Source organism: Chenopodium quinoa, unplaced genomic scaffold (genome assembly GCF_001683475.1).
Source record: "Chenopodium quinoa cultivar QQ74 unplaced genomic scaffold, ASM168347v1, whole genome shotgun sequence".
Taxonomy (NCBI): domain Eukaryota; kingdom Viridiplantae; phylum Streptophyta; class Magnoliopsida; order Caryophyllales; family Amaranthaceae; genus Chenopodium; species Chenopodium quinoa.
In genome coordinates this window covers 166,041-238,129 of record NW_018742730.1, presented here as the reverse complement: position 1 = coordinate 238,129, position 72,089 = coordinate 166,041, and the positions used below count along the sequence as shown (strand labels likewise).

General features: G+C 37.5%; 3 protein-coding genes across 3 annotated transcripts; all 3 read left to right on the top strand.

Annotated features, from left to right (window-relative positions):
- The first annotated feature begins 18,698 nt into the window (after nucleotides 1-18,698).
- Nucleotides 18,699-21,161, top strand: LOC110723432 (nucleomorphin-like). Its single transcript, XM_021902792.1, has 3 exons — nucleotides 18,699-18,723; nucleotides 20,212-20,403; nucleotides 20,920-21,161. Exons 1-3 carry the CDS (start codon nucleotides 18,699-18,701, stop codon nucleotides 21,159-21,161), a joined length of 459 nt encoding a protein of 152 aa, XP_021758484.1.
- A 557-nt stretch (nucleotides 21,162-21,718) lies between these two features.
- LOC110723431 lies at nucleotides 21,719-23,212 on the top strand. Its single transcript, XM_021902791.1, has 3 exons — nucleotides 21,719-21,953; nucleotides 22,152-22,561; nucleotides 22,781-23,212. Exons 1-3 carry the CDS (start codon nucleotides 21,719-21,721, stop codon nucleotides 23,210-23,212), a joined length of 1,077 nt encoding a protein of 358 aa, XP_021758483.1.
- A 3,737-nt stretch (nucleotides 23,213-26,949) lies between these two features.
- On the top strand, nucleotides 26,950-42,472 carry LOC110723379 (protein DEK-like). The gene is made up of 11 exons (XM_021902721.1): nucleotides 26,950-27,749; nucleotides 27,908-27,941; nucleotides 29,057-29,136; nucleotides 29,253-29,312; nucleotides 31,157-31,267; nucleotides 31,385-31,459; nucleotides 31,551-31,628; nucleotides 34,885-35,377; nucleotides 36,078-36,175; nucleotides 36,256-36,286; nucleotides 41,951-42,472. Exons 1-11 carry the CDS (start codon nucleotides 27,321-27,323, stop codon nucleotides 42,091-42,093), a joined length of 1,632 nt encoding a protein of 543 aa, XP_021758413.1. The 5' UTR covers nucleotides 26,950-27,320; the 3' UTR covers nucleotides 42,094-42,472.
- The last annotated feature ends 29,617 nt before the right edge of the window (nucleotides 42,473-72,089 follow it).

The following is a 72,089-nucleotide window of genomic DNA, read 5'->3' as shown; positions in this document are numbered from 1 at the left end:
TTCTATCTGATTTTAAGAAAACGCGTCAATTTCTTAGTCAGCGCCAAACGCCAGCATTAGCGCCTGACGCTAAGCTTGGCGCCTGGCGCTAATGTCAGCGTCTGGCGCTAACCTTCGTTTTACGCGTCAGAACTCTGTTTTGATTTTTTTATCTTTTTGGTTGATTTTCTTTATAAATAGCCTTCTAAAAACTCTGTTTTGATTCACCAACTCTCATCAAGATTTTCTTGATTACTCTCTCTCTCTTTTCTAAACTAGCTTCTCTCAAATACAAAAATTCCGCATTCATTAGATTTAGAAACATCTAGCCAAGTTCCAAGTTGCCTTCGCCCTAGACGTGAAAGGTTTAATTTTTGAGGGTTTGTTCCCAAATCTCTCTTTCAATTATTTAATTTAATTGTTGTTGTTTTATATTTTCCTTGAAGTTACTAACGTGTGTATTTTGTTATTAGAAAGAGGTAAGAGGCATCCAAGTAAGTACTTTAATGGTTTAATTGATATTATGATATGATATAGAAATCATGCTTAGATTGTTATTTTGATTCCTAGTATCATGTTAGGATGTTTTCCTTAATTTGATGTTTAGGGTGACAACAATAAATTCCTAGTATCATGTCTAGGGTAACTTTAATACTAAGTATGATTAAAAGTATGATGTTTCCTATTTTCTTTCTAATATTTATTCATGTTAGTATCATGTTAGGGCTAAAGCTTTGATTTTTATTGTTTAGTGACATGTTAGGGTTTGTTATTAATCTTGTTAGTATCATGCCTAGGATCTTGCTATTATTATTATGCTTTAACATTATCATGATTATTTTTATTATTATTATGATGATTATTAATTATGATTACTATTATTGTTGCTTGATATTATTTATTGTTATTGCTTGATCACACCTTTTTATGTATGTTTAAAGGGAATTTGTACTTGTAATCACGCTTAATAAGATAATTAATAATCTTGTTTAGGGTTAATATGATTATAATTCAAGTGATCGCCAATAATAGATTTATTTGTGCATTAATGTTCAACCAACATAGATAAACAGGTTTAGGGTTAATCCTATTGATTGCATGTTAGTCAGAAAACGCACATGAATACGATCAGAATAAAGTAGAGGCCTATTATTAGGGCAGGTTCAATCTCTTTTAGGTTTGATTTGTACCTTCATCCCCGAACTACCAGACATGGTTCCAGACCTATTGGAGTTGACGATCTCTTGGATCGTTAAGGGGTGTAACCTTCACCTCGTGAACGGTTTACAAGTTCCTAAAACTTGTTGGCGACTCTTTTGCTCTATCTTCTTTCCCTTTGGACGCCACCGTACCTTAGTGTATGATCACAGTGGGGTTCAAGTTAGGAGTAATGCTTGAAATATTCCCTACATCATGTATCGCAATCGGTAGGAATACTTGCATCATAATGTGACAATCATGGGACTTCATACTTGTCAGCTTCAATTCTCCATTTAATGATACAAATCTTTTCATATTAGATGCATACCTTGATGGAATCTTAATGTCGTACAGACATGCACAAAACATTCGTTTTTCTACCCTTGACAATGTGTAGCAAGCCGGTGGTAAATAAGTCTTTTCATCCTTGACTTTACCCTCATCTTTTTTCTTTAACGTATGTGTGGCATTTCCCTTTCCCTTGCTCTTCCCCTCTCTTGATTTCGAAACATTTATATTTTCCTTTTCTGGTTCATTTCCCATTCTAACCTTTCCCATTCTAACCTTTCCCATTCTAACCTTTCCCATTCTAACCTTATCCTGAGGCCAAATTCTGGACGAACCCCCGTCTCTTGCAAATCTAACCGTGCACCCTTTCCATCCTTTATTTTACCTTGAATATTCATCAGCGTTTCCACAAGTGCATCACACACATTCTTCATAGTCATTTCAATAAATAATACAATCTTTAGGACATGCATGTATCTTCTTATACTCCAAACCAAATGGACACATGAGCTTCTTAGCATAACAGTAAGACTTAGTAATTTCATTCCCATCAGGCAAGATCTCACTTAATGCGATTAACAAAGATGTAAAACTAATGTCCGTCTACCCATGCTTAGACTTAATGTTAAAAAGTGTTAGCAAGGCTAATAGTTTGGATTATTTTTTGCACCCTAGATACAAATGCTTTTTGGAAGCCTCCGATAATAACTTAAACACACCACCTTCAACACTATACAACATCTCATCCACGTCTTCATCCTCAACCTCATCCACCTGATCATATGTAGCTCCATCCTCACCATTATCAATAATATATTCATCATTTTCGTATTCCTCGTCCACATGAATCTCATTGCTTTTATCATGCACATCATTCCCATCAAGATCCCCACTGTACTCTCTATCTTAACCGTGCCAAATCCACACATGGTATTTAAGCCTATATCCACGAAAAAATACATGATCTCTAATGATTGCAACACTGTTGACCACCTTCACATTATTACAATAAACACAAAGACAATAAAGGCCTTTGCCACCCATTTTGCGTTGATAAGATAAAGTCCTCTCGCAAAACTCTTGAACCCCATTCCAAAATTCCAATGTATCATGTCTACCATACATCCAACCACGATCCTTCTCCATTTAATAAATTGTCTCTAAACATATATAGCAACATATTATGAATAATGTATAATTGCTACATATTTTATGTAAATCAATTTCAAGTACACACTGTGAATTTACCATTTATATAGTGAAAAAATGCATGTTTCCAAAGTGTCTTTATCACTCCAACCTAACTCATCCTTGAATGTCTACTCTCACTAGTGAATGTATGTCAACTTTCTAATTTTAAGGAAAATCCAGCAGAATTTCCCCCTAGTTCTCCAAGTACGCAATGTAGATAATTACTTACCCACATATGTACCCAGAGAACATGGTGAGCAAACGTTAAGCCAAGATGTTCCTTAAAACTAAAAAGAAGACATACATTCACCACCTAAGTGAGAGTAAACATTCAAGAACAGTCCCAACCGGGGACTACTATTCAAGACTTTCTCCTAATTAATGAGAAAGGCTTGAACGGGTATCTAGGCATATGATGATGCAAGCATTCTATATATTGTTGTATTTATTTGTAATTAAACAATAATACACAAGTTGTAATATCATGAAAAAAACTTTTATTAAATGGATATATAGAATTAATTAATCCAAACCAAGAAATTGCCACAAAATTCAATGAATAAAACGCGAAATTGGGAACAAACTGCAATGTTTGTTGATAACAAAGACATTAAACTAGTAAAGACAGAAAAAGAGAAACATACATAAATAGAGGGAGAAGAAGAACAAACCAAAGAAATGGAAACAAATTGCAAGGATTAGGGCAAAGGACTTGCAGCGGCAGGCGCGGAGTTCCGGTGGGGGCAACTATGGCGCTCGATTTGAGGGAACAACTTTGAGCTCCCCCAAATTGGCTAAGGTTCTTGCTGCTTTCACTTCTCAACTGTGAAGTAAATCATTCAAACACAATTAACTTTAATCATTATTACACTTTAAAAATTTTAGTTTTATCAATTAAATCAATATAAATCAGATCATTTTAACAATCAATTTAATCGACAAATATCATTTCAATTCAATCAATTCAATAAGAAGTAACAAACTCAACATCATATTCCCAATAAAAATCGCAAACCCAACAACAAAATAAGTACACCTTCGATTTTATCAATTAAATTAGGTTAATTTTTAAATTACCTCCCAAAAGAGTAACCATTTTCGTACAATTGGGGTAGAATTTGGTGAAGGAAATGTGAATTTAAGTTAGAAAAGCTTTTTAAAGAGAAAAATCGGGGAAAAAATCAGTCAAAATGGTCAAAATAAGCGTTAGGTGGGGCTCACGGACGGAAAATCCACTAGATTTTTGAAATGGGTGGTAATCTGAGCATTTATTTAATTTAAGGGATGGTAATTTAAAATAAAAAATTAAACGGGCAGTTAGTTCGAAAATGGTTACATTTTTGGGTGGTAATTTAAAACTTTCCTTTTAATATAAATCAGTTCATTTTAGTAATCAATTTAATCAACAAATATCATTTCATTTTAATCAATTCAACAAGAACAAACAAACTCAACATCATATTCCCAATAAAAATAGCAAACCCAACAACAAAATAACTACACCTTCGATTAATTATTAGAACATACTAGGCATATGAGAATAATAATATTCGAACTCATAATCAGAAAAATGAAATTAAAGAAATATTATACCTTGATACCTATAGGAACGCGACCCCCCAACCCCACGGGGGAGAAGTTTACAAAAAATCTATTTAGTAGACTTCATTTCAAAAAGACAGAAGATTCAAGTCTTTTTGAAATGACATTATCTGACTTTTTAGCATAAGTTGTACCTGTACATTAATGGAGTTTATCCAGAATGTCAAATCCAAAAAAATGGGAGTTGGAATTAGAGAAGAAGTCATAACTAAACTAATTAAGAAATAATAGAGTCAATTTATCATTACATACTAGGGATATTGTATATGGAGTATATCTTTTATACAAGACTAATAAGAGTAACCAAAAATGCTACTTGTAATTATTTTTCAATCTAAACTTCTAAAGTAATAATCACTAACATTCCCCAATTTAATTCCTGAATTAAAGTGGAGTATAACTTGAGATTTAAATTATTATATCACTAATCTATATCTTTATTAAACAATTGACGGTGTAATAATAAAATTAATTTGAGTAATAAAAAAAATAAAAATAAAAAAATTACCTTATTTTTTCTACAATAATCCTCATCAGTCCAGCATTCTTCATTCTGATTTGGGAACATCAGCTGGCTAATTAGGGCTAGGCACAATAGAATAAATTAATCCCAAGTGACCACTACTCGTTGAACTCCAACCTTCTCGACTGTTGTTATAACATTTAAAAAAAGGAAAGAGAAGAAAAAACGGGCTTTGCAGGTGACGACAGTGGTGGAGGACGGAATTGCAGTGAGCTTCGAGTGAAAAGGGTTTTGCTGCTTCGAATGAAAATGAAAAAGGAAAGGGGAAAGAGAAGGAGAAGGAGAAAAGGAAAGGGGAAAAGGCGGGTTTTTTTTTAATGGAAAAATTGCCCGCAATAATCCCACCTTTGAGTCGTCCGCTAATAATAATCCGACCTTTGGATTATTTTTAAATAATCCCACCTTTACCCCCTAATCTTTTTTAATGGTCCCATTTTACCTGGAACCGGTTGTGTAGGTTTTTTTTTAAAAAAAAGTTTAATTAACACGTGTAGCTACTTGATTGGTCAAAATTTTTTAAAAAAAAAAACTTGTAAAAAAAAACCACCAGCACCACCCAAGCCACCACCATCCCACCACCACCCAAATCAAAACTCTGGAACAACCATCCCTCCCACACCTGAAACCACCGCCACAAAAATCGCGCTGACCGGAATCCCACCCAGCCAACCCAACCCCAAAACCCCATTAACTCAACCAATTCGAAAATCCACCAACTTAAACCCACCAAACTAAATCCCAGAAAATGGGTTGAATGGGGCAGGGGAGTTCAATGGGGCTGGAATCGGGGGACGATAGAGGTCAGGGAAGCCAAAATTGGGGTACATGGGAGGTTAGCGACGCCAAAATCAGGGTAGGGGAGGACAGCGAGCAGATAGAGGCCGAATTCGTGGTGGTGCGTTTGCGGCATGGGTACTGTGGTGGGGTCGGCCTGGAACGGGAAGGGAGAGGGAGGGGCTAGTCGGAAATGGGGAGGGAGAGGGAGGGGCTGGTCTTAAACGGGAAGGGGAAGGGAGTGGCTGGTCGGAAACGGCGAGGGAGAGGGATGGGGTGGTCGGAATCGGGGAGGGAGAGGGAAGGGGTGGTCGGAAACGGGGAGGGAGATGGAGGGGGTGGTCGAAAAAAGGGAGGGAGAGGGAGGGGGTGGCCGGAATCGGGGAGGGGAGGGGAGGTGGGGCTGCCGAAATTGGGTAGGGGAGGTGGGGTTGCCGGAATCTGGCTTCAATTATTTTATTTTATTTTAAAAAAAAACAAAATTTCTGTTTTTTTTATTATTATTATTACTTTTAATTTTATTTTTATTTTTTTGACCAATCATAGACTGACACGTGTCTGGTAACTTGTAATAACAAGTCATGTGACCGGTTAGGACCATTTAAAGCGGAAGAGGTATAAAGGTGGGATTATTTAAAAATAATCCAAAGGTCGGATTATTATTAGCGGACGGCCCAAAGGTGGGATTATTGCGGGCAATTTTTCCTTTTTTAATATTGCCATCGGTTTTGCTTGAACCGATGGCCTTTACAACATATGCCACCGGTTTGGTTTGAAACCGGTGGCAATTAAAAAAAGCATTATCCTGCCCATTTTTTCCCCACCGATTTTTAAAAATCGGTGGGCATGGCTCAGTGCCTTTCTCTATTTTGCTACTAGTGATGACATTGTCGTGATACTAAAATACTTAAATGGTGCAAGGCATTTTTAAAGGTTGTTGAATTTTTGTTCCCCGTATATATGGTTTAGAGGGATAGTACCTTATTTTATGTAGTCCTTGCACATGACCAATATTATATTAATGGTTTGTTCAATTGGTATATATATTAGCTTTGTTAAATAATATAATTATTGTATATATACCATGACATCATCCTAAAGGTGGATTTGAATAAATACCATTGTCTATATTAATAAGGCGTTTTTTAGAATAGTTATATCAAGTAAAAATTGGTATATGCCAAGATTTTTATAGGGTGCTCTTGAAGAGTAAAATATGTTTGATCAATAAATTTAACATGTACCAACATTGTTAATTAATATCTTAAAATAAGTTATCATAATATAAATTATAATTAACCGATTGTATGTCTTGCTGAAAAAAGCATGTTGACATTCTTATATCACATCATATATATGGTCATGCATGACAATTTGTATAAAGTGATCACTAATTGTAGACGTCTGATTATGTCTCCTCAAAAACCAAACCTGGTGATGAATATCTTTCACGTCATTTAATTATCGAACAAGGCGAAGTGTGAAAGAGCCTCGTGGAATGCGGTTGTTTTAATAAAAATACATCTTTCTGTTTTTGAAAATATTTCTTTTCGTACTATATTTATGGAAAATGTCCAGTCCAATTTAGTTTAGTCCATGATAAGGGACCATTTTTGGTGTAGTTGGATGGGGCTCAAAAAGAGCTTTACAACGATATATTATAAGCCCAATTCTGATGAATAATGAGGAAGTTATGGACAAAATACCAAATTGGGTTTGAAATGAGTTTTATATACGACCCAATGATCCAGTGGATGGCCCATTACTAAAGTCATTAGGATTGACTTTAATCTTCTAGAATAATATAGAAGGTTCTTTTAAATTTTAGTGGAATTAGGATTAATTAGTATATTTTTTAGAAAATAAAGAATTTTATTTGGAATAAAACAAGTGTTTTAAAAGATTTAATCTGATTTTTAAAGGATAAGTACGGATGTTAATTATTCTAATTTAATTAGATTAAGGACTCCATACGGTTTTAAATTAACGCGTTCACCATCACGAAACGACGTCTTCACATTGCGCCGCGATAGAAGTAGTTTTACTCCAAATCAAATTCGATCTTTTTCTTTTCGTTTCGTGACTATTTTCTCTATAAATAGGGTCTTTATTCCCCATTTTCAATCATCAACAACCAACAATCATCAACAACCATCCAATTCTAATTCTCTTCTCTCTCTTAAACAATAGCTTGTTCTTTCTTCCTCTTTCTAAGCCTAGCCTTTTTACAAACACAATACCGCATTCACGAGTTCTAGACACACCTAGCCAAGTTCGAAGTTGCCTTCGCCCTAGATGTGAAAGGTTGATAATTTCTGAGGGTTTAGTCCCAAATCCTTATTTCAATTATTTAAATTAGTTGTTTTATTTAATATTTTCCTTGAAATTACTAACATGTGTATTGTTTTGATGGAAAGAGATACGAGGCAACAAAGTAAGTTGGTTTATTGTTATATATCTTTAGAAAGCATGCTTATATTATTATTATTCCTAGTATCATATTAGAATGTTATTTATTGCTTTCTAGTATCATTTTTAGGTTGCTTCTTATTTTCTTTTATCATTTTAGTATCACGAAAGGGGTAAATCTTTGATTTTTAATGTTTAGTGACATGCTAGGATTTGTTATCAATTCATGTTAGTATCATACCTAGGATCTTGCTAATGATATTATGTTTTGATGAGATTGATTATGATGATGATTTGTTGTATCAATAATATTATGTTGCTTAACAATATTGTTATTGCTTGATCACGCCCTCTCTTGCAGGATTAAAGGGAATTTGTACTTGAAATCATGCTTAATAAGATAATTAATAATTTTATTTTAGGCTAATATGATTTTAATTCAAGTGATCGCCAATAATAGATTTGTTTGTGGATTAATATTCAACCAACATAGATTAAACATGTTTAGGGTTAATATAATGATTGTATGTTAGTCAGAAAGCGTACATGAACATGAGAAGAATAAAGTAGAGGTCTATTATTAGGGCAGGTTCAATCTCTTTTAGATTGGATTTGTACCTTCATCCCCGAATATCCAGTCATGGTTTTGGACTACTATGGAGTTAGCGATCTAATGGATCGCGAAGAGGTGTAACCTTCACCTTGTGAACGGTTTACAAGTTCCTAAAACTTATTGACGACTCTTTTGCTCTAGTTTCCTTCCCTTTGGACGCCACCATGCTTAAGTGTATAATCACAGTGGGGCTCAAGTATGGGTTGCTTGAAATATTCTCTACACTAATTTTATTAGAATAATGATTTATTGGATGTGATAAGTTTGGCCATCAGGCTTTAAAGTACCCACTATGAAAAATTAAACTTTTATTTGATATAAAGATATAATGTGTTGACTTTATTACATGTCACATGTATTAAATGGATTGAAAGTCAAAACATGACATCATGTGATTTTTTATAGTTTGATTTGAAAAAAAATATCAAGATATAAGTATTGGCTTTGAGCAGTACAACTTTTATGCAAACAAGTAATAGGTGACCAAAAGTTCATCACAATAACTTATGTGTAACCAAGCATTTTGGTGACTTGAAGAACATCATCATATATAGTGGTATATTACATACATACAATTACTAAATAAAATAATATCTTGATATGGGGCTATCGTATGTTAGCACATAAGAAATATAATAAAAAGAGACAATTGCACAATTTATAACTCCCCATTAATATTGATCGCTTGAAGAGAGTAAAATTATGAAATATTTTATCAAAAATGCATTTAAAAATTACATAATTCTCCAGGAGAGATAAATATTTGTTGATTATAGTTCTCCTAGAATATAAAGTTGTTACACATGAAATTATATTCTAAGTTGGTCAAGAATTTAGTGAAGGACGATTTATATCTTCGTCAAGTGCAATTACTAGATATATAATGGATCGAATTATGGAGATAATTAAGTTCGTTCTTTTGGGTCGTCATTATCTGTTGCTAGACGTAATAAATGATATTTGGGCTAGTCAAATAGTCCAAATCCCAATAGAATGGATCCTATAAGGTCACACAAAAGGGTGCTGGATTGAACAAAAGAAAGAAGCCCATTATTGGGCCTCATGGAGTGGCCGGCCATATGGGTTGTTAAGGGAGAATATTGTGGGCTTGGTTTAGACTCTAATTATACATATGACGTATTAATAGAGGCCTAGCCTAGGGTTTGACACAACACAATTAGCAGTTAATTGAGAATAGACTTGCTAGTAACCAAACCCTAGCGTCACGCACATACTCTCTCCTCTTCCCTCATGACTGCACACGTCGGTGGTGCGTGTGGTGCACGTGGTGGTCATGGTTGTTCGTGGTCGGTTTCCTCCTCCCCTCTCCGCATTATAGTACCTAAAACCCTACATTTAGTGCCCCTATATTCGAGATATATTTTACCAACTTATGGGGGGAGAAAAACTAAAATAAGTTGGCAAAATTTGGATTATTACTTGATTCCCATAATTGGTGATTTGAAAAGTTTATTATATTCCAATTTTTATTTATATGTTATCAAGATATATTGTACATAACTCTATGATTTGATTTTTATTCACTTATAACCTATCCAGAGGTGTACGTAGAAGATACATATTGATATAGTGGTATTATGTGCATACTTTGAAATGAATCTTGCCAACATTTACTTGAATCTTTACGCCTAAAGTGAAGATTATATGATCGGTTCCAATATTAAGATATGATACATGACAAGATAGTGCAGTTGATAATTTTGGAGGGCATACAAGTTGATAAAATAGTATTATATGAGATGCCCCAAAAGTGAAATATATATCTGAATTATATAAGATGGCCTAAAATGTGCGCAAAGTATTTGGAAGAAGCATTCAAAAATCATTACTTATAAGCATGCGAATATTACATGAAAGAATTATTATGATACCAGTTTACAATGGAACCGATGTGATTTTGCCTACATATTTACTAATGGACTAGTGAAAAGGAGATATTCGTTATACGTCCATTTTGATGTCGACATAATTATAATTATGAAAATAGCTTATGGGCCTGAAGTCCAACAAAATATAGATCATAAAATCCACATTGTACAATAAAAATGAATGTGCATGCCAAGCATTGTAAGAATATTTTGCATGTTTTATGAAGTTAAATCATATAGGAAGAGTTTCAAACTCCAATTCGCTAATGGTTTTAGAAGCATATAATGTTCCAATAGCATGTATGTTATGAACTATGAATGAAATTAAGTAGAGTTACTAAAAACTTAGATATTGTTTATTTATATGTTTATCTTTAAAATTTTACTTTCTCATATTGTAATATTGATGAGATATTATCCAAAACTCTACAAGATCATTCTTTACTAAATTCATGGCATCTCAACCAGAAGTTTGAGCATGTGAGAGTTGTGATGTTTTATTTATTTGTATTCTCAAGATAACTCTCAAATTAAATATAAAATGTATACATAATAGTTGAAATTATGAAATACTTATCCCTGTGAATAATTTTGTTATGGTCCGGAAGAACCAGAAGCGACGCACTGAGATGATTTATTGCAAGTTAGCGATAATTCTTATTTACAATGATGATATATATGTGTTTTATGAGTGTTTCATCAAATATTGATTAATTTCAGCTATATATCAATGACCTCCAGAAGAAAGTACAAGTAACTCAAATATATATATAAATGGATAAGAACCATAGTCTTTATATGAGGATAAGTGTTATTATCGAAGATATACATATATATGTATTTGGAATTTTGTTAAAATATTGTTACATAAGAATAATGAGATCTATACATCATTACATTCTATGTGTATTATTCTCGTAAGTCAGATGACAATAAAATAATTTAATGATTCACGTGAAGATTTGATAACTCAGGTTAAATTTTGAAAAATCAATTATCGATGAAGATTTTGTTGCTACATAGGAGAAGTTGCTTGTGTCAGTATAGGACCCATTGCATTGAAGATCTAAAGTTATGTAAAAATCAGAGGGAGAAAATACGCGCTATACTCTTTTTCCTTTAACCATGGTTTAATCCCAGTGGATTTTCATGGTAAGGTTTTTAACGAGGTAGCCTCTCAGGCGTATTATGTAGAATGATGTGCTCTTTTTCCTTCACTGGGTTTTTATCCCATAGGGTTTTTCCTAGTAAGGTTTTAACGAGGCATAATCTTCAATAATGGACATCCAAGGGGGACGGAGTGTTATGAAAAGTAGTTATGAATGTCCATTAGAGCAACTCCAATGGTAAGCTAATTGTGAAATTAGCTTGCCATACCACCTAGGATTGCAAAGCTAATCTACCTTGTAGCTAATTAATCCCACAATGATTAAGCTAATTTTCAATAATTTTTTTTATTTATTTAATTTTTTTTAATTCCCACAATTTGCTAAGCTAATTAGCTTAGCTAAGCAAATAGCTTTGCCCAGCTAATTTGGTAATGCAATTCCAATGGTTAAGCTAATTATTTATTAGTTTCATAAATTGCAAGCTAGTCCTAAATTTACACCGTTGGAGTTGCTCTTATACATAACTTTGTAACCCCCTTAGCATTATTACTTTTCATAGTAACCCTTTGTAAATCCCTTTTGCCTTATTGTCTTTGAGAGTTACTTATTCTCATGTATATATAATTTACATTGCCTAATGAAGAAGTACAACTAAGATTAATATCTACATTTCTCTCATGTATTATTCCTTTCTCATTATTTTATAACAATAATTACTTTTTTTTATTTATAAGTGTAGGGAATATTTCAAGCATTACCCCAAACTTGAACTCCACTGTGATCATACACTTAAGCATAGTGGCGTCCAAAGGGAAGGAAGCTAGAGCAAAAGAGTCGCCAACAAGTTTTAGGAACTTGTAAACCGTTCACAGGGTGAATGTTACACCCTTTAACGATCCATGAGATTGTTAACTCCAATAGGTTTGGAACCAAGACTGGAAGTTCGGGGATGAAGGTACAAATTCAATCTAAAATAGAAAGAACATGCCCTAATAATAGGTCTCAACTTTATTCTTCTCGTATTCATGTGCGCTTTCTAACTAACATGCAATCATTAGGTTAACCCTAAACCTGTTTGATCTACGTTGGTTGAATATTAATGCACAAATAAAACTATTATTGGCGATCACTTGAATTATAATCATATTAACCCTAAACAAGATTATTATTTGTCTTATTAAGCGTAATTACAAGTACAAATTCCCTTTAAACATGCATAAAAGGTGTGATCAAGCAATAACAATAAATAAGCATCAAGCAACATAGTAATCATAATAATAATCATAATTGAAATAATCATGTTAAAGCATAATAATAGCAAGATCCTAGGCATGATACTAACAAGATTAATAAAAACCCTAGCATGTCACTAAACAATAAAGATTAAAGCTTTATCCCTAACATGATAATAAAATGCTATTAAGAAAGAAAATAGGAAGCATCACAGAAATCATAATTGATATAAGGAACTTATTCTTTACCCTAAACATCATACTAAGAAAAGCATCCTAACATGATACTAGGAATCAAAATAACAACCTAAACATGATTTCTATATCAAAATATCAATAAAGCAATTAAAGAACTTACTTGAATGCCTCGTATCTCTTTTAAATAACAAATACACACGTTAGTAACTTCAAGGAAAATAATAAAATAAACAATTAAATTAAATAATTGAAATAGAGATTTGGGACCAAACCCTCAGAAATACCAAACCTTTCATATCTAGGGTGAAGGCAACTTCGAACTTGTCTAGGTATGTCTAATGCTAATGTATGAGGAATTTTGTTTGTAAAAGGCTAGGTTAGAAAAGAGAGAGAGAGAATAAGCTTTAGCTTAGAGATAGAGAAGAATAAGAGAATTCTGGTTGTTGAAAAATGGAGGTCCGGGGACCCTATTTATAATAAAATAGTCCGAAATCGATAAAACGAATCAGAGTTTGAAAAGGAATAAAACACGCCTCTGTCGCCAACGACAGGATCTGTCGCCAGGCAACAAAACCTGTCGTTTGGCGCTGCAAGACAGTTTTTACGAATTTTGTTTTTATCATATCATTTGATCCAAAAGTCCAAATAAGGCATATAATATGTCGTTCGAAATCTCTTAAAGTCTACTTTCCAACCCAATTAGAATCAGATTAATATCTTTTGTAGATAAAACGATATGTCCGAAATAGTGGAAAGGTGTCAGTTTTGGATAGAGTTTCGTATCTCATTCATATCTTTTTCGTTATAGCTCGAAATTAATATCATAATATATCATTGGAAAGATAATTTTAAGATCTATCCAAACATATAAGATTTGGATAAAGATTATGAGGCACGAAAATAATATCTGACTGTCTTTGAACGTCTTTAAATTCGAATAGAATTAGGATTAAAAAAAGGAAAGTTTTATTCAATTTCAAACTCTTTGAAACATAATTATCAATCCTAACTCCATTAGGATTTAAGAGAACCTTCTAGAGTATTCTAGAAGACTATAATCAATCCTAATAACTTTAGGAATGATAATTAATAATAGGCCCTCCTCTAGATCATTGGGTCGTAGGTAAGAACCAAACCGGGCCCAATTTAGTATTTTGGCCATAACTTCCTCATTATTCATCGGAATTGGGTTTATAATATATCGTTGGAAAGCTCTTTTCAAACCATATCCAACTACACTGTTATTGGACCCTTATCATGGACCAAAATAAACTAGATTGCACGTTTTTCGTAAATAGGGAAAGAAAGAAGAGATATTTTAATAAAAACATCCTTATCACTAGACATTTCACACTTTCACCTCGTTCGATAATCAAATGACATGAAAGGTATTCATCACTGGGTTTGGTTTTGGGGAGACATATTTGGGTGTCTACAATAAGTAACACTCATGGGCGTAGATTAGGGAGTGCAAAGTGCTCCCTAGCACAGGGCCCCGATTATTAGAGGGCCTATTTTTTCATTTCTAATTTAATTTTTTTACAGTGCTGCAACTTTCAAGAGCCTACTTATTTGTAATGCACATCATATTCTCTCTATTAATCCAAGCTCCCATATTAATTTCTAACACTTTTCATATTCTTCTATCAATTCAAATTAGTATTTTCACAATTACATCAATTCAATTCCATGAAATTGTAATGAATATTTCCCCATTCCAAAATTTTCGACATAAAAAAGTTAATTTCAGTGAAATTAAAAACTAAACAATTTGTATTCCATAACAACGGAAAAACATTTAAGCAATTAATTTTAATTTTTCATAATTATTCTTATCAAGCTGCTAAATATCTTTCCAATATATAAGGGTTACCTAATTGTGTATGGCGTAAATAATAGGTTAAAAATTAAAATTTTGTATGTTTTCAATTTAGAACAGGGCCCCCAAAAACATTGCAACAACCCTGGTAACACCATTAATTACATTTTTCAGCTAATAAGGTGATTATTAAGCCTTAAAAATGGGATTAGAATGACATAAACTACATTTAAGGTAACAAGTGTCATCGTAATTGAGCTAATTGACCAGAAAACTACTGGAGGTCGTAATCGCACAAATAAATCATTTTTAAGGGTAATAATCAACAACATATTTTACTTTTATGGTAGTGATTAACAACTTTCTTTTTAAGAGTAATAATTGACAAAACGCTTTTTTGTGAGTAGTAATTGACAAATTTTACTTTCAATAAATTTATACAAGTAATGTAGCCCTATTATGCTGGAGTTGTGTGATTTAGTTGTTCGTTCCCCCTAGGAATTAATGAATTATTGAAGGCTAGGGCTTTCAAGAAATATATCATCTTTTTCCCAATAACCGATTTGTTAGTTAGTGATTGAAATTAATGCGGAATTGTAAGGTTTCGTTGTCAAATATTCAAATACATTCGAATAAATCAGATGAAAATTATTCCGTTGGCTACAAGCTAGAATTTGTTAGAATGCCTCTCCAAATTGGCTGTGTATTCCAACAATGTGTGCGAGGTACGTGTTCCAGTGAAAGATCTATTCTACAATCATAGCTTCAATATTTATGTGAACTTTTTAATTCAAAGTTTTAATGTATTTGTGACGAGGGGTGGAACTAGGTCGTTGAAACTAATCCTCCCTTGGCCAAACAAAATTTATAAACACTTAACCAACCTAAATAATAGTATAGAGGCAAGTCAAGGGTAGAACCCAAAGGAACGGTAATGTTCAAGCGCTCTCAATTATGCGCCTAAGCTAGGTCGAAGTCTAAGGATTAAAGGTAAATACTAACCAACTAACAAAACGAAGAACCAAACAAATAAAACACTAGGAACGGGGATCAACAAGTAATTATAACAATTGTAGTAACTCAGAAATACATGCAAGTCAGTGGTTATGAAGACTAATGGCAAGCTCAACCAAAAGAGTCAACAAGCTATCTCCTAGAGGTCAAACTAGCGCCAACTACGAGAGACTCTAACTAGGAGCATCACTAATCAAGCTCATTCAACAATTGCAATTCCTAATTAAATCAATGGTCTGTATCATTAGAAACTACAATGCAATCTAGCATAATTCTCAAGGCCTAATCGAATTACACATATGCAAACTTCCATTAATCACTTTAATCTCAACGATTAATCAACACCAAATTAAAGCACAATCAATCAATCATACAAGTTTCACCCTATCCCTAGCCAAACAACTACTCAAACATCATCTAGTCACAAACAACTAAAGAAATCAAGAATAATCAAAATATGAAGAACAATTACACTAATCAAAGATCAAATCATCAAAATCAAACCAAAAAAATAAGAAATCAAACAAAGCAATAAAATGAGATAGAGTTAGAAATCCTCATTGATTGATTTGATGATCTTCAATACAATTGTCACCTTGAATCTTCAATCACTCAAATCACCATTGAAATTCCTCACTTTCTCTCTCTATAATCTACTCCTAAAACTAACCCTAAAACTAGAGACAGAAGCTCTCAACTAAGCTAAAATTATGATCAAAATCTAAAATGAAACTTGCTTACAAAAATTGGGTTCAAAAGGGTATTTATAAGAGGCGCGAAACGAAGAAGAGCGAAGTCGGAACTTCCAGAGGAGTGCCCGCGCAGCAGTGGTGCGCGCCCGCGCAACAGGCCTACGCGCTCGCAAAAGGGGCTGCGTGCCCGCGTTTTTATGGGTTTCTTCGGATCTTCTCGCGGTTTCGTGCATTCGCTAAGGTCTTCGAGTGAATGCGCAATATGATGATGATGAACACTAAGAGTGGCAGTCCCAAAAAGAACTTGATAGTGGGTTCAACACCCCATCTTCATGAGAGCATGGCTTGAGAGCGCAAGAGCTAGAACTTGGAGAATCCACTTCTTTGCATCTTGAGCATTCCAATTGCCATGATCTTGCTCCAAAAGCATCTTCCACCTTAGTAAATCACCAATATCAAGACCCGGACCTTGTACAATACCTACAACCACAAAAACAGAGCAAATAAAGGAGAAAAGAGTAGAAAACCCAACAAAATGCACAAAAGCTACAAAATAAGAGAGGAAAGGTAAAAGCAAGGCCAAATGCATAAAACTAGGCATTTATTGAGCATGAAAGCTATTAAAAGAGGAATAAAACAACCTAAATGCACATCAAATGGGTGTCATTTATGACACCTATCAAATTGTTAAATTTAGATTTATTTGTAAATGTTGCATGGTTTTTTTTATTAATGTATTGATTATTTTTCAAATGTTCATTCTCTATGCAACTCCATTATGTTGTGGTCACTAGGCTATGTCTTCTTGTGTCTAGTATTAACTAACAGTCATATAAGTTATAACTATTTACACTTGTAACACCTCGACCCTAAACAAATTAGGAAGGGGCCTATTGTCACGAAATGCGCATCAAGGGCCAACAACTGTCCTCACATGCCTACACAAGTCCTTTCGGCGCATTTTGTCATCGCTCATATACACACCTAGGGAAAACTTCCTAGGAGGTCACGCATTCCAAGACCACTCTTAGCCAAACACGCTTAAATGAGAAGTATTTAGCATATGAACTCCCTAAAAGGGAGATGCATCTTGTTGGTATGAGTAGTATATTAAACTCTTTTAAAACAATCATGAGGGGTATTACATATACCCCTACTTGAGAATGGTCATGTCCCCGTTTCTCTTGGAATGCTAAGGACCCTAGTATTACGCCTAAGGCAATTGGGTAGACGAAGTGTTACATCCAGTCTGCATACAGCCATATGGCCCCAGAATTCTCCCCCGCTAGGTGACTAACATATGATTAATTATCCACAATTAGCACACGCTCGCAAGGTTACTCTGATACCATTTGTAACACCCCGACCCCAAACAAATTATGGAGTCTATTGTCATGAAATGCGCATCAAGGGGCAACAATTGTCCTCACATACCAACATAAGTCCAGGGGCGGTTCTGGGCCGGAGCAAGGTGGTCGACGGAACAGGGCCCCCAAATTTGAGGGGCCCCAAAATTTAGATATATCTAATTAAGTTGGGAATAATATCATAAAGTTGTAGTTGGAGTAGTGGTCAGGGCACTTATACTTTGTACATGAGATCCGGTTTCAAGCCTTTGGGCCAACATTTTTTTGGGGGGAAATAAAGTGTGTACAGCTGGCATGTGATGTCGGTGAGTGTCCAAATACAATGAATGAAATTACTCTAGAATCCTCCGCCCAAACCAAAAACTAGATCTTTCCTCTTTTCAAATATTTTTCTCCCAAAAAAATTTCAATCTATCATTCTAATTCCCAAAAAAACTCTATATTTTCAAAATTAATTTCACACTTAACTATTAAAACATATTGTTTTTAACATTTCTAATTTACTTTTTATTACTATTTTCAATTAATCAACAAATTTTTCATCTTTCAAAATTATTTTACCCAAATTAATTCATAATTTCAACGGATAAATCTTCAGTTCTAAGATGAAATTCATTGTTAAACTGTAGTTAATCCCCCAAATTTTTCTATATATGCATTTTACTTAGTTTTTCAATTTTACAAATAAAAAATAAATCTTTAAGATAATATTAATTTCAAAATTCTTTGCAAGTACTGTGAGTATAGCTAGTAATTGGATAAAATTTCATCACAAACCTCTTTGGAATCAACAACGGATATGGACATACGTGGATTCGCCTACGGTCTGTGTTAAATCTGTCGGATTTTTCACCAAATACCACCGAATTTTTAACAAAATTCACCAAATACAACCAACTTTTTTCAAATTCACCAAATACCACTCACTTTATACAAAATATCACAAAATGCCTATTTTCTTAATAGACGTTAGCCTGCTGTTTCTGTTAGTTTACTAATTCATCATATACCACTATGATAAACTTTAATTCACCATATACCACTCTGGTAAAATTTATTTCACCATATACCCAAATCTAATAATGGCTACTTTAAATATAAAAAAAAAATAATAAAAAAAAAAAAACTAGTCGTTGCTAATTATAACGGCCAGTTTGTGTATAAAAGCAGCTACCTATAGGGGTGTAAAGCACAACCAAACCTTAGTTAATTTTCAAATATGTTCACACACTCTATTTGTCATCCTCTTATTATGAATCTTCATATGTGAGAGTGCCAAACAAAGTGTGCTCATGTGGAAGGAAATTTGCAATTAGGAGCACCGATTCGGCAAAAAATCCTCAAAGATTGTATTACAAGTGTGATGTTTGTGTTAAACTTAGATGGTGCAAGGGTCATATTGAGAAAAATGTTGGTTCGGGTTAGAAATTCATATTGAGCAAAACACTTTGCCGACTTTGAAATTCATAACCCGAACCAACATTTTGCTCAATATGACCAAATACCACCAACTTTTTTCGAATTCACCAAATACCACTCACTTTTTACAAATTATCACAAAATGCCTATTTTCTTATCAGACGTTAGTCTGCCGTTTGTGTTAGTTTACCAACACATGTGTTAGTTTACTAACACAAACTAGCCGTTATAAATGGAAACATCTATTTTTTTTTTCAAAAAAAAAAGTAGCCGCTATTAGATTAAGGTATATGGTGAAATAAATTTTATCAGAGTGGTATATGGTGAATCAAAGTTTATCAGAGTGGTATATGGTGAATTAGTAAACTAACACAAACGACAGACTAACGTCTGTTAAGAAAATAGACAATTGTGATAATTTGTAAAAAGTGAGTGGTATTTGGTGAATTCGAAAAAAGTTGGTGGTATTTGGTGAATTTTGTTAAAACTCAGTGGTATTTGGTGAAAAACCCGTAAATCTATTAATGTTTGATAGTATTATGCTTTTTTTTATTTTTTTTGTTAAATTTTGGCAATTATTATTTATAAATTATTGATAAGTTTTTATTTTTATTTTTTTATTACATAGGTTGATGAATGGTTTTGATAGAGTATTGGATTATACATAGCAATTAGCAATCTCGCATCTGTCGACTTGTTACAAGCTTTTTCTGGTGATATTTTTCCTCTCTATCAAATATTTTGTGTAATTGTGTTTAATATGTTTCGAAAGTACCCATCTGCATGAAAAACGCAATAAAAAAAGGAAGATTAATTCATTCAATCATAAAAAGGTGCTTTATATAAGTTTTTTAAAAAAGTGTCAAAGTCAAGTGTAAATCCCATTGATTCAGAGTTAGATGAAAATAATGATAATGTTGGTGGTGATAATGTTAATGTTGATAATGATAATGTAGATGTGAATAATGACAATGTTAATGTTGATAATAATAATATTAATGTGGAGCAAGAAGATGTGAATCTGAATAATGTTGATGATTTTGATCAAAATGTGGAGGAAAATTCAGACCATAATATTCACAATTGTTGGACCCGTATTACCACACGACCCATTGTACTTAGGGCACCAGTCCAAGATCAATAAATCAGCAAGAATATGCATAACGGCTTGATTGGAATAAACAAGGAAAGCAGCACCAAGCATATCAATCAAGGAGATACTTGCCAAAGATACACCTACAGAACAGGGAACAAGATAAATCAAGAATATCTTATACATTTCAAATATATTCTGAATATATTTGTAAACCCTAGAGATCCCTAGGTATAAATAAGAAGAATTAGGCATTTTAGCACTCATGTACGCTCGCATATACTTAAATATAAACAATTTGCTCTACTTTTATCTACAGAATTGCATCCCTACTGAACAAGGAGGTTTGTCCTTACTCAGTATTGTATCTCTAAACTCATCTTCTTTATATAATTGATTATTTACTGCTTACTTATTGATTACTTATTGATTTATCATTGTTCTTAGTTGTTTTATATGCTATTGGTAGAATGATTGTTATTACCCCTCAAACCTAGCAAATTCTTAGATGCCCTTATTGAGATTTGCCTAAACAACAATGTTCAAGAAAATAATTCTGTTTCTCGTGAGATATATGATCCAAGGATATGGGAAGCTCTTGATCAAAAATCGATTGACATTTTGGCTCTCAATGGCTCTAAAAGAGACTTAACCATAGTGAAAGGCCCTAAAGACAAAGTATCTAAGAGATTTACTGCAAATTTATATAGTAGATATTTGCCTAATGGTGAAACTTGTGATAGAGACTGACTTTTTTTTAAAGATATTGATAAAGTATTTTGTTTTTGTTGTAAAATCTTCAAAAAGGGTATTGGAAAAGGCAATTTAGTGAATGAAGGATATAATGATTGGTCACATGTTAGTCATAGACGTAAAGAACATGAAACAAGTGTTGATCACATTTTTAACATGGCTGCTTGATGTGAACTAAGAAATAGATTGAAAAATAATGAAAAAACAAACAAAGTTGCCCAAGACCAATTTCAAAAAGAAAAGGAATACTGGAAAAGTGTCATTATTAGAATTATTGCTATTGTGAAGTTCCTTGGTAGAATTAAAATAACCTTGCATTTCATGGGAAACACGAAAGGTTATATCAAAGTAGCAATGGAAATTTTTTAGGTTTGATTGAAATGTTGGCTGAATTTGATCATGTTATTATTGAGCATGTTCATCGTATTGAGAATGGGATTATTCATCATCATTATCTTAGCCATGACATTCAGAACGAATTGATACTCTTACTTGCTTCTAAAATCAATTATGCTATTATGAAGAAAATAAAATAAGCAATACATTTTTCTGTGATGTTGGATTGTACACCTGATGCTAGTCATCAAGAACAAATGCCTTTAATTTTAAGGTGTGTTGATAAATGTTCAAATTCTTATAAAGTGAAAGAATTTTATATTGAGCTCTTACAAGTTAATGATATTACTGGTCTAGGACTGTTTAAAGTGTTTAAAAATGTGTTAATATCTCATGATCTTGACATAGATAATATTAGGGGACAAGGATATGATAATGGTTTTAACATGGAAGGTAAACATTAAGGTGAGCAAAATAGACTAGTAGATTTGAATCCTAGAGCTTTTTATTCTCCATGTGGTTGTCATAGTCTTAATTTAGTTTTGTGTGACATTGCAAATGCTTCTCTTAAAGCAAGGGAATTCTTTGGAATAGTCCAACGCATTTATACTATATTTGTTAATTCTACCAACAGATGACATATTTTAAAAGAAAATGTTAAAAGTTTAACTCTTAAATCATTATCTGCCACTCGATGGGAAAGTCGTGTTGAAAGCATCAAAGCAATTAGGTTTCAAATACTCGAGATACGTGAAGCATTACTTGAAGTAGCTGAAGTAGATGATGCTGACAATGACCATAAACTTCAAAGTGAAGCTAGACCTTTAGCAAATAATGAACTTGATAGTTTTGAATTTTTGCTTGCTACAATAATTTGGTATGAAATTTTATGTGCTGTAAACTTTGTTAGTAAACGATTACAATCCCATGATATGCTGATTGATATCGCCATTGGTGAGATTAAAGGGTTGATTTCCTTTTTAAAAAAATATAGGAAGAATGGTTTTTCAAAGGCCATGGATATTGCAAAAAAATTAGATATTGAAATTGGAATTGATCTTGTATGGTTGTATTTCCTCAAAGACGTATAATACATAGAAAAAGACAATTTGATGAAATAAATGGTGGTGATGAAACACTATTATATCCCGAGGAATCATTTAGAATCCAATATTTTATATACATTATGGATCAAACTATTGCATCATTGGAAAAAAAAAAGGTTTATACAATATGAATCATATGAGAATATCTTTGGCCTTTTGTTCAATTCTGATAAGTTGCATTCAATGGATGACGAGAAACTTTTATCTTCTTGTTTTAATTTTGAAAATGCTCTTAAGAAAGGTGAGGTTTCTGATTTTGATGGAGATGATTTATTTGTTGAGTTAACATGGTTTAGAGAGTTTTTACCCAAGGAGAAAGTGGGAGCAATTGATTTATCGAATTTTTTAAAACGATATACTTGCTTCCCAAATGCAACAATTGCATATAGGATATTACTAACAATTCCTATTACTTTTGCTTCTGCCGAACGGAGTTTTTCAAAGTTGAAGCTGCTAAAGTTGTACTTAAGGACGACAATGTCACAAGAAAGATTAAATCTCGCTTTAACGGCTATTGAATCTGATCTTTTAGATGAAGACGATATGGAGAATATCATCGATGATTTTGCTACAAAACATGCAAGAAGAGCTGCTCTTTTTAAGTGATTTCTTGGAATTTTTAGGATTTCACTTTACTTTTGACGAATTTTCTAATAATTTTTTTATCAAATAAAAATTAGGTATTAAATTTATCGAGTAGAAGGCCCCATTTTGAAAAGTTGAACAGGGCCCCGAAAATAATTTGCAATTTTAGCCCCAACACTACATAAGTCCTTTCGACGCGTTTTGTCTTCACTCATGCGCACCTTAAGAAAACTTCTCATGAGGTCACCCATCCCAAGACTACACCCAACCAAGCACACTTAAGTGAGGAGTATCTTAGCATACTATCTCTCTAAAAAGAAGATGCATCTTGTTGGTATGAGTAATATATCAAATCCATTTAAAGCAATCGTGAAGGGCATTACAACCTACAAGTATCTTAGGCTTCTTAGCATATGAGCTCCCTAAAAAAGAGATGCATTTTGTTGGTATAAGTGTTGTATAACAAGTATAAGTAGTATATTAAACTCTTTTCAAAGCAATCATGAGGGGTATTACAACACTAATATTGACATACACACCTATACAACTTTATATAATTAGTTTCACCATAGTTTAAATTCATAACAATAAATCAATCAAGCACAAGCTACTTAGGATATATGGTTAGGTTAATGTCACCATATATTAAAATTTGAATCAACCTTCCACATACAATACTTGCAAAGAGTAAAATCTAAACCGAGGCAGAGATAATCTAGGACGCTCTTAATATTTCGCATTTATCCTACTAATAATAGGTTCTTTACCATATATAAAAAGAAGTAAGATTATACATTAGACACCAAATACGTTCCACTATAAGCAACTTAATATAGATTGTTAAGTGAATTCCGATAAACTTTAAAAATAATCTGAATCAATCTACTATAGGTAATTGTCCTCAAAAAATCTACTACAGGTAATTATCTAGCTTACATACGCAGCGGGATGGAATATCTCAAATACCCTAAACGAATTTACTATACACAAACCTAAAAACAAGACATAGATAAATTAAAGACGCTTTTAATGCTTCATCGATTACTAATAAGCTAACATTTAGATAATCAAACTCGAATCCTAAAAGTGGGTATCAGAGTACTAATTAAACACATAGCTAATATGACATATTTTATAGTCCCTCCTTTTTATTAGAATGCTCCGTTAGAGCTTGGCACACATACTAATGTAGAACTTTGATAAATAATATCTTTAATTATCAATAAGTATAAAAGTACAACAATTAAATATTAATAATCTATTCATTTAGACGATTCCAACAAGTACCCATAAAACTATTTTTTCTTATGTATAATTCACAAACACTGGTTACAATAGATCAAATAAATAGTACAACATGTCCCAATGGGGAACTTATATAAAAAAAGGTGTGAGTATATATCCTTAACAAAATAATTATCTACAAAGATTATTAACCTAAAATGAGATAAATAATTTATGACGCTTTTAATATTCTGTCTCCTTCTAATAAGTTGATTTTCGTATAATTATTTTGATTCCTTACCGTAAAAGGAGTGAAATTACACATTACACACCAAACAAATTCCAACAATTAGCAACCTAAAATCGATTGTAAATCTAATGTTTCATACTTAACATTTTAAGGAAAAATTGGTTTTAATAATCTTAACTTTAGCCGAATTTCTTTTAACATTCCCAGTTTTTAATTATTATTATTGAATAATATAATCCTAATTTTATTAGAATTTGCTTTTATTGGCCTAAGAGGTTACTAAACTTGTTATAGCAGATTAGCAGGTCATTGAATACATGTCATCACCCTATCGGTATAAAAAAAGCTGTAAAAAAATCCCTACCAACCACTGTCGGGCGGCTAGCCCCCCAAACCAGCCCCTAGCCCACCCCCAAAACCATCTCCCACTCTAAAAACCTCCAAAAACCTAAACCCCAACCCTCAAAACCTCCAAAAACCTAAACCCCAACCCTCAAAACCACCCCCCCAGCTCCATTTTCCCCACTTTAACACCTAAACTCCCACCCTCAAAACCATCATCTCCATTTCTCCTACCCTAAAACCACCTTAATTAAGCATGCCCTCGAAACGCCCCCCTTTCTCCTACCCCGAATTAAAACCACCATAAGCCCTTCCTCCATCATCGAAAACGAACCTAATTGCATCCAACCAAAAACCTCCACCACCGATGATTTAAAGAGAGAGAGAGAGAGAGAGAGAGAAATATGGCTACTAGAGGTGGGGGGGGGGAGATGGATTGGGAATAAAGGGAGAAGGGAAGAGGGAGTTGGGTCACAGACATGGGGGGAGGACATTGTTGGGCTGTCGGTGGTGGAAAGGGAGGAAAGAGAAAAAAAATAAGAACCAATAAAAATGCAAAACATGACAACTTTTACAAAAAAAAAAAAAAAAACAAAAAAACACGTTCATCTGGTTAGCGGTCATGTGGGCCTAATAAAAAGTAATACCCCCAAATTGAGATTATTTAATAATAATAATAATAATAATAATAATAATAGTAATAATAATAATAATAATCCAAACTTAGGATTATTTTAAAATAAAAAATCAGCAATTTTTTCCAATTTTTAATTAATCTACCATAGGTAATTACTTAGCTTATTTGTAAGACGCGTAGTAGGGACGAAAATATGTTAAAAATACCTTTAGCATATTAACTATATGAAAAACCTAAAATCACAAGTATCTTAATATGCTTTGAATATATCACTTTCAACCAATAAAGCTACTTGTAGGTAATCAAACTCGATTATTTACCATTAAAGAGCAAGATTATTACACATCAGAAGGATTCCAAACATTAATAACTTAAAATAGATTGTTAAGTTAATGTGGTCATACTTGAAAATTTTAATCAACCTGCTATACCAGGGATGAAATATCTTAAGTGAATTAGAACATGCACGAAGTATAAGGCACTATTAATACTTCATTCACATCCTAATAATTTGTCTGTTAAATAACCAACCTGATTTCTTACCGCAAAACAAGCAAGATTACACACCAAATGGGTTCCAAACATTAGCAACTTAAAATATATTGTTAAGTTAATGCCGCTGTGCTTAAATTTCAAATTAACCTACTACATAAGGGATGAATTATCTAAAATGAATCACGACATGCACGAAATATAAACTTAGGACACTATTAATACTTCACAACTGAATAATATGGTGTCTGTTAAATAATCAATCTGATTCCTTACCATAAGAAAGCTAGATTGCACACTAAATTGATTCCAAACATTAGTAACTTAAATAGATTGTTAAGTTAATGTCGCAATGCTTAAAAGTTTAAATCTACCTACTATACAAGGATTGTATGAACTATCTTAAGCAAATCAAGACACGTGCGAAGTATAAATTTAAGACACTATTAATACCTCACATCTTAATAATAAGTTGTCTGGTAGGTATTCAACCCGATTCCTTACTTAAAACACTATTAATACTTCACATCCTAATAATAAGCTGTCTGTCACATAATCAACCCGATTCATAACCATAAAGGCGCAAAGATTACATGCCAAATAGATCCCAAACTTTAACATTTTAAATTTCAACTGTTACATTTATGTCACCATACTTATAAATTCTAATCAACCAACTCCACCAGGGATGAAACATCTCAAACGAACCAAGACACTAATTTACAAAGTATGATAACTTAAGACGTCTTTAATACTCCGCATCTTAAAACTAAAAAAATCTGTTATATAATGAGACTCGATTCCTTACCAATCGAACCCGATTCCTTACCATAAAACAGCAAGATATAAAAATGACAAGAAATCCCAAAAAATCTGAAGAAATTAAAACCCGCGGATTGAATTTACAAAAGGAAAAATTTGGTGATGAAATATTTGAACCCCGCCTAATCGGCAATACAGCCCGCCCTCATCCAAAAAAATTCGCCCCCTAAAAAACCCCAAATTCTCTCTCTTTTTCCCCCCAATCGATCCAATTCCATTCTTTTCCCCCCCGAATTTCTCTCTCCTCTCTCCAAAATTTCGCAGTACTTTGAATCTCACTGTCCGATCACTGCTTCACTTCGCTAGGGTTTCCAATTTCTGCTAGGGTTTCCGCTAAACCTCTGCAGATTCAAGCTTCGTCAATGGCGACGGAAGTTCAGGATGACAAGAAGCCGGAGAATGAGCCGGAGGTTGAAGATGAAGGCAAGGAGGTAGCAGAGGAGAAGGAAGGGAAGGAGGAGGAGGAGAGAGAAGATGATGTCAAGGAAGAGGAAATGGAGGAAGGAGAAGAAGAGGAGGAAGTTGAGGAGAAGGAGGTGAAGAAGGGTAAGAGAGATCGGAAGACGAAAGGCGAAGATGAGGAGGAGGAAGTTGAAGAGGAGGAGGAAGGAGAGGAAGAGGAGGAAGAGTCTGAGAAGAAGAAGAGGAAGAAGAGTCCGGATTCGAGTCCGAAAGAAGAGGTTACTCCTAAGGTTGAGAGGCCTACTAGGGAGAGGAAAGCTGTTGAGAGGTATCAGATTGCTTCGCCGGCTAGTCGGTCTTCCGGTGCTAAATCGTTGTCGATTGCGAAGGTGAATTCTGTTTCTTTTGTTTGTAGTTTGTGTAAAGATTTGTTCTTGGTTGTAATTTTATATGTACTCATTCTGTTGTTGTTCAATATAGTTTGTACATGAATTAATGAATGTGGTATTAATATGAATTCTTGATTTTTTTTTTTAACTATATGTAGGGTAGTGGAACTGTGCTCAAGGAAATTCCAAATGGTATGCATTAATTTCTTGTCTTTTATAGTTCTTTGTGTTTTATTTGTGTATATTCTTGAAATTGCTGGTTAATGTAGGTGTTTTGTGGTGAATTTTGTACTTTGAACTGTAAATTGGGTTTATTGTTGTGGATTTTATCCCTTTTCTTTAAGGGAGTAGTTAAATTGAGCATTGTATTTTAAGAGGTTTGAAATGCTGGTGTCTTTGATGTATCTTTGGGTTGAGATATATGGGGATGGGAGATGGTTGGAGTAGTGAATGAGATTGATGAGTTATAATCGTAAAAGTCAAAAGACGGGGATGGTGAACCGGTATGTTGATAATACGTACTGTATGAGTTCTTTTAATTTTACATTTTTGCTGTTTTTAACCCTTTGGACTTTAAATGGACCTGGCTATAATTACAAGATCTAGATGTTGTTGACCTTGATGTTTCCTTGAGGCTGGGGATGGGGAGTGGCGATAACTAGAGAAGGCGAGTAGCTTATGAGATTGGGATTTATATTTACAGAAGTCAACAAATGAGGATGGGAATTGTGCTGCTTTTATAAGATTTATAATTAGTGCTTTTGAGATCCTACATTGCTGTTTATTAACAATTGTTAGAACCTGCAAAGAACTGATTTTGGTTTTAATTTCTTTTTCATTGCTGGGAAGTATAAAAGCTAAGCTGTGGAGCTGAACTGAAGGTGATGTAAGGTTGATAGTAAAGTTATGATTTTGTGAATACCTAAAATCTTTTGATTAGTGTGGTATAACCAGGTTACAAGTTCATTCAATAGATAAGCCGTCGTTTTGTTCAGTGCCCTTATGTAGGTGTTACAACTAAAAAAGTGAAAATTTTGATGTGTATGGTGTTATTGCTTACCTACAACTAAGTTTAATATGGAGTATGATATATATATGTTATATGCTATTGGCTTTTCAATTTTCCTTGGTATTATTGCTATTTAATTTTAGTTATGTCTCTGTAGAAGAGATAAAGCAGTCAATATTTGCAATTTTTAAATCTGATTGTTTTTTGAATTCACGTATTGATGGATGAATATTGACACTGCCAAGCTTACTTACTGCAGACTGGCTTGTTTTAATTCTGATCTTTTGACATGTTTTAGTGGCTTATAAGCTTTCAAAGAGAAAACCTGATGATAATCTGCAATTACTGCACACAATTCTTTTTGGAAAGAAAGCAAAGGTAAGTTTTTTTCTTTTTTCTTTTAATTTAAAAAACCTTTTCATGTTCTTGGCTGTGTTTGATGATAATTTTGTCTGATAAGTACTCAAACTTCTGATCCTTGCCTTTTTTCTTAGGTGCATAATTTGAAGAAAGATATTGGTCAATTTTCTGGCTTTGTGTGGGTTGATAATGAGGTAGCTTGCCCTTTATCTCACCTAAGCTTTATATTATTATTTGTTTCTTTTATGCAGACATGGGTTATGAGTCACATAGAAGTAACTAGTTTGAAGTTTAGGAACCAAGAATGCTCATTTGCTGTTAATGTCACTCTGTATTAAATCTTCCAATAACATTATATTGGTGTTACTTTTTGTCGTTGATTTTTATTTTTATTTTATTTTTATTTTTTATTCAACAGTATCTTGTTAGTTACATGCTATTCATGTTCTTAAGATCGTGTAACGAATCAAATTTAAGATTATGGCATTATCTCTAGGGTTTAATTACCATTTTTTTATTTTTTATTTTTTTTGTTGCAGTTTTTAATTACGGTTGCTTTCAACTCTATCCTGCCTTTTCTTGATACCCACTTTGTTCTTCTCAATTTATGCCCATATTTTCTTTTCTTGCAGTAAAGGGAATAATATTTCTTCTGTATACATGTATGATGTATCTGCATTTTTATTTGTGTATCTTTATATGCAATTAAGCTCCTATGGTCAATGTCTTATAGATCACTAATTTGCTGTAGCCAATTTCCTTATCTTGAAACTTTGCTGTTGTTCCTAGTTGGATAACAATATGCATTGGCAATATGATAGCCACTTGTTTACAAACAAGTTTTGGAATATTTATGTTTTGAAAAGTAATAGGACTCCCATGTTATAAAGTTTTGACAATGTAGGTCAAATTCTTGTATGCTTTAACTTTTCCGGAAAGTTCTTTACGCCTTTTGTGTTAGTCAATTCTTGAAAGTTCAACATTTTTCCATTCATTCTCTCATACTTGTTCCAACATTTTCTTATGCATCCCAATTTTTTACACTCTATCTTTTACATTTTCACCTTTTGTTTACACCCACTTTTTTACACTCACTCCTACTTTATCCACCTTTTTCTTGTACCCGTTCACTACATCAACACTCTTCACAATTACATTAATATTGTGTGAAATTGTAGAGCCATAAAGAAATTTTGAAAATGGAGGTAGTAAGAGTTTTCCATGAATTGTTTAGTCATTATATTAGCTTGGTAATAATGGTCATTACTATTCCTAAATTTGTTTGGCTTTGTCTTAAATGGAACCAATGTATAAAAAGGCTCAACCGCTCAAGGCACACCAAGGCGTTTTGGAGTACATTGCGCCTAAGGCGCGCCTTAGTGCTCCTCATTGAAGTGAGGTGCATATAATAAGAAATAAAAAAAATTCTGAAAAAAACTCTGTGTGCCTTGGCGCACCTCATTGAAGTCGCCTCACCCTGACCATAAAAAGCGCATGACCTCTAACGCCTTGCGCCTCAGCATCTTTGTGCGCTTTTTCAAACACTATGGAACTATAAGGATAAAATTGGTGTAGATGGAACTAAAAGGATAACATTGGTGTATATAGTATTAATTAGAGCTATACCTGGCTGCTTTACAGAGCATATGCAGATTAATTATGTTTTACTTAGCTGGATAAATGTAAAGTAGGATTTTTGGAACTCTGTTTTGAACTTTTGATCTTGTTGGTCAATTATGATAAAGTTGAAACTGTGGGAGAAAGAGGATGAGTAGAGAAAGTGAGGAGAGGGGTACAAGAAAATGATAAAGTTTGGGGGTTGAGGTGAGTGTAGGGGGTAAAAGAGATTTTATTTGTTGGAAAAATTAAGACATACTCTGTAGTAAGATTGTAAGAGACACCAAGCAGGTGTCTGTCATATCATAAGGAGTGCTTTACTGCTTATCCAATAACATGCATGCATTTTTTAAAATGATTATTGCAGCCTTTTTTCCTTCTATCCCCAATGGTCTGAGCTTGATATTTTTCATTCTGACAGGAAAAACAGAGAGCCAAAACAAAGGAGAAGCTTGACAAATGTGTTAAAGAAAAATTGTTGGACTTTTGTGATGTGCTAAATATTCCTATTAATAAAGCTTCGGTTAGAAAGGTGAATAGTAGAGTAGTATCGTGATAAAAGACATTCCTTTAATTTTTATTTTTTCCGGTCTGTTTCAGTGCTTGTGTTTTGTTACTAATCTGTATTTGTCTTAATCAATGTTTTCAGGAAGATCTCTCTGTGAAGTTGTTAGAGTTTTTGGAGTCACCACATGCTACCACTGAAGTTTTGCTTGCTGAGCAGGTCTCTAGTAATAAATTATTGTTGCTTAAGGTAGTTTTGAATTTGGCTCTAGTGAAAAATGCTTGTCCTAATCCTTCTTAGTAATTGACAGAAAGGGAAAACACAGAAGAAAAAGGCAACCCCTGCAAAGAGCCGCTCCAAAGCTTCATCTGCTGAAAAGTCTGCCAAGGTTTGTTATAGCTTTTGTTTACCCATTCTCTATCAGCTTTTATATAATTTAAATTGAATTATACTTGGAGTAGATGAGTCACACTTAATTTCAATAGATTAAAGGTACTTGTCTTATCACGAAGGTAATGATTTAGTGGTGACATTTAAATTGAATTATGAATTTGAGTGTTTCTACTTTTCAAACTAAAAATTTGAATTTATTAGCTAATATATATATATATATATATATATATAATCTGTTATATATTTAGATAAAATTCCTGACATCAAAAGATAATATTTTATATTTAATTAATTTAAATTGGAAAATCTCATTTGCCAATTTTGCTTATGTGTCATTTAAATTATTTTATTCTAAAAGAAATTAATAATCTCGTATTTAATTGGCTACCACTTAAATTTATTATCCTACGTGGCACACTGAAAAAATTAAATCCTGCGTGTCTCTCTAAAAGCTCGAAAAAAACTCTCCTTTATATATATATATATATATTAGATTTGCAGATCACCTTAAGGGCTTAAGTCACATTTGATTTTGGCTGGAATTTCTGGTAATTGATTATGGAGTTTCTTTAGTAAAGCAATAACCTTAATTTTCAAGTAGATGAGTCCCATGGCTTAGCTGCATCACCCAGTTTTTACGATTGACTATTATACTTAATATGACCATAGAGTAGGAGCCTCCTTAGTGGCAATTGAGATCACAAATAGTCGCATACGGAAAAAGATGTTAATTTGCAATATTTGTGACATCTTGTGAATTTGTGCTATTCACAGTTTCCCATATGACTACCTTTTTTGATCTATATGCTTGGCAAATTATAGTTATATGCCTAGAAGGAACACAAAGGCACGCACCTTTTATAGGTCTTTGAGCCTCATAGAGCTAAGGCATCGTGCCTTATTGTGCCTTGTGCTTAATCTTTTGTAAAACTAAGCTGAGTTTTTAGAGTATTGTATGGGTTTTAATTTACTAGATCTTGTTAGTATAGAGCTCATATCACTTAGAGCTTAGGAAGCATTTGAGTGTTGATTAAGAATGATGTAATTTTTGTCTCCTAGTTAACACTCCTAAAATTGAATAAAATAGGCAAAGAAGCTAGTGTGTTTTTTGTGAATTTGAGTATAATTTGTTCACCCCCATTTGATTCAAGGAGGGGTTTGTAGATTTAAAAACTTTGATACGACATTTAACACCTTACCCATGTCACGATATAACACGAAGCCAATATGGTTATGAAATTTGGCAAACCTGACTAGAGCTGTCAAAAGCTGAGTCGACTTGAAATACCAACCCGAACCCGATTCTTAACTGACCCATCCGAATCCGAAAAAATAGTGACCCAAACTCGACCTGAAACCAACCATAGACTCCAGTCGACTGAGTATGTGAGACTTGAACCCGAATGTAACCCGTAAATTATTTACCTAAACCGAACCCGACTTGAACCGAAATTGACCCAAACCTGTTTTAACCCGTCAAAACCCGAATTTAACCTGACTTACCCGACCCGAAATTCAACCCGACCCGAAATCAACCCGACTTGTTATTGACCGACCTAAATTCAACCCGACTTGTTATTGCCTAGACATAAAAATTCAACCGATCTGTTACTAACCCGACCCAAAAACAACACGACTTGTTATTGACCTTACCTAAGTTCAACCCAAATGGTTGTTTATCTAATTTCAAATCACCTTAATTTAAATTTAGACCACCTTATTATTGCTGATCAAAGCATTTTGTCTAGGGAGACCAAGTCGGTCCAGGCGAGCAAAAGAAAGGAGCATCATCCCCAAATTTAAGAGTTTAATATAGTATATATTTGTTGTATGGTCAAAGGAGATAATTATCTTCCTAAATTATAAGACATAGTTCCCTTTTAGTATGTTGTCATATATATTATTATAGTCAAGGAAATAATTAACTTGATAAAAATGATAATTATCTATTTATAGTTAGTTGAACCTAAATGTGACCCAACTTGGAAATCACCCGACCTGATTGCAACTCGCAAATTATTGACTTGAACATAATCCGACTTGAACCCTAGAATGATCTGACTTGGAAATGACCCAACCTAATTGTAACCCGCAAATTATTGACTTGAACCCGAGAATGACTCGACTTGGAAATGACCCGACCTGATATAACCCGCAAATTATTGACTTGAACCGAACCCGACTTAAGCCCAAAAATGACTCGACTCGGTTCTAACCCGCAAATTATTGACTTGAACCGAACCCGACTTGAACCCAAGAATTACCCTAACCCGTGAAAATCCAAATTAAACTCGTCCTATTGTTCAACCGACCCGAATGTATCCCAACTTGTTATTAACCCGACCTAAACCTGATCTAAACCCGATAAGATGTATGACCCGATGTGACCCGACTCAAGCATGACCTAACCCGAACTCGACCCGCATAGGTTATGGCATTAACCCGAATTGACCCGACCTAAGTTGACCTGAACCACTCTTACCCGACCCAAACCTGACTCGTTTACTCAAATTGACATATCTAACACTGCATTTGGACACATAAATCTATAAAATAAAGAAAGATATATTTTGAATGCATTTGTAAATCGGGAACAAGCTATATACCGATATACTATAATTGAGGAATTGCAGGGCATCTATGAAGCCCAAAAACACAGGGGTTTTGGACTTTTGGTTGCCTGAGACGGGAGTTCATTAGTGAGCTCACAGCCCTAAATATTGATCTCTGGCATGGTGGTGTGTAATGTAGCATGAGTGAGAGAGAGACAGACTCTGAGAAGGGAAGATGCATGTATTTTCTCTTATTGTTATTATAATTATTCTTTTATTTATTTATTTTTTATATTTTTAATTAATTAATTTATTTATTTTTACTTTGTTAGTTGCGAGCTAGCTCAACACATTAATATTCTATACGACTTTATGATTGTTTGCAAATAGGCGGTCTTAAAACATTTTTCATCGAGTCCTTAACATAATCTGGATTTATTAAAATTGCTTGGCTGAAATTTTAATAGGTTAGCCATAGAAATTTATGAGACTGCTAGTATTCATGTGTACAAAATTCTTATGCCTTGGATTATTCCCCTAAGAGCAAAATTCCTTTTATGCTTTTTATGTCAGTGTAGGATGTAGGATTGTGTTGGATTATAAGTGTAATTTCATTTTTTAGTTTTGTTTTCCTGAGTTGTTATTGGATGTATTGTTAGTGTTTCTCTTACACTTGTTTTACAAAATTTATCTGAGCAGAAAGCTCCATCTGGGGAAAAACAAAAAAAGACAGCAAAAGCTGAAGAAGAAACTGAAGCTGATGATAAGGATGATAATATGGAAACTCAATCTCACTCTTCAGAAGAGGAGGGTTCCATGCAGAAACAAGAGAGTGATCAGGAGACAGATTCGGAGCAAGAGGAAGAGGATTCTAAAGAAACAACCCCAAAGAGTTCGGCCAAGGATGATTCTGGGGCTAAAAATGGCAAAAAATCTATAAATGCTAAGAAAAGTAGCTCTGAGAAATCTGCCAAAAGCCCTGCAAAATCTGCCAAGAAAACCGCAGTTGCTCCCAAAAAATCTGCAGCTTCTGCTGAAGCCTCAGCCTTATCCTCCAAATCTAAGGGATCTTCAAGTAAGAAGAAAAAGGTTGAGGAGGAAACCCAAAAGAAATCCAGTCCTGCTGAGGATAAGCCCTCAAACAAGAAGCAAGGAAGCAAGTCAGCAGCTAAGTCTGCTGCCAAAGATCAAGGTAAATTTGGATTCTTTTATCTCCAATATTTTTGCACTTTTGGTGTGAGTTTAGGACTTTAGGTCCATAGAATTGGTGGTTACATATAGTTGCCCTTGGTTACACCTAAGGTTTTCTTGTAATGTTTTTACATAATGTGAATTGACCAACCTGATCCTTGCCTCACAACTGAAAGGGGCTGGTTCTGCAAAATAGTTGGGCTACCTGGGATGTTTATTTCAAGTCAAATTTTTAATATGAGATCAAGGTGTAAAAAAGCTCAAGGCGCACTGAAGCGAGCGGGGTTCTGCTGCGCCTAGGTGCGCCTCTTTGAAGTGAGGCGCAGTATATGGGCAGTTAAAAATTTTTGGCTGAAGTTTGCCTCATGTGTGCCTCAGGTGCGCTTCGAGCGCTTTTTGTGCGCCTAAACCAAAACGCCTCACCCAGACCTGATTAAGCGCTCACCCCTGATCGCCTTGCGCCTCAGCGCCCAGATGATAGAACCTGAGCCTATTGGCTTTGCCTTCAGACAAACTTGATCTACCCATTGTTATCCCTATCATTATATTTCTTTTGCTTTTGTTGGATTTCTTGAGGCATAATTGTTATGTTAAAACTCTTGCCTGTTAAGATTGCTAATTTATTCTATCATCTTTTAACTGTATGTTGTAGCCTATTGATGACTCCTTTTAAAATTTTCTATATGTTTTCTGTCATTTAGGTAAAGGGAAAACAAAGAAAGAAGCAAAAGCAGAGCCAACAAATGATGAATTGCGTGCTCAGGCAGTTAATATTTTGAAAGAAGTGGACTTTAATACTGTATGTAACTGTGATTTCTATGTTTATTTCTAAGCTATTATTTTCAGATGGTTGTCTAAACTTCTGGTATATTGGTGCAGGCAACTCTATCAGATATCCTTCGACTGCTTGGTATGCTACGTTTATCTCTTTTATGCCCATACTCTCGCCTCATTAAATTTGGTCAGAATATTTGTCCATGTGCTTATAGGGGTATAGAAACAAGGACAATTTAGTTGTGTTTGAAGAAATTTATGTGAAATTAACTTGCGCTAGTCAATTAGCCAAGATAGGTAGTGGGAGAGAGAGAGGGGATATGGGGGGATTGCGATGTGTTGAATGCTGATATGCGCATGGGGAGGGAGAATTGCTGCCAGAAAGAGTAGTTTGGTGGTTGGGCTACCCATTGGTGGCTTCAGATATGGGTTTGGGAAAGCTGTAATCAAAGACATCAGGTATACACCAATGTATATAATATAATATGAAGTACGTTTCACTACTTTTTGTAGAAGTATAAGAGAATTACATCCAACTTAATGATTGAAACTATTTAAACAAAATTTTACATCATAAGATAATTTTAAAAAGTGCAGAATATTTCTACGGAGGCCAAGTAGAAGCCAAGCTTGTGAATTCTTAATCACTGTACTACTACTAATTTACTTCAACAAAAAATCTCCAACTTCCTAACTCTTTATGGCCTTGGCAAGGTGGGTGTGCATCTTACTAATCTTGTATTGTTTTTCTCAGTATCAGTACCCATGATCTTATCCCTTCACTTAAATTAATTATATTTTTTAACATATTCACACAAGATTACAAAAACAGACCTACTCGTCTGCTCTGTATTTGCTGAGGCCTTGGTTGTAGCTTGTAGGCCTATTACTCGGTGTACAGTGAGCTTCAGGGATGTGGGTATGGTTGTGAGTCAAGAAGTTGGCTGTGTCTTGGTGTAGAGATTGGGACCGGAGAGGGAGAGAGGTTGAGAGAGGGTTGTGGCGGGGCTGATGAATGAACTTCACAAGAAACCTATGATCTAACCTTGTCTCTTTGAGCTAATTTTCTTTCTCAGTTTTCCGTTCCAATTTTTTTGATCTGCTATCCTTCACAATTTGGATTTTTTTTGGGGGAAATTTTCCTTGGAAACACTATATTTTGTAATTTTATCTTTGGTGAATTGTAAAATTATTGATTATCTTTGGTAATCTTGTACTTTTTATTACCAAAAATAATAATTATTTTACCTAAATCATTAACCATGGTTAAGGTTCTTTTTTACATTTTTTTTAAAGAAAGAAAAGAAAACAAAAACCATGAACAGTCCCTCCATCGCCAGCTTGTTGACCCAACCCCCCTTGCCGGCTATGACCCTAGGCCCTTCATGACTTTGAAATTGTCACAGAAATATGGAAAATTTTCTCCAAAATCCGCCATTTGATGGAGATAATCAAAGCTGAACCTGAACATGTAATTTCAATTTGACAACTTGAATAAGTACGTTGTCAAATTAACCTCCCAAAACCCCATAAATCATCTGATTTTCTTCGAAAATCCCCGAAATTGTTTGATTTGTACAAGGATTGTAAAGGGACTTTGTGGGTTGGAATGACTAATTCACTTGAGGGAGAAGAAAGGGGAATTGAGGCACATTCTTATAATTAGCTGACTTGGATTTTGATGATGTTTGATAAGCGAATTCGGGTGATAAGGTTGATCATTTTAGGAGGGTTTTTGGCTGCCATTTTATTTTAAACACATTTGGGTGCTTAATTATTTAGTCTTTTTAGGTTAAGGTTGAGGCGGATAATGGGGGTACTGATCGTGAGTATTTAGAGTTAGTGAATTGGAAAAATGGAAGGAGTGGTGAAAATTATTCTATACACCCCTGTGCACTTAACTAACCCAAGGTTAGTTTTTACTCTTCATTTGATGATTAAATGAATAACAGTCATAAAAAAGTGAACAAAATGTGTATAACAATCTCTCGAGGGGAGAGAAGGGGAGGAGGTTGGGTGCCAAGGGGAAAGGAAATTGGTGGCTGACAAAGGAGGGGCCCATGTCTAATGTGTGCCTGTGGGCAAATGCTATAATTAGTGAACCCTTAAGGACATTTTTTAAGATTCATTGATTTAAATTAACCATTTATGGAACGATTCTCAATATATTTGTTAAAATAATTTTATTGATAATGAATCTTTTATGTTGTGTGCTTATGGGCACACGTTAGAATATGTATTGTAAAAGTTATAAAAATTAGAATCTAATATAATAGATTGAGATAGGCCTAAAAAAGTTATAAAATGATAATAAATTCTAATTTTTACAATTTATAATAGATTGAGTTAGGCCGAAAAAAGTTACAAATCAAAGCTCAATACACTAGGCCTATAAAAATATTGTGCTTTGGTTTGGACTGTATAGTAATTTTGTACGATTTAAAAAATTTCAAACCGAATTAATGTGGTTTTGTCTATAAACCAAACTGAACTTTCGCCCCTACTTTTAAGTGACATTTTCTTAAAGTGGCCTTTTATATAGTGAGTCTTCTAAATATGGATACTTTCTATTATATATCTATAATACCTCTTCTCTAGTCTTCATGGTTAAGTTTTAATTAAATTTCTTCTCACATAGTTTCCACTATTACATTCTCCCCTCTGAATCTCATATTCTTAACTTTCTTATAATTTATATACCCATTACATTATTCAATTCTTTAACAAACTTCACTATGATATTATTTTCTCAGTTTCACAACACATACACCATTTTAGCTTCTTATAATCCCTCACCATTTTAGCTTCTTATAATCCCTCTATTTTTTAGTGTTCTACTTTCCATAATCAATTGTATTTTTTAGGCAACCCATTTTTGTTTTGGGTAAATGATTTCATTTTAACATTTATTCCTCCTTTCATCGTTTTCTCTCCTACTTATACTCTTTTATTTTTATTTTTTATTGTTTATTCTCTATTCTTACATCCTTTACTTCTTCAATTAACTACTCCCTTTGTCCCTATACAAAGCCTTATTTCCTTTTTGAGTAAACCAAAATACAATGTCTCTTTCTATTTAAAGTTTGTATTTTTTTGACATTATTACACTCTTTTTGATGAGTTGTCATTTTTTTTCCCTTTACTTTTATGTACTTTTAGCATCAATTCCCAATACTTTCTCTCTCTATCTCTTCAATTATTCCCAACTACTCCCTCCGTCCCTAAATTACATTCCTCCTTTTGGTAAGTTTTTTTTAGTAAATCAACTCTTTTTCTGTTTTATATTTAATGCTTTCTCACTCATCCTTACCTAATCTCACTCATAATCCTTGTGCCAAATTACAATGAATATGATTGGTTAAAAATTTTCAATTAGGAGCATGTGATTGGTCCTTTTTTTTGCAAAGGATTGATGACATGTCATGAGTAATAACTAATCTATCTTTGTACTTCCTATTGCATTATCTAATTATTGTTATTTGTCTTATTCTTTCCTCCTTAATTCCCGTGTAAATTTCCATAGAGGAATGTACTTTAGGGACGGAGGGAGTACTTTTTTTTTCTCTATCTTTCTCTAACCCCACATGCACATGTATACTTTTAATCATTAGTTTTAAAGAATTTACAATTTTCTAAATTCCCGCGCAAAAACCAAAAGAGGTTTTTTATTAAGGGACCGAGGGAAAATTAATTTTAGCATTTATACTTACAATTTTTTAAGTCCTCAATTTTTTACATCTTATTATTCTTGTAAAGTCAATTAAACGACATTAGACTATGTATTGATCAAAGTGTAATACTTATATAAAAATGGAGGATGTATTGTTTATGACTTTGATATTGTTTATTAGTATTATGTGTAATAAATGTCATATTGTTAATTGTTGGTGGGTGAAGTACATTTTTAAAATATTGGTTTTTGTAAAACTTTTAAAACCTATAACTTACACTTACAACTATCAATGGTTGAAATAGTATAGTCAACAATTTTAAAAGTCAAATGGTGTATGTATTTAGAAATAGAGGAAATGTTTTAATTACCTTATATATTTCTCCTAAAACTCATTTTGAAAATTAGTATGTCACTTGAAAAAAATATGGAGTAACACTTATTTGAAAGTTCTTCATATCAATCAATCATTCTGGAGTTTTTTCATATATATTTTGCATTTTTATTTACTCCTTTACGCTCATATCTTAGGGGTCATTTGGTTGACATAGAAAGCTGTATTTCATGGGAAATTATTTTTGTTTGGTTAGCAATGTTGGAATTATAAATTCCCATGAATTTTAATTGAACGCTCATTTGTTAGGGGTAGGGGCTATGGAATTTACTTCCCATGTTTTGTGAGAAGTTGAAATTTTCATGAATTTCTATTCCTTCATTTTAACTTTAATGTGTCAACCAAACAACTACTTAACATATCAATTCATATGAATTTTCATTTTTCTCGTTTTATATTGGCAACCAAACAAGAACTTAGCATATTCACACCTTTCCACTTATACAACTTTTCTTACTTTAACGGTTAAACCTACTTTTTAAATATCTTATTTCATTCACCTTTTCTCATACCCACTCACAATATCAAACTCTTTTTCCAATTACCTTAATTTGTGTGCAAACACTAAATGTTAAGAACTTTTGAAATAGATGTAGGATTTACTCTCCTTGCCAATGCATAAGTTTAACTTAAAATATGCAATGTTTTACTAATAAAAATTATGAAAAAAATATTGAAAATTTTCATTGAGACTGAATCAAACATATTACACATTAATATTTGATATATATGTTACTCTTTATTTTATTTTATTATTTAATTTTATTTACATCACTTGCTACATTTTCATTTATTGCGTCACTTTTGTATTTGGCAAGTTTATACGACATTTTATTATTTTTCTCTTCCCTAAATTTCCACTCAAAATAGTTATTCATTTCTTTCTTTCTTTCTTTCATGGCCCTTAGTCCCTTACCTTAGTTATTCCTTTTTAGGTGTTTGTAAATAAAATCTTCTTGTTACTTAATATGGAAATTTCATGCATCCAACCTTAGTGAAGTGGATCCCTTTTTATCTTCTTTCTCACTCTCTCTTTCTATTCAATGTCATGTGAGTCTTATTACCATCTTTTGTTCAATTTATTTGTATGTAAATTCTCATCTACCAAAAAAATCTACCTCACCCTATTGCATCCCTTAATGTCCAAATCTAACATGAAGTTTTTTTTGAGGATGGAGCGAGTGTTTAAATGTTGACTTCATGTGTAACATCTAACATTTTCCCTTGGCGCTAACTTAAATGCACACCGTTTGGTTCTTTCTTTTTACATGTGCTTTTCCTTGTCTTTGCTTCCTTTATTCAGCTTGTGCTTCTGCTTTTATCTTGTCTTGTTATCTAGTATATGATTGCATACTCTTCTCTGTTAGGTGCTTTCATAGCATATTGCTAATGCTTGCTGTTGTTCAATCCCCTATTCTTGCTTGTGTGCCTGTACTTTAATTACTTGCCTACTTAGGTTGTTGGGTCTACTGCCCTTTCCCTTATTAATACAGTTGCATACCTGACAATTGCTTATTAGGATAAGATCTTAGAACTACTTGATGTTCCTTTTAGCTAGATATACCGGGCACTACCATATATGTCTTGGTTAGTCTTGTTTAGAGATCTGGAATCTGGTCTTACAATGGATGATCTTCAAAGACAGGATGCAATTTTGAGTGGAGTTATTACAAGAATCTGTGCTTTCTGGAGGGCTTCTGGATACATTGCTGATGTGCTGTAAATATGTTTTGCAGGTTCCCATTTTGGCGTGGACTTAATGCACAGAAAGGCAGAAGTCAAGGCCATTATCACAGAAGTAATTGAAAATATGTCTAATGATGACGAGGACGAGGATGAGGATGATGGTGAGGATACAGACGACTCTGGAAAAGCATAAGTATATGAAGAGATGGAGTTTGGCTGGCTGTTCTAATGCATTTAGCCAGCCTGCTCGTGTGATTGATTAAAGAATTTGAATTGTGTTAGTGTTCGTCATACCATAGAGTTGTAGACTAGTAGATTAGAGAAAGCCTGCAGCAGTGGTCTATGTATCATAGACAATTCTTTCTATTTTACCTTTAAAAACCGTTCTGTAGGTTGTTTTTAGATGTCTCTAACAGTCTGTATTTCTTATTGTATTGGGAACCTTTTTGTTTAAATTTCTGAGAATCAATAGAGTTTATTTAGGATTCATCTAGTTGCTTCAACTTTGTGCTGTATTATTATTGTTCTGTAAACAGTACTCTTATTCTCTTGTATCAATCACTATTCACTAATCTTTTTTTGATGACGTAGATGTATGCGATGATGGGCTGGAGGGTTATGGCTTATGATAAATAGACCTGACTAAGAATCGTTCGGATTGGTACTGTTTTGATTCAAGTTTGTTTTGTTTTTCGGTTGAGTTCTATTTAGGTTTCCCAAATTCAGGCTTGGATTGATATCAAGTCTCCGTTTTTGGGTCAATATTAGGTTTTGGGTTGGGTCATTCACTCATTTGGTTCAATCCTTTCATGTTGGGTTGGTTTTGCCAAGTTTAGTAATGAATGATAGTTCTGAATTTCTGAGTGATGAGCCTGTATGTAGGCTATCACATAAATATGAGTAATGCCAAATTTGTTATGAAGTAAATTAATAAAGTAGATCTTTCCCAAAATTATCCTTTTGAGTTTAAATCATTCTTTCAATCCTGTATCAATCAAACATTCCCATTAGAGATTTACCTAGTTAATCTTTCATTTTCTTCAAACCTCTCTACGTGGCTAATAGGCATGTTGTCGTAAGTGTGTAAACTTTATTTTAAGTTAATGCTTTGATTGCCACAACATTTTGTACCAAACTATTGGATAAAGTGTGACTATGTTCACATTTATGAATTAATATGTGGTCCGTGGCCAATCTTTTTTCCATACTTGTTATAGTTATTACAGTACTTTGTATTAGTCATCATTTTGATTGCAACATCCTTACATGTTCCTATTTTAAGCAAATGGTTCCATACTTACAGCGCTCAAGATGATAAATGAGGGTGGTGATAATGACATTGAGATGGGTGGGGGTTGATTGACCCAAACTAGCTCTTTAAAAAAATTTGTTATAAATAACTAAAATATAAAAAATGGAGTCTTGTAATTGAACCTACATATTTGGGTTTGCCCAAATATTAATTTTATATTCAACTGAAAAATCTAAGCACAATTTAAATAAATTAGAAAGGTCACGAAGTAGAATATAAGATTAGACAATTTAAAGCAAGAAAATCACAAACTTTCTAAAAAGACGGATTTACATGAACTTATTGTAAGATGATTAAAAAGTTACTTAGCTTTAAAAAAGTATTTAAAGCTACCCTTTATGCTACAAAAGTTATTATTTTTTAAATAATAAATTATATCTTACAAAAAATTTATAATGTATTAGATTAATCATATTAGCCTTTATAGTATGTAATCATGAATTTATAAGAAATTACATGTTTAAATAAAATTTAAACTAACAATAAATTAAAAGTTATCCTTTAAGGGGTTAAAAGTTACTACAAAAATGGTAAAAGTTGCTTTCAAACCGAGCGTTTTACAATAAAATTAATGTACACCCGTCTTAAACGAGACATATTGAAGAAAATTTAAGGAATCCATGTCCAATTTGCAACCAACTAAACTTAAAACAAATTTGAAGTTAAGTTTGGAAAACTAGATACAGATTATTAGAATCTACTCCATAAATATTTAAAAAAAAAATAAAAATAAAATAATTATAGGTAACTAAAAATTAGCTGAAGTAATATAAACTACAAATGCAATAACATACTTTTTTTCTTGTTAAAAAAAAAAAACTTTCTTCACTACTTTTCATTTGCCCATTTTAGAATATTCTTGCCGAAAAGAGAAAGTTCAATCATAATAATCTGCGATAGTAGTTATACAATCTTTAATTACGGCAAATACAAGTTTATCTGCTATATAAACAAAATTTTTGTTAATCTGGTAGCATTTTTGTAAATATATTGAAAAAGCGTGGTTATTTTTTGTGAGCAACCCAATTACTGTTTGCAACTTCCATTAAGAAAATTACATATGTACCCTTCAACTAGTACATAAAAAGACGCATGTATCCCTTCAATGGTACTTAAAAAGACGATTATATCGTTTATCTTGGGAATTAACTGGACACAGCTCCTATAATAATACATAATTAAAAAAATTTGATCGAAGATATGAAAACTTTTATAAGGGCAAATATTGAAAAATACATTATATTAAATTGTCTATTAGATCATCCATTGCTAGTTTTTTTCTTCTATATTTACAAATTATTTTTTATATATATTTGTATGCTTTATTTAATAGGGAGTTATTGAACTCAAAATTTATTCACAATTTTGGACAATGACTGATGTTAATATATACTCCGTATTATGTATGGCCCCAAAATATCCCCAAAGTCCAAAACATGGTTGTTTACACACATTTGACTTTGGATTGTGTGGTGGCTGACATAGTAAATAAATGTTGACCTTTGATGAATGCGTTGTTAGTAGTTACAAGTGTGGCTTGGCATTTAAAATAAATAAAACGGTTATAATTGAGTATATTGCAAGTCGAGACCTCAAATTGAGTATGCGGTAGGGGACCTAGGGGTTAGGGTCATGAACAGTTATGTTAAATTGGTTTGATCCACTTCCAACTACGAGTAACAAGTGAATAAGGATCAAGTGTGTGTAGTGTGAAATTTGATATTGGCACTATGTTCGATTAATCGATTTGAGTTAAAATTGTTTCAGATTCCAGTTGGTTTCACTTGGCACTATGTTCTATTTGAGTTAATCTTGGATCAAGTGTGTATACTGTGAAATTTTGATATTTTTGCCAAATTCTAATTGGATTAAATTAGTGCGGAAACAACTATATTATCAATACTTAATTAGCTTAGAATTTCTGAAAGCTACACATATCATACAATTATTAAAAGCTATTTGTATTTTATTTGTGTGAAAATGACCAATAAAGCATTTGTCATGTAATATGTCGAAAAAACGAGACATAATATTTATTTGAAAAAGGGGTATTTTCTTTTATTGGTCCAATCCGTTTATTAACTTGTTCACATGACATGTGTCAACACAGAATAATTGTACAAAAAAAAGTCCCTACATCTACCAATGTCGGCAAACCCTTCTTATAACCACCACTTGGCCTAATCCCTCCCGTTTCCTCACCACTGAAACCATTCCCTTCCCCCACCACACGAAACCACCCCTCTCTTTATTTTCTCCACAACCCTTCCCCTTCCCCTTCCCCTTCCCTACCATCGAAACCCTTCCTCCCCCCACCCCTAGTCCCCTCACTACCAAAGCAATTGAGAGAAAAGAGACAAGATGGGAAAGGAAAAGGGCTGATAATCAAAGGGAACGAGGGGTTGCTGAAAAGGGGTGAAGGGGCTATCAGAAAAGGGGGAAGGGGCTACTGAAACTGTTTTGGGGTTTTCTGATGTCCTGCGGGAGAGTTACAATTCCGAGACTGGAACCGGACGCCTGTACCTGCAAAACAAACGGATGCTCCGGATGATTGGAGATCCGCCACCGACGGTCAAGTTAGTACTTGATTAAGGAGTAATTAATGCGGAAATTAAAGTGATTGGGTCTCTCTAGGTGAGAGTGTTTAATGTGTGTAATCTGCGTAATCTCCCTTAATGAGGATTAAGGGAGGTATTTATAACCTCGGGAAACGTGCCAATCTAGGTTTAGGTTAACCTTGGGTTGATTGGGCTTCCCTCGGAAGTTGGGCCTAGGTGACCGGCTTCTCCATTAGGCATGGAGTATGACACGTGTCATGACATAATAAGTCCAGGGTGGACGAATAAGCGTGTGCCACGTGGCAAGCCCTGAGAGGTCCAACTGGGGGACACTTGGCAGGACCTGATTGGCCCACGTGGCGCATTCCGATTGGTGGGAGCAAAATCCCCTAATCAGTTTCCCCTCACAGGTGGCACGTGACTGGTCACGTGTTACCTGTGACAGGAGTCGCCCTGTAACAGGCGACGACCTGCTACAGGTGTCACTCGGCGAGAGGCCGAGAGATTCTCCCGCCAAAATTTTGAATTCTGGAAGTGACCCTTCGCCTTCTCACTTCGCCTATATAAAGGAGTGTTGACTTCGGTCATTTTCACACTTGAATACTTTGTGAGAGAACATTCGGACCCCTGAACTTGCTCTGACATTTTGGACCCTTTCTGCCTACCGCCTGCTCTGACAAGCCGACTGCAAAGGATTTTCAGAACTTCATCAATCGTCACTCGTTCAGGTAACCGTCGGTTCTCTTACTCTTAATTTTCTCTTTGCTTTATTCTTTTTTGAAATGGCACCACGGAAGCACACGACACGACCTAGGTTAGTGATCAGCCGGTCACCGGGGACGGCTGAATCTAGGACTAGGAGTGCCGCCTGCCCTTTTTAGGACCCATCTTTGCCCTTTATACAAAGTCTTACTGTATCTGTGTCTATGCAGAGCATGATGGCCAGAACAAAAAAGACTGCCAGGATCTCAAACTCAGACGGCTCCTCCCACAGGGTGCCGATTAGTGAAACATCTGACCAGGCGCCAGATGTGGAAGTGAAACAAAGCGGCTTGAAAGCTGGCAGTTCTGAGGGAGGAGTCAAAGTGACCCCTTCCCATTTTACAGTTGACAATTATACTTCTCTCCTGCTCCTTTTAAAGGAGAGGAGGCGGGCCCCTCCGGGAGAGGGGAGGAGTCGTCCTCTTCGGACTCGTCAGAGGACGAATCCGAGTCTAGCTCTTCTGGCCATGCTTCTCTGGACACAGAAGAGAAAAACAGTCGCCTACAAGAGGCGAGGCTTTCTCACGCAGTTGAGAAGGGGGACGATTGGGCGGAGCCATCCGCCTCTCACCGAGAGCAAAATACCCCCTACTACTGCACGGTACCTCGGGGCCGGATCACGGCCATGCAAGAGAAAGTGGGGAGCTTTATCGCAAACCACACAATGGGCCCCGACTTTTTAGTGTTCGTGCCTGATCCAGAAGACACAGTCGTCTGGCCGGCTGGTACCAGTTATGATGGCGCCTGCTTTGGCTGCTACGAGGCGGCCATCAAGGCTGGGCTGCGCTTCCCACTACATCCGGCATTTCAGCGGATCTTGGATGGGTATGAGTTGGGGTTATGACAGTTAGCCCCGAACTCCTGGGTCAACGTACTCGGCTATGTGGCCGGGTGCGAACTGCACGGGGTGGAGCCGAACTTCAAGGCTTTCGCCCACATGAACTACCTCAGCCGGACCCCTAAGGCAGGCGGTACCGGCTGGTATCAATTGACGAGCCACAGGGGCTACCTCATGACGAGAGGTAAAGCAAACAAATGGAAGGACTGGCGGAGCACCTTCCTTATCATTGAGAGTTCAGACACAGAGCTGAACAAGCGCTTTAACAGGTGGAACAGGAATCCGCCCCTTCTTGCAGGCGGCCGCAGCATGCCGCCTGTTCCCCCCAAGGCTAAGAAAGAGATCCTAGATAAAGGACTCTTCAAAGTAGAGTCGAAGGTGAACTCTACTTCAGGGGTACGAGAGCAAGTACCCCTGCACTGCGTCCCGAGCTTCAAATGGCTCTACGACGAGTACTTTTTGGCCGCCTGTGGCCTCAGCAGTCGGTGCTCAAGAGGTAGCCGGCCTGTCGAATACTCTGTTGTTCCGTGCATTTCTTGTTATGACTTTTATTAACTTTGCTATTTGTTTTTGCAGCGGACTCCATGAGCAAAATTACCGCCTCCAAGACTGCGGCGGCCATGTTGCGGGCCTCCATCATGCAACAGTCTTCAACCGACTCCCCCAACAAGGGGGCCCCCTTAGTGGGCTTCGAACCTTTCACCCTCTTTTTGGAGTTGTGTTTATGCATATACTGACTCTTTTCTTCTTTTTTAGACGGGCGCTCCAAGAGCTTCTTCTTCCCAACAGCCGGACCCCAAGGCCCGGAGGACGACTGTTGCGAGCTCTCCTGGTTCTGCCAGGAAACATGCGGCGGCTGAGAAACAGCCGGCCACTTCTTCTAAAACTCCAGCTGGGCCACCTAGAAGTATGAAATTGTCCTTGTAAATTTTAGACTTGCTCCCTCCTTTACTAGGTCTAATCCGTTTGTTTATGCTTGATGCAGCCGGCCCTTAGGATCCTGATTTGGTCGAAGTGGCCAAGTCTATGATCAAGGCCGTACCTCCAGCTGAAAGGGAGGCGGTCAGGGGTGTCGGCACCCTTGACCTAGACGGGATTGCAGGGGTCCTTGCTGAGGTATACTTAGCATATTTTTGAGTATTTGAATTCCAGGACGCCTGTTTTCTTTTTTGTTTGGAAACTGACGCATGTTCCCCTTTTTACTTAGGCCCTGCTCCGAGTGAACGGCCTTCGCAAGCCGCTTGACCGGAAGAACAAAGAGGTAAAGGCTGCAAAAGCAATGGCCGCCTCTGACTGTGATAAGGCAATGTTTCAAATTGCCCAAAATGAAGTTCTGACAATTGATATTCTTTATTATCAGGCGCAGGCTACCGCCGCTATCCGGGCTCAGTTAGAGGCGGCCCAGAAGAGGAATAGCGAGCTGGAGGCGACCATCAACAACCTTAAGACCGAGCTGAGACCTCTTCGCCAAAAGATGTCCTCATACGAAACCTTGGAGAAATCCTTGGCGAGCGTAAAGGAACGCCTGGTGACCCAGGAGAAGAGTCTTACTCAGGAGCTCTCGGAAAAGGCCGAGCAAGAAAAGAAAGAGCTGGTCCGGGAGATGATGGAAGACTCTGCTCAAATCCAGCGCATGACTTGGGGCCGCCTATTCCCCAATGCCGACTTTGCCTCCTGGGAAAAAACGTACCGCCAGTGTTCTGATAGATATAATCAAGAGATCCTGGCGGCTGCTGAGGAAGAGGCGTTGGAGGAGGAGGAGCAGCCGGTAGTGGCGCTTGTGCCGCTTGGGGGTAATGCATCGAAGAAGGATGCAGCTGAAGGCGAGTCCAGCAAAAAGAGTGCTGACCAGGCGGCAGCTGCTAATATTGAAGATCTGCCCCCTTCATAAGCTTTATGTCTTCTTTCCCCGGCCTGCGTGCCGTTTGTTTGTATTTACCCGGCCAGGGGGCCGGGGCTCTGAATATTTTGCCGGTATTTAATGACCGGCTTCCTTTTAATGAATATTTTTGTTTTGCTTCAAATTTGTTTAAGTATTGAATATTCTGATATCCAATTGTACACTATACCGACTGTTTTACATGGCCGATAGTTGCAGACAGGTACGGATAGTTAGTCACGCCGCCTATGCCCCTGGACGACTGGTTGTCTGTTTCCAGGCTAGACGATCAGTCGGCCATTTATCCAATCGGTATTCGAACCATTTTAAAGACTGGATCCCCTTTAGGCAGGCGGTCCTGTCATTTGTAAAATTAACCAAGTAGGAAAGTGGTTTCCTACTTGTCATGTTTTTAGGCTAGAGACTTTAGGCCGTCTAGGCCGACTGTTCCCCGCCATATTTAATCTAGTGTGAACAGGTGCTGTATGAACACCTTTTTAGTTTCATACTAAATTTTTAAGGAGTGACCAAGTAAACATGATTGTTACCTAGTCGCCAAGTAACTGAGTAGTAGAGGTATCAAGCGGTGGGTACCGGTTGTTCCCCTTTATTCGTCAATGTTTGTTGGCTTTTAACTCATAAAATACCAACTGTTCTTATCCTAAGTAGTTCAGTCGGTCGGTTGACCCGGATGGTTACTGCGAACACTTGCTTGACGTGATTAGTCAGTTAAGTGAGAGATATCCTTGTCCGGGAAACGACCACGTGGTTGTCTTGGTTAGACAGTCGTATAGGTGCCGTGTAATGATTTTATAGAACAATGTTCCACCCAAAAAGGGAGCTGCTCTCTGCGACGAATTTCATCCGGATGGATGCCGTCGGACGCCTGCTATAACGTTGGGACAGGTCGAATTGAATTTTTATATTTTGATCAGTTGGCTTGGCGCCTGGTCTGATCATTTTAGCTATGAGCCTTTGATAGTTCTTGGTGAACTGTATTATGGGAGTGTAGCCGGTTGAGTGAAACAAGCGACGTGCCCCTCTTAAGTAAGAATAAAAATTAAACATGGAGAGTAGCCGACTGTTTGTCAGTAGGCATGCCCCTCTTAAGTAAAAATGAAAACTGAGTATGGAGAGTAGCCGACTGTTTGTTAGTAGGCGTGCCCCTCTTAGTACAAAATTGAATATTAAGTATGCAAACTTTTATTAAGTAGCCCTTGACTATTTACATCATTCAAAAGAAATATTTCTTAAGATTATCTACATTCCAAGTTCGAGGCAACGGTTGGCCGTCTGGTGTTTCCAGACGGTAGGTACCGTCCCTGACCTCTTCACAGATTCGGTAGGGTCCTTCCCAGTTGGGAGTTAGTTTGCCAGACTCATTAGCCCTTCCAACTGCTTCCATTTTTCTAAGTACAAAGTCCCCCACTTTGAGTGGACGCCTGTGTACTTTTTTGTTGTATGATCTAGTCATTCTCAGGCGGTAAATTTCATGGCGCAAGACAGCATTGCCCCTCCTTTCAGGAAGCGAGTCTAATGCCAGGCGCATGGCTTCCCAGTTTGCCTCTTCGTCATATAGCATTACTCGAAGAGTCGGCTCGTAGTGTTCTATTGGAAGAACAGCTTCCGCACCATAAGTTAGGAGGAATGGAGTTTCTCCAGTCGCCCCTTTTTCAGTCGTCCTAATGGCCCAGAGAACATGTGGTAATTCATCCGCCCATAGGCCGCCTGCTCGTTCAATCTTTTTCTTGAGACCGTCTGAGATGATTTTATTAAAGGCTTCTACCTGGCCGTTTGCTTGTGGACGGCCGACAGATGCAAAGTAGTGTGCAATTCCTTGGTCACCCAACCAGCTTTTGAGAATAGGCGTCTCAAATTGGGGACCATTATCAAAAACCATAGACATGGGAACCCCGAACCGAGTGATGACATTTTTCCAAATGAATGAAATTACATCCTTCGTCTTGATTCCCTTTACAGCCTCCGCCTCTACCCATTTAGTGAAGTAGTCGACGGCAACAAGTATGTACCTCCTTCCGCCTGTAGCAGGCGTATATGGACCCAAAATATCCATGCCCCACTTAGCAAACGGTAGTGGGCTATGAATGGTAGTGAGGTCAGTAGCCGGACGGTGAATTAGTTTGCCAAACCTTTGGCACTTGTCACATTTTTTCACCATCTCCATCGCATCTGCTTCTAAAGTAGGCCAAAAGTAGCCCTGCCGCCTTGCCCGTTGAGCAAGCGTCCTACCGCCTATATGGGAAGCACAGTAACCAGAGTGAAGATCATCTAGTATCTCTCGCCACTTTTCTGGAGTAACACACTTTAAGAAGGGTTGAAGGTACCCCCTTTTGTGAAGTTCTCCCTTTATTATTTTAAAACTGGTTGCTCGTTTTTTCAGTGCTGCCGCCTGTTGATGATCATCCGGCAGGGTACCATTTGTCAGATATGCCCTGATTGGATCCATCCAGGTTGAGCTTCTGTCTAAGATTCCAATAGGGTCTTCCTCAATGCTTCTCCTCTCCATTACTTCCCAAAAAACAGTTCAAGGAGTATCACAGGAGGCGGATGATGCTAATTTTGAAAGTGCATCCGCCTGGTTGTTTTCTGATCTCGGCACTTGGGTCAGATGGAAATCCTCAAGGGAGCCGACTGCTTGTCGGACCGCCTGTAAATACTTGATCATGGCCGGATGGGTTGCTTCGTATTCGCCATTGTACTGACTCACTATCAATTGTGAATCGGAACAGGCGTCTATTTTTCTTGCCCCTGTCGCCTTGCACATGCGGATTCCGGCTAGTAAAGCTTCATATTCTGCCTCATTGTTTGAGGCCTGAAAACTGAAGCGTAGAGCATACTCGTACCTGTCGCCCTCTGGAGACTGACATATGACGCCTGCTCCACAACCATTTGAAGTAGAGCTTCCATCCACATATACCTTCCAGACTTGGTCTGGAACTTGAGAGTTAGGAGGACGAGTCATCTCAACAATAAAGTCAGCAAAGGCTTGCCCCTTCACTGCTTTTCTAGGCTCGAAGGTAAATTCGAGGCTCTGTATTTCTATGATCCATTTGATCATTCGGCCTGACGACTCCATGATGGTCAGTGGCCGCTTGATAGGTTGGTCTGTATACACGACGACTGCATGTGCCAAAAAGTAGGGCTTCAATTTTTTAACAGCCATGAAGAGTGCAAGGCCAAATTTCTCCACTAAGGGATACCTCAACTCGGCATTTTTCAGTACGTGACTGACAAAGTAGACCGGGAGCTGACAGCCGTCTCTTTCAGCAAGGAGAACAGCGCTTAACGCATGATCAAAGACGGCCAGGTACATGTAGAGTACTTCTTTGGGCAAAGGGCTGACCAGCCTCGGCAATGAATGCAAGTGAACTTTCAATTTCTGGAAGGCCGCCTCAGCATCCGGCCCCCATTCAAACCTTGCCTTTTTCTTAATTGCCTGGAAAAAGTATAGGCATTTGTCGCCTGATCGGCTTAGAAATCTTCCCAAGGCCGCCAGACAACCTGTTAACTTCTGAACCTCTCGGATGGTACGAGGCGACTGCATGTCGATGACCGCCTGCACCTTCTCAGGGTTCGCCTTTATTCCTCTCTGATTGATAAGGAATCCGAGAAATTTCCCAGACTCAACTCCAAAGACACATTTCTTGGGATTGAGCATGACATGGTGCCGCCTGAGTGTGGCGAAAGTTTCTCGGAGGTCCGACAGATGATCTTTCTGAAGTTTAGACTTGACAATCATATCATCAATATATGCCTCGACATTTCTCCCAATCTGATCAAAGAACACAGTGTTTATCATTCGCTGGAAAGTGGTCGGGGCATTTTAAGACCAAACGGCATGACCGTGTAACAGTATAACCCTTGATCAGTGACGAAGGTCGTCTTCTCCTGATCTTTCTTCCATAAAGGAATTTGATGGAAACCAGAGTAGGCGTCCATAAAGCTCATCAAAGCATGGCCGGCTGTTGAGTCGACCAGGTTATCAATTTTAGGCAGAGGGTAACTGTCTTTGGGGCATGCCTTGTTTAAGTCTGTGTAGTCTACACACATTCGCCAGGTGCCATTCGGCTTTTTAACAAGCACCATATTTGCAACCCAGTCTGGGAAGTAACATTGCCGGATGAACCCTGCATCAAGTAATTTTTTAACTTTGGCGGCTGCCGCCTGACTTCTTTCTTCGCCATGGTTCCGCTTCTTCTGCCGTACCGGCTTCTTTTTCGGATTCACGGCCAGTTTATGCACCGCCAGATCAGGACTAATGCCTGGCATTTCATGGACTTCAAATGCAAAGATGTCCTTGTATTCTTTCAATAGTTTGTGAAAGTCGTCACCCAGGTCCCTTAGAGCAGTCGTCCCAACCTTGATTGTTCTGTCAGGACGCGAGTCATCTAAGATCAGGTCCGTATGCTCACCAGCTGGCTGAGGGCGGAATTCATCTGACCGCTCCTCTGCCAATGATTGCTATTTTCTGTCTTTTCTTGCGGCCCCTGTCTAGGATGCCTTTCTCTTCTTGCCGCCTACTTCTTGAACAGGCGCACTCTCCTTGACATTGTCAAGGTCTATTTTTCCACCTCTCGACCCAGTGGCCATAACAGTGGGCTTGACATCGAGAGATAGCACTCTCAGGCCATCCTCTGATCTCCCCTTAGGGACCCGACTGTTCCATTATCCCTCTCAAACTTGAGCAACATAAGAGATGGGATTATAACAGCCTTGGAATTATTCAGGGTTGGTCGTCCCAGAATCATGTTGTAGGCCGAGAGTTCTTCTACTACCAGGAACCGGACTACCATGTGTCGTCCTTCCCCTTTTTCGCCCAGGCGGATGGGTAAATCCGCTCGTCCCACTGGGTGGACGACTCCTCCTCCAAACCCTACTAAAGGGTGGGATGCCGGATGTATGCAATCAGTCTGATATTTTAGTTTCGACAGACATTTGCTACTGATGAGATCTGAGGAGCTTCTGGTATCTATGAGGATTCGCCCAACTCTCTGGTTGGCCACTTTACATTCAATAACGATAGGGTCGTCATGCGGCCCTCTTACCCCTCCTAGATCTTCTTCAGTGATGACAATCTCAGGAAATGAATATTTGGAGGGCCGTTCTTGGTGAACGGAATTTACATCTAACCGTCTGATATTGTCTTTGTTGCCCCTAATAGTGGGGCCGCCTCCTGAGAAGCCGCCTGCAATGGTGTAGACGACTGCATCATCTGTATCGGAGCTGTCGGCCTGTTGATTCTTTTTGGTCGACTGCTTTTTTGAGGAAGTTTTCCCGTAGATTTCTTGACATAAGTGTCAAGGTCACCTTGCTCAGCCAGGCGGTCCAGATACCGCATGAGACTGATGCATTCATTGGTGTGATGACCAACATCTTCATGATAATCACAGAATTTTTCTTGGTTCCGATTGTTTGCAGAACCCTTCATGGGGACCGGCTTCTCAATTGAGATCCGTCCCTTGATTTCCTTTAGGATAAATTGGCTATCCTTGTTAAACACATACTTTGGGGAGTATGGTTTGAATTCTTTTTTCTTCTTCTGGGACGGCTGTTTAGTGGAATCAGTTGCCCATACCTCTTTTCTCTTCTCGTCTTTGTTTAACGACTGCTTCTGTCGTCCTTCTCTTTTGTCGGACCTTTTCCCGTCTAACTGTTTTACCGTACTACAAAGATCAGTCGCCTGTATATAGGTTTCCGCTTCAATGAAGGCCTCTTGAAGAGTCGACCCGTCGTTGAGACCTCTGAAAAAGTCAGTATATGCTACTTCATCCGGTAACCCTTGAATCTGTATTCTCATCAGGTTAAATCGCCTGATGTAAGAAAGAAGCCCCTCCTTCTTGCCCTGCTGAATTGTTCCTAAATCAAGGGTCGTCTTCTTCACAGGGATGTTCATGGCGAAGTTGGAGGTGAATAAGTAAGCAAGCGTCTTGAAGTTATTTACACAACCAGTCGGCAGGTTGCCGAACCATTGTTGTGCGATTCCTTTGAGAGTCGCTGGGAAACACTTGCACCAAGTGGGATCATCCAACCCTTGAAGGTACATCAGGTTGGTGAATGCTATCAGATGGTCTTCTGGGTTAGTAGTGCCGTCATAGGCGCCTACTAATACATTTTTCACTTTGGCCGGCTGAGCGGCTTCAGTAATTTCCTTGGAGAAGGTCGACGGCTGTTCACCAAGTCTAAGCAACCGTAGCTGCCAGTCCATAGGTTGGACATTTTTTGCTGCATGTCCACCAAACGGAGGTGGCTGTAAAAAATACTGTTGTTGCGGTACAAACGGTAAGTTTGGTACCGCCTGGTCGCTATGAAAGCCGACTGGCGGGAGGTGCCGCCTGACTGACTCTCATGATACGACTGAGTATGCCTCATCGAGGTATTTCGCAGACTGTCTTGGAAGTTTGAAGTAGAGGCCGACTCTGACAATCGGTCACTCTTCTTCTGCTCTAGCAGTAGCCGAGCGTCTGTGTATGTTTTCCTCGACCCGTCCGCCTGAATATGACGAACAAGTTTCCTATTTCCTGGAGTAGGAAAACGGTATTTTGTGAAATCAAGGGCAGGTGGCTCCCACTTCCTAGATTTAGGATGAGGGGTCTCCTCTCGCCCTTGAACTGGCTTCCTCTTCCGTGAAGTGGAGGGTTTCTTAGCCGACTGCTCCTTGTCCAGAGCAGGCGGCTTCTTGTTGATCAACTCTTGAATTTCTCCCTTGAAGTCCCTCATGAAGGTCATGAGTTCGTTCCTTGTGATGGGAGCAGACCCATCAGTCGGCTGCTGCCAAACAGGCGGTGTGCCTGCTGGCTCGCTTCTAGTTTGAAGATGTGCCCGTTCCCTCCTTTCGGTATGACGGGTACGTCGGGACCTTAGGGTCCCGTCTGAAGCTGTGTGAGCTTCAACTTCAAATTCATTCATAGTATCGTGGTCCGACTGAACTAGAGGATCGTCCAGGGGACGTCTCTCTTCAAGAGCCGGTACAAACGTGGGTACCATCTCAGAAGTACTCTCCCCACAGACGGCGCAAAAATGTTTCGGGGTTTTCTGATGTCCTGCGGGAGAGTTACAATTCCGAGACTGGAACCGGACGCCTGTACCTGCAAAACAAAAGGATGCTCCGGATGATTGGAGATCCGCCTCCGACGGTCAAGTTAGTACTTGATTAAGGAGTAATTAATGCGGAAATTAAAGTGATTGGGTCTCTCTAGGTGAGAGTGTTTAATGTGTGTAATCTGCGTAATCTCCCTTAATGAGGATTAAGGGAGGTATTTATAACCTCGGGAACGTGCCAATCTAGGTTTAGGTTAACCTTGGGCTGATTGGGCTTCCCTCGGAAGTTGGGCCTAGGTGACCGACTTCTCCATTAGGCATGGAGTATGCCACGTGTCATGACATAATAAGTCCAGGGTGGACGAATAAGCGTGTGCCACGTGGCAAGCCCTGAGAGGTCCAACTGGGGGACACTTGGCAGGACCTGATTGGCCCACGTGGCGCATTCCGATTGGTGGGAGCAAAATCCCCTAATCAGTTTCCCCTCACAGGTGGCACGTGACTGGTCACGTGTTACCTGTGACAGGAGTCGCCCTGTAACAGGCGACGGCCTGCTACAGGTGTCACTCGGCGAGAGGCCGAGAGATTCTCCCGCCAAAATTTTGAATTCTGGAAGTGACCCTTCGCCTTCTCACTTCGCCTATATAAAGGAGTGTTGACTTCGGTCATTTTCACACTTGAAAACTTTGTGAGAGAACATTCGGACTTTTGAACTTGCTCTGACATTTTGGACCCTTTCTGCCTACCGCCTGCTCTGACAAGCCGACTGCAAAGGATTTTCAGAACTTCATCAATCGTCACTCGTTCAGGTAACCGTCGGTTCTCTTACTCTTAATTTTCTCTTTGCTTTATTCTTTTTTGAAATGGCACCACGGAAGCACACGACACGACCTAGGTTAGTGATCAGCCGGTCACCCGGGACGGCTGAATCTAGGACTAGGAGTGCCGCCTGCCCTTTTCTGGACCCATCTTTGCCCTTTATACAAAGTCTTACTGTATATGTGTCTATGCAGAGCATGATGGCCAGAACAAAAAAGGCTGCCAGGATCTCAAACTCAGACGGCTCCTCCCACAGGGTGCCGATTAGTGAAACATCTGACCAGGCGCCAGATGTGGAAGTGAAACAAAGCGGCTTGAAAGACGGCAGTTCTGAGGGAGGAGTCAAAGTGACCCCTTCCCATTTTACAGTTGACAATTCTACATTCTCTCCTGCTCCTTTTAAAGGAGAGGACAGTTCTAAGTATTTTAATCCCACTAGCTTGAACCCCACTGTGATCATACACTAAAGTACGGTGGCGTCCAAAAGGGAAGAAGATAGAGCAAAAGAGTCGCCAACAAGTTTTTAAGGAACTTGTAAACCGTTCACGAGGTGAAGGTTACACCCCTTAACGATCCAAGAGATCGTCAACTCCATAAGGTCATGAACCAAATAAGGGTTCGGGGATGAAGGTACAAATCCAACCTAAAAGAGATTGAACCTGCCCTAATAATAGGCGTCTACTTTATTCTGATCGTATTCATGTGCGCTTTCCGATTAACATACAATCAATAGGATTAACCCTAAACCTGTTTAAACTATGTTGGTTGAATTTAATGCACAAACAAATCTATTATTGGCGATCACTTGAATTATAATCACAATTAACCTAACAAGATTATTAATTATCTTATTAAGCGTGATTGCAAATACCAATTCCCTTTAAGCATGCAATAAAGGTGATCAAGCAATAACAATAAAAAATAATATGCATATCAAGCAACATAATAAATAATCATAATAAATCATAATCATCATAAATATTAGAAAGAACATAGGAAGCATCATACTTTATCATACTTAATATTAAAGATACCCTAGACATGATACTAGGAATCATAAATAACAATCTAAGCATGATATCTACATCATAAATCAATTAAACCATTAAAGTACTTACTTGGATGCCTCGTACCTCTTTCTAATTACAAAATACACACGTTAGTAACTTCAAGGAAAATAATAATCAAAACAATTAAATTAAATAATTGAAATAGAGATTTGGGACCAAACCCTCAGAAATTAAAACCTTTCACGTCTAGGGCGAAGGCAACTTCGAATATGGCTAGGTGTATCAAGACCTTGTGAATGCGGAATTTTGTATGAAAAAGCAAAGTTTAGAAAAGAATGCTAAAAGATCAATGTTATCGAAAATTAATGAATGAATGATGAAGATGAATGAAGAGGATTGAAGATTAGGAAAATTGATGAATGATGATTGTAGATGAAAACGGAGTTTATTAAAACTTAAGAATAAAAAGAATTGGTGAATGATAGATGTAGATGATAAATGAAAACGGAGTTTTTGATACGATATTTATAGAGAAAAACATCCAAAAAAGATAATTTATCAAAACAGAGTCTGAAGATCAAAAAACTAACTTGGCGCTAGCCCTGGCTCATTGGCGCCAGGACCAGTGGCTAGCGCCAGGCGCCAATGGCTGGCGTCTGGCACCAATCCTGATTCCAGGCGCCAAGGCCTGGGGTTGGACGACAAACCGGATTTTAACGCGTTTTCGAAAATCTGATAATTTTATTGTACTGGAAGATAAAATAATATAATTTCAGTCGAAAATGCTATTTGATTTAATTAAAACTCTGAAGAATCCTAATTGAATTAAGAATGATAAGACCTTCTAGAATGTTCTAGAAGACCAAAACCATTCCTAATTACATTAGGAATGATAAATCATATTAGGCTCTCCCTTAGATCATTGGGCCGTACTTAAAACTCAAATCGGACCCAGTTTAGTAAATTGGCCATAAATTCCTCAATATTCATCGGAATTGGGCTTATAATATATCGTTGGAAAGGTCTTTGCAAGCCCCATCCAACTACACCACTATTGGACCCATATCATGGACCAAACAAACTGGATTGCCTTTTTTCTTAAAATAAAGTTTTCAAAAACAGAGAGAAGAGAAAAGAAAAGAAAAGAAATAAAACTTTCCGCAACACTAGACCTTTCCACACTTTCGTTTCATTCGATTACGATTCGACGTGAAAGGTACTCATCACCGGGTTTGGTTTTGGGGAGACACAAATGGGTGTCTACAGAAGCCCCCACTTTGACTGAGTTTGGAGAAACGCAAGTTTCGAAAACGAAAGTCAAAGTATCGATAGGGACGGAGAATGATTCAGAACGTTCTGCGATCCTAAATCATTCTAGTAACGCCGATACCTGCAAAACTAGCGTTAGTTAAACAGATAAAAGAGTTAAGAAACACGTATCTTGCACCGTGGAGCACACGTCTCTGAAAGTAACCGATTTGTTTTGTTGACCTCCTGCAAGCTAGAGAATGCCATCCCGCTTGAAAACCGCTACGCCTTGTAACTGCTTCCAAATTATAAGATTGCTTCACCTGAAAATAACTTCTCCGCAATGATAATATTCCACGTCTAAGGGAATATCATCGAAAATTATTTCTCTTGAAATAATTCTCATCCGCATTATGATCATCTTCCATGCCTCAGGAACTATAATCGAAGACAATTTCGCCCGAAATTACCTTCAGTTGTTTCTGACAACTTTCCGCAAGCTATGGAATGATGTCGAAGACATCTTCTCTTGAAGTCATCCTCATTTGATGCGATAATTTCCCAAAGGAAAATACCAAAGATCCACGCCCGTCGATCTCTACAAGTTTGCCTGAACTTGCCTTTTGCTATGCCTGTACGTCGGCGCTCTTTGCTCTTGAACCTATATGTCGGTGCCTTTTGCTAATGAACCTGTATGTCGGTGCTTTTTGCTAATGAGCCAATGCTTAGGCGCTTTAAGCTTAGTGAGACGATCTTTTCATCAGGTCGATTACTTCATGTAATCAAGCCGATTACCTAATCATGTCAAATTGCTTAGAGGGGCTAACTGGCATACCAAGGAACCCAAAATATATTACAGAAGGCTAGCACAACCCCAAAAGGTGGCTGGCTGCTTTGGCGTCGCAGAAAATCAATCAGCGCTAGACTTATGGCATTAGCGCCATGCGCTGAAATTGGCGTCTGGCGCCAAGCACAGAATGTGACGCCAATGCCTAGGGACTGGCGCCAGCACGGGAATCACTTTAAATTCCCGTTTTCAGTTCATTTCGTGCTCTGGTTTGTTGCGAACGCTGCTCGAAAGAAGTCGAAACTTCAATTGATCGTTGCTCATTCGTTTCTCAACCGAATTCGCCAAATTTGTTGCAAATCAAAGCTCTTTTCATCCATATTCCTGATCTATGTAAGTTTTCCTCCAACTCACACCGGTTTTTATGAATTATTGGCATGTTCATTCACGAATTTCATGAGAAATCGAAACTTATAATGCTCAATTTGCTTTGTTTATCAAGTTTTATGCCATGAACTTGCTTGTTTATGTTTGTATATTGCCTTGGGAGTAATTTGAGACTTGTTTGACTCAATTTGGCGAAGAAATGAGCAATCCGCCATTGTTGGACCTCCTAAGGTCGTGAAGAACAATGTGACTCGTTCTTGATATTTTTGCTAGCAATTCTTGTTCAATTTGTCACAATAATCACTATAGTGTTGTAAGAAATAATTTGATTGCTTGAAAAAATGCTGTCATGCTCAATTTGAATTTGTGGCCTGTTTTAGTACTATGTACTCTGTTTTTGCGAACATAGTATCATGCGGCTAGGCAAACCTTTAGATACTATAGAACCTAGATTTATGATGATTTTGCACAATGTAGCATGGCTAGACAACGAGGCTCAGGTTCACGGTCCCGAAAAACTAGACGGGAGCATGAGCCCGTGGAGGACGACACCACACCGTCCACTTCGCTGGGTCGGTTCCCGGAGTGGGATGAGCAGACTTTGTTCTTTGCCCCTGTCCACCACATTTCTGAGAGGGTGAGACGGGAAACCGAGCCTGGGAGGACACGTCATCACGACTCTGGCTGCGATGGTCTAGGCGATTTGTATAGGATGCATATCGCCAGAGATCGAGAGACGAGACTCCTATGGGAGTCTTGCGGATTGGTTGCCCTGTTTGAGACCTCCGAGGCTATGGTTGCCTCCAGCGGGGGTCACCACGTAGTACACGCTCTGGTGGAGTTCTTCTGGGACACCACCAACACCTTTCATTTTCCTTGGAGTGAGATGACGGTCACTCCTACAGACTTCAGTCTCATCACAGGACTGGAGTTCTCTTCTGTGCCGCTGCCATTTGACGACGGTATCGACGTCTTTTCTCCAGAGGTCGAGGAACATCTGGGGCCAATTGCTGTTCGGGCCCGAGTTGAGGTCGAGACGACTCAGTTCAGTGCTAGAGGGATCCGCCGCTCGACGCTGGCAACGGCTCTTGATGACAATGCGACCACCCGAGAGCAGCGGGTGCACATTTTTGTGCTGATGTTGTTGTCAGGGACATTCTCCCCTGATAGGGGTAGTAGGGCGTTGCTTTACTACCTCCCTGCTGTTCGAGATCTCCGGCGGATCTGGACTTATGACTGGGCCAGCTTGGCCTATACTGACTTCGTTCGCGCACTGAGGGACTCATGTCGCCACCGGTCTTTTAGGACGAATGTTGCTTTGTCTGCTTTCTGGAAAGTCGTAGTGGTAAAAATTATTCCCTATAAAGTTTAGCCTTATATGTTTAGTTAGCATTTACTCATGCTTTAGCTTTTTTGTAGATCTGGTTCAATGAATACTTTCCTTCCATTGCACCGACGAGACCATCGCCGAGGGGGTATCCGGTGAGCGCCTCTTGGGGCGGCCACCATGTGGACCTGTCTACTGCACGTGTCCGGAGTCGGATCATTTCGGTACGATTTTTGGTGCTTATCTTGCTCTTCTGCGATGTTTTAGACATGTTCTTACCCGATTGGTGTTTTTATAGGGACCTGAGGTAGTATACCGGCCATGTGGCGGTTGGACAGTCCCTGGATTAGCTGCACAGTACTCTGCTGAGCGCCGTTACTTTCTGGGGACCTACGGAGCGGTTGCGTACTTAGGAGAGAGAGTTGCTAGACAACACTCTTCCGATGCCTTTGTCGTTCCTGCTCCTCCACCACGCCACATGTTCGACGAGAGAGAGTTGTCGAGCATGGCTGAGGAGCCTGATTCTCTTTGGCGGTCCCATGTGATCCTTGGGCGGAGTTATGCTGAGGAGCTGCTTCCTTTGTTAGCTCCAGCCCCCGTGTCGGCCGAGGATGTGAGGGTAAGATTCTTAACCTTTTGTTTTTCGCTGAGTAGCCCCCAAATAATACCTTACTGATTTCTTTCCTGTTTCATCAGGAGGGTCCCACTGAGTTTGTGCCACCCCGTATGTCCATCCACTACCAGGGGATGTACGGGCCAATCGAGGAGATGATTTCTCCGGCTCCTGAGGGCGAGCGCTTCGTGGAGCGGTCGATTCCTCGTCACCAGACCAGAGTAAGTCTAGCTCTAATTCAGAATCTTGTATTCAGTTATCGGGCATTTTTACTGACTTAACTTTCCTTGACATTTCTCACGCGAGGTGGTTTCGGCTATGGCACGATGCATTGATGCCTTCCGGAGCCAACTCGTCCAGATGAGGAACGCGGCTACTTGTCGTCGAGACGACGCTGTCCGAGAGGTACCTTTTCTTTACTTATTGTTTCTGCACTATGCTTCAGTTTTCACCTTGTTTCTGATTTATTTCTTTTGCAGGGTCAGCCGATTGCTTCTCACACCCGTACGAGGCCTGAGGGGCGAAGAGAGCCGGCGAGGTCTAGCTCGAGACGTCGTCGCACTTCGTCAGGAGGTAGAGGTGGTCGTTCCAAGGCTGCTCGAGCCGACGTTGCTGAGGGCTCAGGGTCTTCTTCTGAGGAGATTCCTGCTGCACCATTAGGAGAGGCTACCTCGGCTTTCAGAGGTGGTGGGATGTACGAGGTTGGATCGTCATCGCAGCAGCCTCTGCGGTCTCAGCCTCAGGTTGAACTTGGCTGGAGCGGTCCTGTTTTGAGTTTCCCTCCTCCTACGGAGACTGGAGTTGGTGCTGAGGCCGGAGCTGGTGAAGAGGTGACTCCTCGGACGGCGCAGTTTTATGGCATGATGGGCCTACGTCCTCCGGCGCCGTAGTTTATTTCTGTATATGTATTTTATTTTGACTTTTTATAGAACTTTGCCTTTGACTTGTTATTTAGACACTTTGTTCTGTATTATCTATTATTATGTTAGTGTATGTTAGTGTGTGCAGATGTGATAACAATTTTGCGCAAAAATTCCGTCATTTTCATTATTGATGGAGGGTATTATCCGACTCTCTCCCCCAAAAAGAAAAATAAAAAGGAAAAATAAAACGGAGAGAAAGGCTGATTTTTTGATATAAAATCCAAAAAAATAAAAAACATTAAATAAAAATAATTGCAAAATGTAATTAAATTAAGAAAAGGATAGAAAAATATTTAGAAGAAATTAAAACGGGCCATAAAGTCATTAACCGACTCTAAATCAAAATCAGAACGCAAACTGAGTACGCGCGGCTGTCCTACTGACTTGGCGCCAGGCGCTATTGCTAGCGTGTGGCGCCAAAAGTTGCTGTGTGACGCCAATATCGGGGTTTTAACGCCAATCGACGCTGACTCCGTATTTTATCCAGATTGAAATTCCTTGCGATATGTGCATAAATAGCCCTCTGCTCAGCCGATTCTTCACATAATTCCAGCGAAAAAATATTATTCTCTTTAGAAAAAAATAATAATCATGTCTTTAGCCACTAAAACCTTCACCCAATATTCTCATGAATGGTGTCGATCTCTCAACGCTAGAGAAAGTAAAGAATTGGATTTATTTCACTTGGGGGGAATATATGGCATTAAAGGGGTAGATCTAGACATAGACTTCATACATACCGCTTTAGAATATTGGAATATTGATACACATTGTTTTAGAATAGGGTATGATGAAATTAGCCCTTTGCCAGAGGAATTTGGTGCTATTTTAGGCTTCCCTGCAATAGACTTGGTAGTAATCCCTAGAGTAGATGCATATTACTATAAGGATTTTGAGCGCTTCTTTAACTTGAAGGAAAGGGATTTATCAAAGATAGTGAATGGCAACGTGGTGAACTTAAAAGAATTCGCACGCTATTATTTTGATAAACCGCTTTCTGAATCTTTTCACATATATAGAAGAAGGGCGTTCTTATTCTGCATGCTTAATCAATATTGTCTTAGTAGTGGTAAAATTAATGAGGGTAAATCAATTATAACCACTGTGCTAGAACAAATTGAATCAGGGAGAAATCCGATGCCTTTAATAGTTGGAGAGACTATGATTAGTCTAGATGAGTTGAAAAGGGACCCAAAAGCACCCCTTTGCGGTTCTCCAATTTTATTACAGGTAGAAAAATAATATTTTTAATTGTAGAAATTAAAAAATATATTTTTGTATTGTAATATTAATTTATAAATTTTTTTTTTCAGATGTGGCTAATGGAAAGGCTAGGATTAATTAGCCCTCCGGACGACATTGAAAGTTATACGCCCACTTGCTTTGTGAGAAGAAAGAAACGCATCCCTAAAATTGGGCGCCATGGGTGGAAGAAAGTCTTTGAATCACGTGATTTCACTATCAAGTGGGTCATTCCATGGTGGAAAATAAAAAGGATGGTTGGCGTTAACAAGAAACCTTTCTGCCGTCTTCCAAGCTTGTCTCGCATGACATATTATTACCCCTGCAGAGTAAAGAGACAATATGGCTTGCTTCAAAATATTCCTTTCGGAGATCTTCGTCCTCCCTTTGAGTATCCCATATCTCAAGAAGTAGATAAATTTGACACTTACTGGAGTGCTAGACCTTTATGGGAAGTGATTACCCAAAAGGTTCCCCCTTCTTTACCTAATGATGTAAAGAAGTGGTTGCTGAAGAAGTCTTCAATTGATCTGGGTAGAACCGATGTGAAGAATCGTCTAGGTGACAGGGTGACACCGGCCAAGGAACGCTTAGGTGCAAGAATTGAGTTCAAGACACCTATAATGCCTAAGAAGAAGAATACTACTAAAGACAAGGGGAGAAGAAAAGTTATAGACAAGAAGGCTTGGGTGGAAAGGAAGCATGGGGTGCTAGCTGAAAGAGAAACAATCTATTCTAAGATTGAATGTAGGTCCTCTAAAGGATGCCTACTAGCTAAAGTAATGGATGAAGAGGAGGAGGCAGAAAAGAATTGGAAAAGAGCAAAGAAGGAGAAGAAAGACTAGACCATTGCTTAGCTTTAGATTTATTAGATTCTTAGTTTTTATTTAAAGTTAATTTATTTCAGCCTTATTTAAATTCCATTAACAATGCAATTTTATTTCATTAATGAAATTTCAGCTTTCAATAAAATTGTTACATTAAATTTATTTTATTAAAGCAATGAAAACCGAAAAAAAAATTAGTTTTTGGAAACCTTTCGAGTACGGAAGTCGAAAATTTTCCGAAAAACACCAAAATTCGCCCAGATTTTATGACTGAATTGGCGTCAGTAATTGCAGATTGGCGCCATATATTGAGGTCTGGCGCCAGGCGCCAATTCCATCGTCTGACGCTAATGGCTTTTGGCTGGCGCTAGACTGTGTTCTGTGACGCCAGTTACTTTTCCGACTTTTGTTGACTTTTTGTTTATTCTGGAACGCGAAGATGTCGAAAAATAAAGTGGTCGCACCCGTAATGGGTTGCATACGTATCCTTTCTTAAGGAATCAGGCCGAACGTAGCTCTCTTGAGTGTCCTACTCAAGTAATTATGGGTAGTATTTTTTTAGTTGGTCAAGATTGGTCATGTTTGAGAATTCATTGCCATCCATGTCAGTTAATTTTGCTGCACCACCTGACAGGATTGTTTTGACAATGTAGGGGCCAGACCAATTAGGTCTAAACTTTCCTCTTGGATCTAAAACATTTTTTCTTACCGCTTTTAATACCAAATCTCCTACTTTGATATTTCTTGTCTTGACCTTCTTATTAAAATGTCTAGCCATACGAGTTTGATAGCACTGAGTGTGATGTAGGGCTTCTAGTCGTTTTTCATCGAGTAGGATCAATTCTTCATATCGTGCCCTAGTCCATTCGACTTCATCGAGTTTACTCTCTAGCGCAATACGTAGAGATGGTATTTCTAGTTCGACAGGTTGTACGGCATCCATTCCATATACCAAAGAAAATGGTGTATTTCCTGTTGACGTACGGATTGACGTGCGATAACCCCAAAATGCAAAGTGAAGCTTGTCAGGCCAGTCCTTATAATTTTCTGTCATTTTCTCGATGATAGTCTTTAAATTTTTATTAGCTGCCTCGACTGCTCCGTTTGCTTGAGGTCTATAAGGGGACGAATGATGATGTTGGATACCATATTTATGTAGCAATTCTTCACATTCGGCTTGAAAGTGAGTTCCATTGTCACTTATCATTTCATGTGGGACTCCATATCGACAAATGATATTTCTTTCGATAAAGAGTGCTACATGTTTTGCGGTGAGTTTAGCATATGATTGTGCTTCAACCCACTTCGTAAAGTAATCAATTGCTACTAGAATAAACTCATGGCATCCTGTCCCTGGAGGAGCGATCTTGCCAATTATGTCAATTCCCCATGTAGAGAATGGCCATGGTGATGTGTAGGTGTAGAGCAAAGATGGAGGAACGTGCTGTAAATTGGCATAAATTTGACACTTAGGGCATATTTTTACATATTGGTGGCAGTCCCTATTCATGGTAGTCCAATAATACCCTTCTCGCATTATTTTTTGGACTAACATTTTGCCATTTATATGAGTTCCACAGATTCCTTCGTGGACAATTCTCATTATTCTTTATGCTCCACCTTCCCTACACATAGGAGGGCTCGACCTTTAGGTACCCTTTTATGTAACTCGTTGTCTATGAGTACATATTGAGAAGCCAAAAGTCTCAAGGCTCTTTTAGCTCTTTTGTCAGCATGAGGAGGGTATTCTCCATTGGTGACATAGTTGAGAATGTCTGTGTACCATGGTTCTTCTTCTTGTTCTTCATATTTGTCTTGGACTGGGTCGTCGTCTTCTATAGCCTGTATATATGCCGGTTTGTTTCTTTTTTCGATAGTTAGAGGCATTTGCTCGATATCCGTGGGAATCCTAACCATTGAGGCTAATCTTGCCAAGGCATCAGCAAATTGATTTTCTTCTCTAGGTAGGTATGTGTATTTACCTTCTCTAACTGATTGGTAAGAGTTTCCAGATAAGTTTGGTAAGGGGCTAGGCTTTCGATCCTAACTTTCCACCTTTTAGATATTTGATTGATGATTAGAGAGGAATCTCCAAATATCCTTAACTTTTTACTCCCAATGCCAGGGCTGTTTCAAGGCCTACCACACATGCTTCATATTCAGCAGCATTGTTGGTAACGTCGAAATCAAGCTTTATTGAGATTGGGACGTGTTCTTCTTTAGGTGATACTAGTAGCACTCCGACACCACATCCCTTTTGGTTTGAGGCTCCGTCAAAATACAAGGTCCAAGTATCATCTTCGGTGACCATCAAATCTTCATCTGGAAATTCATTGTCCTGTATTGGTGTCGAGTCTTCTATTGGAAAATCTGCCAGAAAGTCTGACACCATGGATCCTTTAATAGCTTTTTGTGGCATACACCGCACATCGAACTGGGCTAAGTTGACTATCCATCTTGAAATACGCCCATTGAGCGTTGATTTCTCGAACAAGTATTTGAGTGGATCCAATCGAGATACTACGAAAACGGTATGCACCAACATGTAATGTCTCAACTTAGTCGTGGCCCACACTAAAGCGAGGCACAATTTCTCGAGTGGTGTATAGCGTGTTTCGTATTCGAGCATCTTCTTACTTATGTAATAGATTGCATTCTCTTTGTTTTCTAACTCTTGTGCTAGCATGGCTCCTATTGTCTCTTTGGTAACCGTCAAATATAACCTAAGAGGTATTCCGGGAAGTGCTGGCGCTAATACGGGAGAATTTGCGAGATAGGCTTTGATCCGGTCAAAGGAATTTTGACACTCATCATCCCATATTACTGGTACATTCTTCTTGAGCTTTTTAAAGATTGGTTCTCATATCGTTGTTAGTTTTGATATGAACCTACTTATGTATTGCAACCGACCAATGAATCCTCGAATCTGTTTCTCAGTTTTGGGCGGTGGCATTGACATGATTGCTTTAATCTTAGTTGGATCTATCTCTATTCCTCTAGAGCTTATGACGTACCCCAAGAGCTTGCCTGAGGTGACTCCAAAAGCACATTTTGATGGATTTAACCTCATATTGTATTTTCTTAGTCTTTCGAAAAATTTCCTTAAGGCTACTTGATGGCCTGGACGGTCCTTTGATTTCACAATCATGTCGTCGACATATACTTCGAATTCTTTGTGCATCATGTCATGGAGCAAGGCAGTTGTTGCACGTTGGTAAGTAGCACCTGCGTTTTTCAACCCAAATGGCATTACCGTGTAACAGTAAGTGCCCCATGGTGTGATAAAAGTTGTCTTCTCCATGTCTTCTTCCGCCATGAGAATATGATTGTACCCTGCGTATCCGTCCATGAATGAGAGAAGCGCGTGATTTGCTGTGTTGTCTACCAGAATATCGATGTGTGGCAAAGGGAAGTCGTCCTTTGGACTTGCCTTATTTAGATCTCGATAGTCGACACACATCCTTACCCTTCCATCTTTCTTTGGAACTGGGACGACGTTGGCGACCCATTCGGGGTATTTGGATACCTTGATGAAACCTGCAGTTATTTGTTTTTGAACTTCTTTTTATCTTAAGTGCTACGTCGGGTTTCATTCGACGTAACTTTTGTTTTACAGGTTTCATTCCTGGAATTAATGGTATAGTGTGTTGAGCTATTTCTCTGTTAATGCCTGACATATCTTCATATGACCAAGCAAATACATCGATAAATTCTTTAACCAAGTTAATTAAATCAGTTCTTTCTTGTTTATTCAATGTTAGTCCGATTTTAACTTCTCTTTTATGAGTTGAATCATTTGAGATGTCAGCTGTTTCAGTCTCTTCAATTACTGGTGTTTTCTTTTCAAGTGTTTCCATTACTTTAATAAATTCTTTATCTTTTTCATCGTTAGCTAAGCAATGTTCGTCATCTTGGGTTAGGGAAGAACACGAGAAGTAAGGAAAATGAGCGATATTATTATACTCTTAGATCATTACATCAAAGAGTGATATGTCCTCAGGGACTGGATCACTAACTATCCTAGGAGAAGAAATAGGAAGGGAAGGCGTTATAGCTAAAGACTTAGAAGATTCTAAAGGGAAAGGCTCTGACTCAGACTCTGACCCTGACTCTGACGATTCTTCAAACATCGGCCCTTGTCCTGTCGTGATTGATATCTTCCTTCCACTCGGAGTAGTCACCTTGATAGTCTTGCGCCACCCTTGCAATAATCCTTCAGCTGGAGTAATTAGCTTTGAGGGGTCGAAGTTTTCACTTTGTAGGACCGTTTGAATGAGTGAGGAGTTGTCTTCCTCATAAACTGGCTCATTCTTTTCTCGCCCAAACAGTAATCCCATGATGTTAAAGTCAAAGCATGGAGATACTTTCTCCTTATGGACGGGAGTTGGGATTTCGTCAATGAAGTAGCAATCCAAGAAAATCTCGAATCCTGGTTGTCGTATACCATTTACAACAAATGTTTGGGAAATTCATGGCATGGATAGTCCTCTTCTTCTTTTATAAACTGACCATTAAGCGTAAGAGGGTACTCATCCATTGGAATTGCTTTCTTTTGAATGCGAGCGTCCCTACGTGCTTTCAATTTGTCATGGGCTCGCTTGAGATCTTTTAGAGTCGGTTCGAAACCAAGTCCGAAAGTATCTAGTTTAGGGAGGCCAGGTGACTCTATCGATTTCGCTATCCCCTTTTTCTTTCCTAAGGTCATCCCAGGGAAGTGTCCTTGTTTCTTTAGCATAGTGTTGATAATCATGTTGGAATGGGGGTCGTGGCAAAGAGATGTCCTTTCATCCTCTTGGATTAAGGAGACTTCTTCGTTAAAGCCCCATAGGTCTTCATCATCTTCGTCGTGCTCCACGTTGATGATTGGATTCTCTATTAACTTGATCCTCATTGGCGAAGCATCAATAGTGATGGGGATTCCTCCAACTATAACTTTCACTTGTTGGTGGAGAGATGAAGGGACGACCATTAGGTCATGGAGCCAAGGGCGTCCTAACAACGGATTGAATGAGGCTTTGATGTCTACCACTTGAAAAGTAGTAGCATGTTCTATTGCTCCTGCCGTCACATTTAGAGTTATTTTGCCAAGAGCTTGACGTCGAGTATTATCGTAAGCTCTTATTCCTTGTGTGGACGGATTTAAATCCTCATCCTTTATGCCGAGCATCCTCGCAGTCCTAAGTGGACAGACATTAATAGTCGATCCATTGTCTACAAGAGTCATGGGAACATTCATTCTTTTGCAGACTACTGTGAGGTTTAACGCTTTGTAGTGCTTGTCACCTTCCGGGGGTAAATCTTTATCAGAGAAGGTGATTAGATTAATTGAACTAGGGAGATCACTCGTGAGGAAGTTAGCTAGTCCCTCAGGAGTGGTGTCAGAATCTATCCCGATTTTATCCAAGGTATTCATCACAGCCAACCTATGTTCTCGAGATGTTGCCAGAAGTTTCCATACATTCATCTCCACTTTTGTCTTCTTGAATTGTTTAACGATGTCATTGTCTTCGATGATAGGTATGGGAACTTGTTGTACGATAGGCATGGGTTGTGTTGAAACAGGAGGTTGTTTTCTCCCGGATCTTGTGAGGACGTCTATTGATGAATCTTCTTTAGCCCAAATGTCGTCCGTGGTGTATGATATGGAAGGTGAAGGTTCTAATATGTCTTTTAGATAGACATCTTCTTCATCACTGTCCCATACTTCATTAACATTTATATCCTCTTCTTGTTGAACTTGGACTAATTCTTTTCTATCAATCATTTTCTGCACCAAATCCTTGAATTTGAAGCAGTTTTCTGTGGTGTGTCCTCCTGACTGATGGTATTGACAGTAATATCTATATGTTCTTTTTAATGATTCAAATGGTCTCGGTTCAAGAGGTTTGACCTTGCCACTCTCGGAGAGAATTTTAAACATTTGTGCATACGGGATCCCAATTGGAGTATAAACTTTATTGCTCTTCTTGGGTCTTTCGGTGACTTGTAAGGGAAAGTGTTTTGCCTCATAAGTTGTTTTTACTGGTGTGAATTCTTTCTTAGGTGCTTCATCATATTCCTTGCGAAGTTCATTCAGAATTTTGAGAGTTTCATGTAACAGTTGCGATGTCTCCCTCAGATATAGTGTGAGTATTCGTATTTCTACCTCATTTACTGGTTTTGGAAGATTATCTTCGACATCGAAAAAGGTCTCTTCTTCTTCTTCTTCTTCGACGTTGGTTACTTTGACAGGCTTAATGAGAGATGAGGGGTCAACTTCGCCTTCTTCATCGGAGATAGCCAATGTGTGAGCTAGAGGTGCATTGTCAATACTCGGTTTCTTACTGGCAGGAGGCAACGACAACTTATTACTGTCAATCAGGTCTTGTATAGCTTCCTTAAGCTTCCAACAGCTTTCAGTGGAATGGCCCCTACCTTGATGATATTTGCAATGTGCATTGGGGTTCCAATTAGGTGACCTCTTCTCGACTGGTGGATCTCCAAATGGTCCAATGGGAGTTATAAGACCTTTTGCATTTAGCCGATCAAACGCGGTGTCATAACTCATGCCAATAGGAGTGAAGTTTCTCCTAAACAGTTTCTTTTGTCCTTGGTTGTT

Bases quoted from the DNA above. Each gene is read 5' to 3' on its own strand.
- LOC110723432 (XM_021902792.1), top strand. From the start codon at position 18,699: ATGGACATACGTGGATTCGCCTACG. The intron at 18,724-20,211 runs GTCTGTGTTAAA...CCATTGATTCAG, and splicing joins CATACGTGGATTCGCCTACG to AGTTAGATGAAAATAATGAT. The intron at 20,404-20,919 runs GTTGGACCCGTA...GCAAATTCTTAG, and splicing joins AGACCATAATATTCACAATT to ATGCCCTTATTGAGATTTGC.
- LOC110723431 (XM_021902791.1), top strand. From the start codon at position 21,719: ATGTTGGATTGTACACCTGATGCTAGTCATCAAGAACAAATGCCTTTA. The intron at 21,954-22,151 runs GTAAACATTAAG...ATATTTTAAAAG, and splicing joins TAATGGTTTTAACATGGAAG to AAAATGTTAAAAGTTTAACT. The intron at 22,562-22,780 runs GTATGGTTGTAT...AATTCTGATAAG, and splicing joins TTGAAATTGGAATTGATCTT to TTGCATTCAATGGATGACGA.
- LOC110723379 (XM_021902721.1), top strand. From the start codon at position 27,321: ATGGCGACGGAAGTTCAGGATGACAAGAAGCCGGAGAATGAGCCGGAG. The intron at 29,137-29,252 runs GTAAGTTTTTTT...CTTTTTTCTTAG, and splicing joins TTTTTGGAAAGAAAGCAAAG to GTGCATAATTTGAAGAAAGA. The intron at 36,287-41,950 runs GTATGCTACGTT...TATGTTTTGCAG, and splicing joins AGATATCCTTCGACTGCTTG to GTTCCCATTTTGGCGTGGAC.